At 46.0% G+C, this 56469-nt stretch overlaps 2 protein-coding genes across 8 annotated transcripts; both read right to left on the bottom strand.

Annotated features, from left to right (window-relative positions):
* Positions 1–301: 301 nt before the first annotated feature.
* On the bottom strand, positions 302–40745 carry dusp8a (dual specificity phosphatase 8a). 6 transcript variants are annotated; one of them, XM_068603406.1, is made up of 7 exons: positions 40429–40745; positions 33998–34404; positions 24502–24640; positions 2948–3114; positions 2669–2828; positions 2190–2313; positions 302–1989 (listed from the first exon to the last, which is right to left on the bottom strand). In XM_068603406.1, the coding sequence occupies exons 2-7, from the start codon at positions 34232–34234 to the stop codon at positions 747–749; spliced, it is 2070 nt and encodes a 689-aa protein (XP_068459507.1). In that variant the 5' UTR covers positions 34235–34404; positions 40429–40745; the 3' UTR covers positions 302–746. The 6 variants fall into 6 exon arrangements, with proteins under 6 accessions (XP_068459507.1, XP_068459506.1, XP_068459509.1 ...); XM_068603405.1 differs by lacking the exon at positions 40429–40745 and adding an exon at positions 40143–40267; XM_068603408.1 differs by lacking the exon at positions 40429–40745 and adding an exon at positions 40143–40267 and having other exon boundaries at positions 34004–34404.
* Positions 40746–42400: 1655 nt separating this feature from the next.
* LOC137804129 (tyrosine-protein phosphatase non-receptor type 5-like) lies at positions 42401–56247 on the bottom strand. Of its 2 annotated transcripts, none has more exons than XM_068603167.1 (14): positions 55878–56247; positions 52229–52335; positions 50631–50907; positions 50004–50126; positions 49792–49887; positions 49345–49595; positions 48981–49173; positions 48464–48548; positions 48103–48182; positions 47855–47992; positions 47633–47743; positions 46296–46456; positions 45932–46045; positions 42401–44920 (listed from the first exon to the last, which is right to left on the bottom strand). In XM_068603167.1, the coding sequence occupies exons 3-14, from the start codon at positions 50898–50900 to the stop codon at positions 44827–44829; spliced, it is 1716 nt and encodes a 571-aa protein (XP_068459268.1). In that variant the 5' UTR covers positions 50901–50907; positions 52229–52335; positions 55878–56247; the 3' UTR covers positions 42401–44826. The 2 variants fall into 2 exon arrangements, with proteins under 2 accessions (XP_068459268.1, XP_068459269.1); XM_068603168.1 differs by lacking the exon at positions 55878–56247 and adding an exon at positions 55696–55830.
* Between the last annotated feature and the right edge of the window lie 222 nt (positions 56248–56469).

Below are 56469 nucleotides of genomic sequence, written 5' to 3'. Positions count from 1 at the left end.
TTTGGATACAGTACCGCCGTTAGAGGAAGTCCTTGGGATCTCTTTGCCTTGTGCTGTGGTGATGCGAGGAGACGGTGCAGTTAAGGAGTCTGTTATTGTTGTCTGATGTTGCTATGCAGAGTCTGTAGCAGGCAGAGCCACTGGGAGGAGGAAGAGGAGGAGAAGGGAGAGGAGGAGGGGGATGAAGCCGTGCGAGGTTCTGAAGCTTTCTGAAACTGGGGTGAAGCTTTGGGAGGAAACATGGGGCTTGGTTCAAATCACAAGCTATACACCCATTAAAGAACAATACATTTGACCGCAGGCAAGCAGTTTGTGTCCGAACTCTGTTAAAATAAGGATATTCTATATAGCGAGGATGCAACGTGACACTTGTCCTGGGTCGTTTCTTTTTTATCTGCGACAGAGCTCAGACAATTAAGAGTTTCAGTACCTACAGTCGCCCCCTTTACCCCACCCTGCCCCAGACTGTTATTCAGATTTGCACGAGAGTTCAGGATGGCAAAGCACCACATCCCATCACAGGCTCCGTCTCTCCAGGCGCGAATGCTAGTTCGCTTGCTTACCGCTTCACATTAACTCTCTGCTTGTGTATCTATTTGTCCTTCTTTCAGTTGGAGTTGTTAACACTGTCTGTGAGGGGAGCAAAATCAAAACCTCTTCCACTTCGTCATATGTCCTCCTCTCGCCCCCCCTAACCAGGTCCATTTTTGCCCCCAAAGGACAACCCTGATCATGTCCATTATCTGTCAGGATACCTCGATGATCTCCATGCTCCCAGAGAAGCTTGACTGCTTCCCGATCTTCCCCAGTTCTTCTCGGGATCGCGTCTCGGAGATGCCCTCCTCGAACTCCATCTGACAGCTGCGCCGCTTGAACTGCTTTTCTGACGCAGGCCCGCTGCTGTTCGCACTGTTGGACAGGGCCACTGTGGCCGACATGGAGTCTCGGTGGTCTCTCTGAGTCAGTGGTGCTGAGGACTTCTCTCTCTGGGATTTGTCTCGTAACCGCACGGCTTCGCTGCACCCAAACGCCACATACGCCGAGCTGCTCCCAAACCTGACCGACGTCTCCTCTCCCCCTCCATCCCCTCGTCCTCCTAGCTCCATCCCTCCCTCACCGCCCTCCACTGCCCCAAAGTGCCAGGGGGCATCTGTGGGGGGAGTGACAGGAGTGACGGGAGTGGTGGCCTGGACAGTGTCTCTGTGTTTGGTCCACATGGCTCCAGACTCCATGCTGGGCAGGGAGGGTAGTGACAGGAGCAGAGAGCCCTTTAGGTTCTCGTCCAGGCCGGGGCTCTTGCGGTCCAGCGACAGGCTGAGGGACTGCGGAGGTTGATGTTGTTGGGAGTGGACAGGGGAGCTGGCGGAGCAATGCTTGTGTTTCCTTCTGGGTCTGGATGAGGAAGAACCAGTGCGATGGACTCCTTCGCTCCCTCGGAGCCCCAAACCTCCAATGCTGCCCCCGCAGCCCGGTGAGGGGAACGGTGAGTCGCCGGAGCTGGGGCTGTCAAGGACGGGAGACTGAGAGCAGACACCATTGGAGGTGCCGGTTCCGGGGCTGTCAAGCTTGCACAGCTTTGGGACGTCTTCAGAGTGTGTGGGTCCCTGGCTGGGGCAGGGGCTGGGACTGTTTGGGGAGTAGACCGACTTAATGTCAAGAGAGAAGGAGCGTTTAAGCCGGTTAGTGTCCATGATCCTTTCTGCGGAGAGGTTTAGGCCGTTGAAGCCTTGCTGGAGGGAGGTGGGTGATGGCAGCTTGGGTTCTGGTGGGATGTGTGCATCTGCCACAGATGAGTCATAGTTGCTGTGGTGACCGTTCATCTCGAAACCTCCGTTAACCTCTGAGCTTGGCTTCGTGCTGTTTTCGGATATCTCGTCATCAGAGGTCGAAGTCAAAGCTTGCAGTAATCGCAGGCCCTTCTCGAACTCCAGAAGCTGACCCAGGAAGTTGAAGTTGGGCGATATGGACGGTCTTCGGTCCTTTACAAACCTGTAAGGAGGAGAAGAGTTAGAAATGATTAGTTAACAAGACTGAATCTGTTGCCATGGTTGGTCCGTGTCAGATTTCATGAGAGGCGGGGTGTGAACAGTTTTACTGATGCACAATACAGAACGATGACAAGCATCTACAAAAGAGAGCTGTGCTTTCACTGAGGCTCAGCTGGTGCTGGGTGGGAGGAGCAAGCGTACCTGTAGGCATCATCTGATGACAAGCCCATTGTCTTCATGATGTATGCAATGGCGATGGTTGCCGAACGCGATATTCCAGCCAGGCAGTGCACAATGACTCTGCAGTTTGACACCTTAGCTTTGTCTGTTGGGAAAGGGGAAACAAACAGGTATGAATACGCATGTTTAGCTCAAAGTGTCTGGAGACAATTAACGGCTTAATGAAAGAAAACTGACTTGCTCTACTGGAAAAGTACATGGGGAACACCTGACTGGTCGTGTCATACCTGTCCCTACTGTTAGCTAAGCTGCACGTGGACTTGTATGAACTGTGACAATGTGCTGGTATGTTGTAGTGAATATCATAGCATTCTTCAACACATAACTTGAGAGGAATTCACTTCCTTATAAAGACACTTCCCTCAGTGGCTATTGGGCGTTGTACTGCTAATCTTCATTCCAAACCCATTCTTGTTTTATTACATTTCCCCATTTCATACCTATGAATTCATTAGTTTTTTCCAGCCAGGGAAGCAACTTCTCGCAGTAGTTGTCGTTGACTGGGATGCGCATGAACTGGCTCTCGCTGATGAAGTCTGGCTTGGGGCAGGTGTTGCTGGCATTCAGCACATAGGTAATACCATTTTGAGCCATCAAGTCCTGCAGAGACAGAGATAAATAAGTTCAAGGACACATTTTATTGCCAGGTGATAATAACAAGACAGTTACCTCTCAATGATGCTGATGAAACGAGTGAACGGATGCAAACTAAATTCTACCTTGTTGAGGACGTCCTTCTGTGAGCCCAGGTAGAGGTGTGGCAGGATGCGAGTGGGCCCGACATTAGACACAGTCAAGCAGGGCTGGGACAAGCTCATAGGGAGAGAAGTGGCAGGTTTCCCTTCACACAGGCCAGGAAAACAGGAGGAGAAAGCAGCAAAACCTCCTGCAGCAAAAGAAGAGAAGGAGAGAAGGGGTTAGATACACTAATGGTTTTCCACAGAGCAGTCACACATCACCCTGGGAACTCCGCAAAGCCTCTCGTGAACGAATCAAGAACATCATTAGCAGAGCAAACAGACGCTCTGAAGGCTTTCAGAGGTGAATCTGGGCTACAATGTCTGGGTCTTGCTTCGTGCAACAGGAGCACACAAAAAAAGAGGCTTTCTGTGCTTCTGTGTGCGAGTTAGGTTGGCTGCTGGGCGGCCAGGAATGTGTATGTCTGGCCCTTTAAGAGGCAGGCGGCTCCACTTTTGGCATATGTGTGTGTGGCTCTGTTTCCTGCATGAGCTCATGTCCTGTAGCAGTGCATTGCGTCAGGCTGGGGGAATGAGAGAGGCCACAGGTGCAGGGCCAGGACAGAGGCCCAGTAACATCCCCCTGACAACCACACAGCGCGTGCACGCACACGCACACACACACACACACACACACACACACACACACACACCCTGACACACACACACACACACGGTAACAAGACGATACTCTCCAAGAAGATACAATCTGAAGACATGATCACATAATCTTGCTGTTAACATGTACTCAATTTTCACTCTCCCTGTTTGAGTCGCTCTGTCCATTAGGAACAGCTTGCCCCCACTCCTGCACACAGACATAAATACCCACACTAATCATTACTCTGCAGTACCGCGGTTGTATAACTGCAGGGTGGGGGCCAGCGAGACGAGGTGGGTGTGTGTGTGTGTGTGTGTGTGTGAGTTGAGGAGTGGGTAATGACCTCGCGAAGGAGTGTGTAGAACGGAGCAGAGTGCTTCAAGGAAACCTTGAGCCCCAGAAAAGGAGATTAGAACCTAATCTTGGTTCAGCCCTGCCTGACCCAATCTGGGTCGAGGCACAAACGCGTGCATATGCACGGTGAGAGTGAGTGAGAGTGAGTGAGACATGACATCACTGTTCTCAAGTCGCACACGCAGCACATGACATTGCCTTCTGTTGTAACACACACCCAGCTGCACTACTCGTGTAGCAACGTCTGGTCGACTCGCAGACACGAACCCACACACACCCAGCGGCTCAAGAGACATGCGATCGAAAAAGCTGCAAAAGTTTTGCTGTGCAAACCGTCGCAGGATAGATACTTTGGTATTTTTACGCTATTACACAACAGCACAGCTTGCGAGGCCGGGTGCATCCTCATGACCCAGCGCTATTATGGGTGCGCTGTCTCTTTAAATGCAAAGTGAAGAACGGTTGTCTGTTTCCAGCTAGTAATTGCAACCGGCGGAGCAATGACATCAGCGCTCGACATGGGGGTGGAGTGGAGGGAACAGGAGATGCATGGATGTAGAAAGAGTGTTCAGATAACTACGATACAGGGAGGAAAGCTTGATGCAAAGAAGTAGAGGCTTTTAGATGCTATTGTAATGGTAAAATATATTTCTGCCATAAGTTCAAGGTTTGCAGAGGCCCAGTGGAAGCATCCCCGTCAATTATCTTGAAATATTGTTGTTATTCTCTTTAAAGCCTAGATACAGGATGTGGGTGGATAGATAAGTTTGCACCTGCTGATAAACTTAATTAATAGTTGGACCAAGGACATAAGACTCGGTTAGGTGATTAAAAATAAGCATGATTTGACCCTCGTTTAAGGGTGCGGTTAATTTTCATTGGTTCTCTTAACCTTTTCTTTTTGTTTCTTTGTATGACAGACAGATGGACAGGGAGAAACCTTCGAATACCAAGAAACGGACACAAGTCCGTGTGAGTCCTTTCCACTGTCACTGTGATGCGTGCCTGTGTAAACTCCTCTCCGCTCGCAAGCAAGTAAAGAATCACTCTTTACAACTTGTGTGCCAGAGACTTTATTGTCTGTTCATCAGAAAGCTCAAATTACAATTCTGCCTCTGCCACAGTGTGAGCATGATTTCTGCTTTTCTGGCCTCTCGAGAGTAGACTAAACAGCCATTTGTAGTTCACAGTTTGTCTTTAGACTTTTCTGGCAATGTACAATTTCCACCAGAGCCTTTTTTTTTAGTGATCCTATGGGCGGTGCTCCAGTGCCAGTAATTGATAAAACAGCAAGAGGAAGGGTACTTCTTTGAAGGGTTTCTTCCTGGTTCTTTGTTCCCAAGCTGCTGGAGTGGAGCACACACACACACACACACACATGCAAAGAAAATAAATGGTGCTACATATAGCTCCCACCACAGGCACAGTATATACTGTATCACTGTGTGGAAGCGGTATGTTCCTGGAGACAGTTAAATCAACAGGAAAAGGCTCACGTCACCCTGTAACCATTTCCCTTTCTGTGCGAGGACATTGTTAGAAAGTTGTTCGAAGGACAGAAGACAGGACGTTGCACAGTGGAGACAGTGTGTGTTTAACACTGAAGAGAAAGTGTGTTAGTGTGTGTGGAGGGACGTGAACATGTGAACGAAAATACTGTCTAAATACTGTCTGTTCTCGCCCCGTTGTGTGTGTTTCTGGATTAATAAATCACAGCCGCGATTGCTGTAGCTGACCTCATCTCGTGTTAAATAAGCATCCACATGACAGGAACTGGTGAGCCAGTGTGTGACTGGGAGAGTGAGTAAGGGGTTACTGGCATGAACGGAGACTGAAGCCAGAGATAAGAGAGCGGGACTGAGTGTGCCTGTCTGCACTTACATTACAGTGACATTACGTCAACGCAATTACAAACACCTTCCTTGTAGTCAAAGCTTGACGCGGCTGCCACGAATGGACGTTGGTCACACAGGAGATAGCGTGTTATTGTCACCTCGTCACCTGACCCCACTCAATGCCTCGTTGCCATGACGGCGAGGAAGGGCAGGGATGTTGATGACAGTTGGCTCATCGTGTCCCTCTGAGTGCTGTCAAGATGGCATAAAACACACACGAAGCCTTCAAAAGGGCACAAACACTCACGCACACACACACGCACCAGTGAGCACCAAATAACCCAAAGAGACATGGCCTCACATTCTCCAAAAGACAACGATGACACATCCGTCCTTTCCAATATAAGCACACAAAGCACATGCATAAACACACAGTACACTCACCCTGAGGTCATTGAAAATACCCTGTGACACACACCAGCCCAGCTGTCCATGAGGATGACATCAGAAAGTCAACTGGGACAGATGAGTTCACCTTCAGTGCAGCATGATAACTAGCAGAGACGGACACACATTCTGCTGAACAGAGATAAATAATGGCTGCTGTCGTGATCTTTCGCCACACAGAAAAAATAATCAAACTCCTATTCGTTGGGCCTCCAGATCATGTTTTGTATGCATCATGTACTTCTGGAAAATGTACTTGGACAGGATGTGACTAACCCAATTTTGACACACACTCGGAGAAAAAAAAGGAAAGAAGAGAAAATCTTTTGGGTAGAAAGAAAACACACAACCGGGAAAGAGGGCACTGTGTCGCCATTGGCAGTGCTAGCCAGCAGTGACTTCCTTTTTCCGTTTTCCTCTGCCCACTTCATCACTTATGCAACTGCTTATTTTCCTCTCTTGCCCTGTCAGAGCCGAGCACTCAGGCCTCCTTTGTTCGCTGGTTCCCTCCTCCTCATCAGTCATTTCCTCCAACTAAATATTCACATTTCAGTGTCAGAGTGCTGGTTATTATCCCGCTGACATGAAAAGTGTGCGCTTGGTGGAAGATATTTGGATTAAATTCAAGCTTTTTGAGGACCGCGCTCCCGCGAGAATCAATGCAGAAGGCTGAAAGATGAATGGAATTGGAAGCCCGGAGATATTGACCGGACAAACAGAGACATACAACACCTGCCTGGCTATTATGGTTAATGGGCGCTCTGCTGTTACATCACTGCAGTTGGAGCAATTGACTGCCTCGTCAATACAAGCTCACCCCCTCCCTCGCCCTGTGTGTTTCTGTCTCTGTGTAGCTTTCAGTTGCCCTCTTTAACTCATCTGTTAATGGACAGAGGACACACACACATGCACACAGACATGCACACACACACACACACACACACACAAACAGCTCGCGGCAGCCTGGGGGCATTGATCTGCCTGAATGAGTCCCCCGCACCCCTCCATCGCTCTCCTCTGTGGTTCATATCGGGGGAGACATGACGCCATCCTCTGTGCCCCTCCAGCTGTCCCCAACACTATGAGGGGACATTAGCATCTCAATGTGACCCCCCCCCCCAAACCCCCTTCCTCCCTCACCCTCCCAACATGACATCATTGCACACATGTCCCACTCAGCTTCACAAAGGCTGTGCTGCAGCCTGGTGAAGCGATTGGAGTGTGTGTGTGTTTTAGGGAGGGAGGAGGGGGGGGGGGGGGACTCTGTCAGAAATGTGTAGATTGACAGCCCATTGATGAGGTAGTGGGGTGATGTCATCGCTTTTCAGGCAGGGCGTCAGGTAGAAGATTAACATGCCGTACTGGCTGACGGGTGAACTGTTTATTGTTCCTCTATCTTCACAGACAGATAGCGGGAGTATGTCACTTTGATCAACTGCTGTTTCAGCAGTACCGTGTTATTGCAACGCAGGACTGTACACCCTCTTGTAATTTAGCCTATCTATTTCCACAGAGACGTGTTGCACTGCCTCAAAATAACCTGCGAAAGACACAATTCTATTTTCACCTGCTGATGGCAAATGTGTTATTTTTTTCCGTCTTTGCTTTCTCTGAGACAGTTTGACACCTCCAGATGAAAAACAGTGACGAGATTTACTGTACGCATGCACACGCACACCAACACACATAAAGAAACACACACCTCACAGAGTGGCAGGTGTGGAGGGCTGCTATGCTAACGGCTTTGAACTAGCCTCCTGATATGCACGTAGCGTCCACATTTGCATACAAACTTTACACCCAAACTCTAATACATTTATGACTCACAGGATCTAACGATGACGCCAGCGTTTCAATGACAGCATAGATAATTTGTGCAATATGCATGCAAGTGCGTTATGTAAAAAAAGATTAAATTCCACAGCAGCACGGCTCTGCATTGCCTCATCGCTCTGTGTGAAAGGTGTTATGTTAAACACCTGCAGTGCACACTGCACACATATTGATAACATAATCTCCACAAGACACCCTTCTGCAGAGAGCGAGCGAGCGAGCGAGACAGAGAGAGAAGAAGTGAGACAAAAGCCAAGAGCAGAGGAGAAGAAAGAGAAAACAGAAAGAGCCTTTGTGATAGTTTTACATCTCAATGACCACAGGCTGAGAGAGCATGAGCACTATGTCATACCGCAGGTCACGGCTCTCATTCTTCCCCCCGAGAGTTCTTTTTCTTTACGCTCCTTCCTCTTCATCGCTTCTCGTCTTCATAATGTCATCCCCTTAATCCCCGTTCTTCCTATTCTTTCTCTCTAAACACATTAACTGTGCAAACAAAAAAGGTGGGAAAACAATTAGCGGGTTTGCCGATGGATTCTTTTGGCCCGTTGTTGCAGTACATCCCACTATTGATCCACTAGACGTCCTTAAAACTCAAATCACATCTTTCATTTGCAGCACGCATGGACTGGAATACCTCATTACATGGGAGCCCACTGTGCCTTTCTTTCTCTGCAGTGCACTAACTGTTATCAGTGGTTTCCCCCCCATGCACACCTTCAAATGTAAACGAGAGCGGTGCATTTCACAGCCAAATCCCCAGAAACTTCCGTGTTTGTATTATATAAAATCAGACTCCATGCTTTTTGCATGTTTACTAGGTTTGATTCCTCTGTAACCTCTGTACACAAAGGCCTACACCCTCAACATGTTACTCGCCAGAAAGGGATGTTCTCTCTCACCCACACACACACACACATGCATGCACACAGACACACACAGACACACACTTCTCCTGCTGTGTCCAGGTGGATACACACCTCTTAGCTCTCTCCCCTCTTTCATCCGGCGGACCCTGATCTTCAGCCTCATGTCTGTGTCCCGTCGGTCCGGCCAAAAACAGTCCTCCGCTGGGGCAATCACCACATCCAGAGGCATCCCCCAGAACACACTCTGGTTTACACACACAGACACACACACACACTCAAGTGGAAATGTTCTGGTCCCCCTTCCTTCAGGGATGGAGTGAGCCCTTGCCACGCAGAAAAAAGTCAGAACGAACCAACAGAAGTGTTCTCCTTCGAGGGCTTATTGAGGTGAGCCCACAGTGATCGTTGGGATTGTTACACCGAGTGTAACAATCCCAAGTAGACACAACTCCTGCTGAAGTTCAAGTCCACAAAAGTCAGCGGTCACAGTGTCCAAACGGTGACCCTCCGAGAACAGACCCGGTCTGACAAAGAATAGTCCAAAATGTCCGTGGGCACGCTCCACAAGTCCACCAATGGCAAAAGTCCCACAAAATGACCACAAAAATTCCTAAAATGCTCCTGCGTCAAAACGCAGCAATTTCGTGGTTTCGTGAAGAATGGCGATGCAGAGAGCAGGAGGAAGAACAAAAGTGAGTAAGTCTGTACGCATAAGCCAGCTGTAATGTGTCTGCAGCTGGTTTACAGAGCGCCTGTGTGTCTCTCTGAGCGCTCTCTCTGTCTCTGTGCGTCCACAGCCAGAAGAGCAACCCACTATTGTTGTGCTGCTTCTCTCTGCCCGTCTCTCATTCGCTCAGTCGTTGGGCTTCACTCCTCCCTCTTCCCCCCCTCTCTCTCTTTCTCTCTCTCTCCCTCTCTCTCTCTCTCGCTCTCTCAGCAAAGAAGGATGACGGAGCTGCACTCTCTCCTCGAGCTCTGGGGGTGAATGAGCTCACTTGCCGTGAGCTCAGACTCTTCCCTCCCTCCCTCCCTCCTCCCACCCTCCCCTTCTGCTACCTCCCTTGCACCCTCCCTCTCTTGTGGAGCCAGCGCTCCGTCATAGCTAATGTCTAAGGCATGTAACCACATTCCTTACTCACCCAACAAATATGCGGCCACCTCGGGGGCCTCGCTGCAAAGCAGGATGGAGGCTAAGACACAGCTACAGGCTGTGTAGCAGACACACACACACACACACACACACACACACACACACACACACACACATATACACATACACACACCTACAACACTGCATAGTATCTGTGTTGTTGTCGATAACAGGGCAGAAAGGAAAGGGCTTATTTCAATGTGCTTTACAATTTGCTTCTTCAGATGATATTTGGGTTTGCTGGGGGGGGGGGGGGGGGGGGGGTTGTGAACTTGACGGTTTATAACAAGATATATAAATAGGATGCAAACTTTTGCTTTTCAAATATCCTATATCATTTTCACATCTAATTCCTATTAAATACCAAACACGATGCTGTAGCTGTAATCGAGTGTCACAGTATTACAGTAGGCAGAAGCTGAATAGCTACTTTAGGTTGCTCGCCCTAAAGTACTGTAGGAGCATATTACACCTCCTGCAGCGGAGGATTAAGGCTGTCAGTACGTTGAAAGCTGATTCATCTATGAAGGTGAGGGAATGTGTGCGACTTCAACATGTTTCCTGCGCTGGTTCATGTCTAATACGCCTGCCTTTCGGACACTGTGTCCTCGTGTTTGAGGATGAATGAGAGGAGAGCGACAGCTTAAAAGACATTTAAGCTGTAGAGAAGGGAGAAGTGGGGCGAAAAAGAAATGAAAGCAGACAAAAGTGGAAGCGCACACTAGAGGTGATGAGAAGACCAAACAAGCGTGTGGTTGGCAGCCATCATCCCATTTGACAGGCCACAGACTTCTGGTACTTTACTATGGAATGACAAACATGTAGGCCACAAGTCCAGCTATGGACCAAAGCTGCACAGGACTTAACACAACCGCTGGACACTGCTGTTAACTAAATGTCAAGTAAATACTATGCAAATACAGCATTTCTAAATACATTCTGAAACTCAAATGAGTGAACACTGGTTTGTGCAACGGATCAATTTAACATGGCGGTTCCTTTTTTGCTACCATTTTAGGTCATCGAACATCTTGCTCGTAATACATAGCACAGATTCTCCAACAGCACCTGCCGTGAGCGGGCCAGTGAAATGTCCGATTGTCTGCTCAGTCTCAGGTTGAGACATCGCAGCACACTGATTACATTCAAGCCCGGTCACGTGGGCTTCAAGTACATTCAGTCATCGCCGCAGAGACACGCTCCAAAAACAAAAAAGAGGCAAATAAGCCGATACAAGATGTCTAGTTAGGGGGCCAGCTGCATGCTAACTGACTGACCTCATCTCATCGCTGCAGACCCCTGAACGATCACACTCGGGTGAGAACAGCCTTACGTCACCCTCTGTTCAAGTACGGGTCACTGAGAGCGGGAGAGGAAATAGGTCACTTGGTGATGATGAGCTTTGTGAAAAATGCAGACTTTGGTTTTGGGTGGATGTCGAACCGAAGAACAAATAAGGGTGATTTGGAACAAAACACGTACACGCACACGCACTGGTTTCAGGTGTGGCACTCCACGGCGGTCAACTTTGAGTCACGACACTGCGAACACAGCGATCATCGCCCCGCTTTGAACTGTTTGAACACCTCCGCTTGGTTGTTCGGCCTGTGTGGCTCCAAGCCATGAAACCAGCTTTGGAACGCCGCACTTCCTAACACCTGCAAACCCACCGCAGTGGAAGCCAACAGCAACAAAACAAAAAGTAGCCGCTGGTGTTCAAACCCTTTTGAGTTCCTCGAGCAAACACCGTGCCCTCGTTCTCTTTACACCCCTCTCCTCCTCCTCTGGTCCTCAGCAGGGAAACAGGGCTCAGAATAGTAGGCGTGTTAATTAGAGGATTACAGCCAAGACGCTATAAATGACAGCCAGGCCTTTTTTATTGACTGCACATGTGTGCCCTGCTGCGACCAAAATAGTCAGGACGGTCACTCCGGGCGTCCCCTCCCCCGCCCTCCATGACATCTCTTAGATTTAGAGCGTGCTTTTATGGAAGAGTTACTGGGACAACGCACAGTTTACACAGAGACCAGCCAAAACAGACAGGGAGAGAAGTGGAGATGAGTATGAGATTGCGGCGTAAGACAGAAAGAGAGAAGGTGTGTAAAGGCCAAAGGGGCCTCGGAGACTAGAGGAACAAATGGCGCCGCCTCGCTGCACTGGAGGCACCGAGACTATTAGATGTTAGATCAACATGTGAGAGAATGTCTTTGCACCTGACAACTGAAGAGAAAACAAGGACATCCATGTTTGGATTTCATTTGATCACATTTGTTCAGTCTTATGTCAGTATAGTCGTATCACGTGTCGTGGATGCAAATATATCATGTATGTATGTATGTATCAAGGAATGGCACCGATAACTGACAGGTGGGACCTGGAAGTTGTTTGCCATCTTCTCTCTGATCCATCGTCTTCACTCTTTTACACTTTCCCTGCAATTCTTGAACTTGCTATATTGAATGGTTTTGTAAAATAGTAAATAAAAACAGTAACATATTATAATTTATTTCTCCACACTGCATATATTTGTCCTATCCTGGAAGAGGAATTGCAGTTGCCCCCATTATTTCCTGTAAATTATATATTTTTATTCTCACTTTTTATTTTTTAGGGCTTGAAACCTGTTTCTATTTTGTATGCGCTTTGCAAACTTAAACAAGTCTAGAAAGATGTACATTCTATGCAAAAACCTAAAAAAAGGTACTGATATCATAATATAAATGAAATATTTTTCATTTAATATCTTCCGTCGGCATCCGCACACCCTTCCCTTCCCACCGAGACAGGCAGCGACAGGAGCGTCATCCGACACCACAGATCATCTGTCAGGATATCATGGGAAAGAGAGACGTCATTCTCCGGATAGGGCAGGTTAGGGTGAAGAGTGTGTGTGTGTGTGTGTGTGTGTGTGTGTGTGTGTGTGTGTGTGAGAGTTCATTTGTGTGTGTGTGTGTGTGTGCACCCATGTGTTGAGACCATGCGGGAAGAGGAAGAACAGTGCAAGGTGAAAGGAAGATGAGAGGACATTGCTGAAGGGGGGGTTAGACAGGACAGGGTGGACAGTTATTTGGTCCAACATGCATAAACACAAGCATATGTCCACTGTGTGTGTGTGTGTGTGTGTGTGTGTGTGTGTGTGTGTGTGTGTGTGTGTGTGTGTGTGTGTGTGTTGATAGTGGTGGTTGTCAGGGGATCAGTAACGAGGCTGCTCTTGCAGTGATGTAATGCCTACAGGAGAACACAGCTGCCATGCCTGGGGGGTGAGGTAGTCAACAGGGGAGGCAGAGGGGAGGATGGATGGAGGGATGGTGCAATTGAGGGTGGGGGAGGTGAGGGAGGGGAGGAGGGGGGAGGTTAGGGAGCTGGGGGTGCTGGATGTAATTGGGGGGGTGTTTGAATCCATAGGGAGAAGGTAACTGAAATGACGTAGTCCTATTGTGAGGGGGCATTACTGGTGCACTGAGTAATCTTGTGTGGATGAAAAAGTGCAATCTGGACTGATTGTACGCCTATTTAATTTTTTTAATTGGATTTGTCTGGAGCTAAATCAGGAAGCTTTTCAAAATAAATACTTTTTACAATTTTATTTAGAAAAATGTCTTAATTGCACATTGGTGCATTGCACAAAGAAAGACAATACATTCATATTCCTCAAACTAAGAAACCAAACAAAATGGTATTGGTTTGATTTTGCGTAGCGCGGTCAACAATATAAAAAGATTTAAAGCCTCCATGTGCTCTCCTCTTCCAAGTGCCTTCCTCCCCCCTGCATTTATTAGAACCGCTTTCCTTGCCTTGTCAGACAGACAACGCGAGCCGATGACGTCAAGGGGGAGGTAGAGACGAGAAGATGATGGAGGGAAGTGCTTCTTTGATGTAAAGAGCAGGCGGGAGGAGGGGTGTATGCGATTAAGCCAGCACTGATGCACCACTCGGTCATGCATGTGTGCTCATGCATGCGCTAGTTTTATTTCTATCTGTGCAGCCTGGAGGGAGGCCTGCACTCATCAGTCATGCAGAAGACCCCCTGCCCTCCAAACAACTTAACCCCCTGGAGGAGCTCAGCACCCGGGGCTTCTGCAGCAGTAAATCTATCTCACTGGCAAGAAATTTGCTTCCACACACAGATAGATATACTCAAGCAAGTGCGTATAACACATACACACACACACACGAAGAAAGAGAAGAGGGTAAGCTATCAAACACACCGAGGGGGGCTTTCAGTACCAGACGGGCCCTCATAAACCAGATGAACTACTTAAAAATCCCAGTTGGAGATGTTCAGCGGTGTGTGTGCGTGGAGGAAAGCGGGGGGCTGTTAAGGCTCAAAATGAAATGTTGCTGGCCACCACAGGCATGTGCTTACAGTATGTTTGCATGCATATGAAGCCTGGCATTCACTTTGTGTAAAAAGTGTGAATGTATAAAAGGGGGATGTTAATTTTAGCCGAGAGTGAGGCGGCTCGCAGCTGTTTTCTGAAGGTGTATATATCGAGGATTAATATACGTGTGTTTGTGCATGAGAGGGATAATACATTGAAAATCATCAGTCTGCAGGACTGTGTGCGTGTGTGTGTGTGTGGGTAAACTCTGATTTTGTCTAATTTCCCCAGAGGTGAGTTTGTCTACACAGGTTCACTTGAGCATAACAGATGGTTATTTCATTCTAAATGCTAATGGACTGACCTGGATGCACAGGGTTCCCCTGCAGTACTTGGAGGCAATAAAACCCCGAGCACACACCTCAGCTCTCCCTCGCATTGGCTGGCAAACACACGGACCATGGTGGTTCTGACAGAGAGGAGCTGACATGGATCATTTAGTTTTTTTTAGGAGTTCGTACCGCTGCTAAATGCAGACTGACATGCAGGTCTAAGATCGGTTCAATGTAAGTCAGCTCCCATCAACCCAGCAGGGCGGCTGAGAGACACACTGTCCTGACACCAGTGCTGGAAGCCGAGCCATCTGGTCCTCTGCTGGTTACACACACACACACACACACACACACACACACACACACACACACACACGCGCGCGCGCACACACACACACACGCGCACACACGCACACACACGTTTGGTCTACCTGTCTCACAATTAGCTCAAACTGGACGAGGGTGTTTCTCTGGAGTCGGTCTGTGCCGCTCACAGACTGGTAAGATCCGTTCGCCCCCAATATTATTTTACACAACGACTCCTACTATCTCATCAGCACACACAGCATGACTCATGGCCTCAAATGCCTAACAGTGCTTTTTTTTTCTAAATAAATCTTCACCCGACAGCAATGTTAATCAAATATTTCCGCTGATGTTCCAGTGAGACGAAATTGAAATAAATTCCCGAAAATATTGATACCAAATCAAAGTCCATGGAACAGAAGGGAACGTTTTAGTCCTCCAGCGGTGCCTTCTTACACACAGACAGACACGCAGCAGAAATAAGGCGTTAGACCCCGGAGACTGCATTTGGGCGTACAGGACATGGTGACAGTGGCTATCGCAACACCCGCGGTCAGGGTTGGCTTTCCTGCCATTACAGGCCCTGGAGACTGTGTCTGTGTGTGTGTGTGTGTGTGTGTGTCACATCCACAATGCTGCAGTGACATCACTCCACCAGCTCCAGAAGAACAATAGAGAAGGAATGACGCGATGCCGTGAGAGGAACTGGGCAAGCTGTTTCTGTGTGTTCCCCGCCAACGCCTTTATGGCGCTTTTAAAATGACCTTTTAAAATCGAATGGTGGGAGTTCTGGACTTTATTTTTGGTTTTACTCCTAAATCAAAGGGCACAGTTAAAAGTGCAAATACACAAAACACTCACAACGTAGATTTGGATCCATACATGCCGAGTTGCCTCGGCGTCTCCCTATTTCACCCCCGGGGAGCCCTGATGTCACGTTATCAGGAACAGGAAATAGTTACACAACAGAAAGGGGGGGAAGTGACCTCTTTGTAGGCTGCGCTTCAACCATGCGCGCGCATGTATGTGTGTCTGTATGTGTGTATGTGTGTGTGCACAAAGGGAGAAGATATCAGGAGGAGCAGGAATGATCACAAAGTGCTGCATTCCTCAATCTGGGGCCGTGGGCTTTCCTGGAACTCCAAAATTAGCCTGTTGCTGTGGCGATGGAAAATCTCCCACTGCTATCAGGAAGCAGCGGCAGCCCCAGAGGTTCAGCTCCAAAGTTTGTGTGTGGTCAGCATGAAATCACAGTAATAAGACCTCCGTTACAAGTCTGTGTACATACCAGGGAGCGTGCTAAACCGCAGAGGATTTAAACTCTGCTCCGCTGAAGGCAGCGGCTCGACTCAATGCCAATGATCCATCTTTTTTTGGAACATTCTTAGCACAATGAAATGGATTTTCTCATACTGTAACACACTTCAGAAGGCTGCCAATAAATGTAACCTGATTCACATGTTGGAGGTGCAGTCTAGATCTGATCGGAAACGGCCGAAGAAGAAGAAAAAAAAACGTGACAACTGATTAGGTAAATGAGGATGCGGCATAGATAACGTATGCCGTAGATAACGTGTCTCAGCTTCAGGCGTAAAGATAGCACAGCGATAAACAGGAATCCACCATTGTTCCAGGGAATGACGCTACACCAGGAGCGGCAGTGGGCAGTCTGAGCATGAATGGAATCTGGTGGATAGAGGCCAGCTCTGGGTAGCATAAACTAGCATCATTTTTAGCTGCCCTTGAAAATGTCCACTCCACACATGTGTCAGCGTCCCCGGGATGAACGCCGCAGCGGTATACTGACGGCGCGGCAATCAAACTACGGAACGCTTGGCCCAAATCCATGGTGAAGTTGGAGTTATGAGGTGCCGATGGGGGCGTAGCGCGGAGAAACCGGCCCGGGTGAGCACGCTGCTCAACTTCAGCTCCTGTTGACCCGATGTGTTGACACTGCCTAGGTAACAGTTTAAACAAACTATTTTTATTCCGTGCTGGACGACTTTGTGACAGGGGCGAGTTGCGACGCTCCAAAGGCTTCGAGATAGATTTCAAATGCAGCAGGAGCCAGTAAGGTATGCACTGAGAATGAACTGTATACACAAAGCAGCTTAAACAAGTATGGTAGAAGTATTTAAAGTACTAAGCCTCGGGGTTGCTCCACAAGCTTTACTTCGTGTTGAACATGCAAACTGCAGCAAAGGTTATTCTACATCCCATATGATATTATTTTAGAAAAACCTACTTGTAGATGTTTGTAAATTCAGGCACGCCCTTGCAGTTTTTTTGTTTGTTTCCTGAAACAAGTCCAAGTCTTCCAGTGAGTTCATCAGCTTAAACGAGAGAGATTGTACCATACAAAAAGGGCATTGTTAGGGAATAATACAACACGCCTCGGGCTTTCTTTTATGTGCCTGGGAACGGTGAATTTAGATTCATTGAGTTGGGGTCAAATTTTGCTTCACACTGAAATTGTGAGTTTGATGAAATCATAGTATGAGCTGTTCATCCTGCGTGCATGCAACACAGTAAGAGACAAAGAGAAATGTTAGTCCCCTTGCATATAAGCTTACAATTACATGTGTGTGTGTGTGTGTTTGTCCGCACACTGACGTCTTGGTATGTATGCACATCTCCAGTGCGTGCATCTGAGAGAAACGTGTTTTTCGCTTTCTTTGCATGCTGGGGTTATACGTATGACTGTGATTCACTTGTGTGCATTGTGTGTGTGTGTGTGTTTGTGTGGTTTGTGTGTGTGTGGCCTCGTCGAGCCGGCAAGGGACTCTGAGTGATGGAGGAGAAGGGGAAGAGGAGCAAGAGGCAAGCAAAGCAGTAGGATCACGTCATGGTGGAAACATTTGGCAACGATACACATAAATACACAGACGCATAAACACGCACACATCAAACTGTGCATGCAGACACACACACACACACACACACACGCAAACACTCACATGCTGGCCTGTGTTTTGTTCTTTGGTTTTGAGGGAAAGAAGGGGAAAATGACATCAAGCTCATCATGTGAGGCCAATGAGACAGACGAGGGAGGGGGTGAGAACACTGGCAGAAACAAAACATTGTTACATAAAACTCAACTCAACACAGGCCTCCTCTGGGCCCTGTTACCATATAGTGTGTGTGCGCGTGCGAGTCAAGCATTTGCACAATAACTCTTCAAGGTGTGAGCCTAAAAAAGGAGATCATTAAATATCTGCAGAGCGTTGTGCCACCGTGCAGCTCCAAATCCTCTCAAAGTCTCGAACACTTTTTAGAGCAGGGGAGGTGATGTCATAGATCATTTTGCAGGCCATTTACTTTGACCTTTGTGCTCCCTTGGTGCTGGTTGGGGTGCGGCTGGTGTGTGTGTGTGTGTGTCCTTGTGTGTTTGTGTATCTACAGGCCAGGGTGAGAGCACCGAGGCCACTGGCGCCAGATGTGACGACCGCAGGAGTCTGGAACTAAAAATAGAGCTCTGTTCTCAGCACCGTGAAACAGAAGAGAGGAGAGAGGGAGGAGGAGGAGTGGAAAGAGAGGAAGAAACCAGGGGGAAGGTGAAGGGGCTGAAGGAGGGATGGGGAGGAAGGCGAGGTCATTGAGAATAATGTGTCAGGTCTCCCCAGGGAAGGTGAGCTCACCTCCTAATGGCACCACTGGCAACTTCTCAATGAAATCATTGATCTGCTGAAGCTCCCCACGGCGTAATGGAGAGGGGTCAGAGGGGGGAGAAAGGGGCACGGAGGTGCGGAGAGGGCAGGTTGGAAGGTCAAGAAGGGGGATGACGGAGAAGGTGGAGAGAGGAAAAATGAAGGGGGGACGACAGGGAGAACGTGGACCTCCGGCACAAAACCACAATTGGTGTGAAACCTCATTGACCGGCACTGTAGCCAATCACAACACAGCCGGAGGCACCGAGTGGTAAATAGCTGTCAATGATTGATCAGGTCAACCTGATCTCTATTACACATTTATGTCCCCCGTCCAGCCCTGAAAGGACTTGAGAAGGCCCCGTTTGCAGCGAATGGAGAGAGAATGAGCTTCCTGTGAAAGCACTTTCTAAATCACACAACAATTATGATCCGTGTCTGTTGGAAGCACACGCCCGCACCGACTTGCAGCGTCGAACTCTGCAGGTGTGCGTGCATGTGTGTGTTTGATGATGTGGATGATGTGTGCTGGGCTCCAGAAGGAGACGGAGAGGGAACCTTAAGGCGAGACTTTCAGCTCTGAGGAGGCTGACGAACACGGGTCAGCATGACGGGCTCTCCGACCACACACACACACTCTGACTCACACATGTGAATGCACATAAATGTAACCACTTGAACACTTGTGCGCACAGAGACACACACACACACACACACACACACACACACACACACACACACACACACACACACACACACACAGGATGAAATGAGGCGTATTACCTCATCTCCTCAATGGCTCTCCTCCATGTGTTTTGTCTTTTTCTCACACTTGCACTCTGAAAGATTGCCTCATGCGCGTGCACGCACTACTTCATATGCACATATTCATGCAGACATGCGCACAGACACACAAAAACAGACATACACACATACACACTGACACAAACAGACCTCCTTATGTAGCTCATTGGAATGTCTCTGTGAACGGTTGCATTGTGATATTTAGCCTCCCACGATTACCTCACTTCTTCAGCTTCTCTCTGATGCGTGAGCACACACACAAGCAAAAACACACACACACACACACACACACACACGTACGCACACACACACACACACACACACACACACACACACACACACACACACACACACACACAGGGGCCGCCGCCCCATTGTAGAACAACACAGAAGAATGACACATAACTGAATTGACCTTTGTACCTCAGTCGGTGCAGTCACACCCTAACCTGATCTCATCAAAGCCGCGGGGCACACAGCAGCTCCTGTGTGTTTTTAGTGTGCGAGCAAAAGAGAACGCAAGCAAAGGAAAATGAGAGAGAGGCACCTTTCATCTCCTAATACCTCCCATCAGTATGTCATCGCCATGTCTTGTCTTGTGTGCTTTTGCACTGAACTGGCAGGCTGACAGCGTGGGAGTCAGCAACAAAAAAATATATGCTTCCCAGCTCCAAACATATATTGCAGTACTAGTTTAGTATGTCAATCAAACCTTGGACACTACTCCCTGTCCAAACAAAACCTTGACGAGAAAAGCGAAAGGTTTAAAACTTTCGTTTGAGTTTTTCTGTCTCGCCACCAATTTAATATTATACTTTAGTTATAAACATCTTGGGGGAAATTAACTAGCATACAGGACTCAGCCATTACATAAATTACCTTATTGTGTCACTTTTTAGTGTGAAAGCACTGCACATTAAAAACCCAGTTTGACTGAGTTTGTACGTAGTGTGACACGGCTCCAAAGTCACCAAGCCGGTTCAGCTGTCGGGTCCACATACCTGTCTGTCTGGGCTGCATCACCTGGACTGGTGACTAACAATCGTTTCCATTACCAATTATTCTGTAGATCATTTTGTGATCATGTATTTGTCATCTAGTCAATACGTATAATGAAATAGAGGAGAGCAGGACATTTTCACAGTTTGGATCCAGAATTTTAAAAAAAAGAAGGAAATCTTCCTAATAAATAACCTTCAACAGTTATTCTCTCATCAAACTGTTTCTGTTGAATAATTTATAGTTTTAGTATGCATACTCAAGGATAATGGGAGACTGTAAGGTAAGTGCACGCTGCCCTAAATGTTTCCCCGGTGCGGAGAATCTTGACACGTCCGGCACGTGTCGCCATCCCTCATTTCTATCTCATTTCCCTTTTCTCTCCTTTGCTCCCTCTCTTTGACCCAGTCGTGTGACGCTTTAGTAATCTGGCGAAAAACACTGGCAGATGGCGCTAGCGAAGATTAGGGACAGTGTTGCACATCTGCAAACTCACACTCTCTCACACACACACACACACACACACACACACACACACACACACACACACACACACACACACACACGTTAGATCAATGAATTACGCCGCTGCATCCCTGTCCCTACACCTTCATTTCATCTTTCACGACTTACAGTAACTGTTTCCTGGCAGAGCCTTCAACTATCTTTTTTGAAATTCTAATTTCCAGTTGTCAGTTTTTCCAGTAGTTCAACAAAATTAGTGAGCTCTAAATAAAAAGCATTGTCGTTTTTTAAGCACCACCTCCCATCCTCTTGAAACGGTTATCCAGCTCTCTTCTCATCTGCAGAATATGAGTGCATTTTATACACTTTTCCCAACCTCTCTCGCACTCTTGATTATTATTCTCTTTTTTATTCTTTCTAAAACTGGGACACAAGGTTTTTGTATGCCAACATCAAAACATTTCATCCGGCCAGGTCTACATCGGAGCCGATGTGACGCATGACGCAGTTGCCGTTAGCTAACACACCACCTAGCTCCACACTAGCAGGCAGTGTTGTCTTTGGTTTGGCTGTGTGCTGCAGATTGGTGGGAAACATGCAAACTTTAGACCCGCTGGGGAGGCAGCTGGCTCCAACCAAGCGATGTTCTCCTCCTCTACAAAAATACACACAAAGTCAGAACTCTGAAAAAGGCAAGACGCATCAGCCCGAGCTCCAACTGGGTGAGATCATTACTGTGGTAAAAATACTGTTGTCCTCAAGAGACGTGTTTCTCACAAACACTTTCACACAGCCGATGACGTAAAAATGTACAAACGACGCACATATTAAGATGCGGTCGCACGCATAATCATTTTCACAACTGCCACCGAAACATCCCGCCTGAATATATATTTTATAACTAAACACAGGGTGAGAGCAAAGATGACGTGTCTCATTCACAAAAACAATTGCCCTGTTGAGCCATGGCTCGCTCCATGACATCATCCACATGAAGGAAGTGCTGTGCTTTCCGAGCCCAAGCTATTGATTAGATAGTGAATGGGAAGAAACCTAGGAGGAGTCACCAATTGTTTTTCGATCAATGTGTTCCCAGTACACACACACAGAATATGTGCCAATCCTCAAACTTTCCTCATTTCTCTTTCCCCATTTCCTCATTAAAATGTAGCTTCAAAATGTGAAAAACTGAAACCTAAGTAGAGATGTGTGTTTCTGCAAGACGGTGTCCTAATCTCCCTTTGGAAAGCTTGGGCTTAAGTAACAGCTAAGGCAGGAAATCATCTTCCCTCCAGATAGGGAGCTCAGTGATTCATCTTTTATGCACCCTGTCCATCCCATTTATGGATTCTTTTCTTTTCATCTCGCCATCTGACCCTCATTCCTATCGCGTCCTCCCGCATTACCCCTCACTTGATTTGCAGCAGTGCTGTGGTGTGTCCTGTACGTGTGCCTGTGTGGTCTGCGTACGAGAGGCTGAAAATAAGTCTGTCAGATATGAAGTCATCGCAGGAATTATCAGCATCATAAATCTGAGGTTCAGAAGACGGGCAGGGGGAGAGGTGGAACAGAGGGAGTGCAGGGAATGAGGGGAAGAGAGAGGATGATGACTGTTTTTACCTTTTATCTTTACGAACATTATAATGACAGGGGGAGTGAAGATGCTCAAAGCCAAGAATGAGGGGAAAGAGAGGGAAAAGGGCCTCAATTAATAACATTTATTATATACATCATCAGTTTCTAGTCTGTAAAAATAGTGAAACCTCCCTGTAAAAATGTTACAGAGTCCGTGGGGACGTCTTCAGATTACTTGTTTTGTCTGAACAGTTGCAAAGTCTCCAGTTTTGAGCAGTTCCAAGCAGGGATCGTTTGATATGTATGCTTGATAAATAGCAAGTAATTAATTGTAGCAAACACAGTTATTTAAATTGATTAGCTGTTTTAGCAGTTTACTCGATATAAATTACAATGCTGAGGTGGCTGGTGTTTGAAGAGTATGTTCACACTCAGACTTTGAACCACTGCAGACTCTTAAGTTGCGTTCACAAATTATTTGTACCACAAGTCGTAATTACTTCATACACACTTTTTTTCTTTTGGTGATTGTTAAACAAAGAGCTGATGACATAAATAGTTCCCCGTATGTTTGCTATTAAGTGTCATGTGTTTTTGATTAAAATGATTTCATGAGCACACGGCTTCTCTCTCATGATAACTCTGCAGCCTCCTTTGACACATAAACAGATCCTGCAGCACTCTTCCGCATGTTCTCATGCACAAATGCATACACGCAAGCGCGCATTCGTGTACACGCGTCGCCCCTCTGCCCGCCCACGTACACGTATAAAGACATAAACAACAAGTATGCACGGACGCAGGCTGCTAGCTCCAATGACCCCAATAATACAACTACCCAAACAACAGCCAACGCCATTGGCTGAGTCCTTCTGGGGAATATTCTGCCACTGTTGTCGTGGAAACAGCAGAAAAGCGGGGACAGAAATGGAAGAAGTGTGATTCCTTTTTTTTTTCTTTCCCTAATGAAACGCAGCGACAGTAAGCTGAGGAGACCGATAAAGAGGGGGTCTTTCATTAAGAAGGGTATGATAATCATCAATCAAAAAAAGCTGAGGAGGAAAGTCCTGGCTTTTGGGGACAATCGGCAAGTGTGTGTGCGTGAGATATTGAACATGGCTGCGGGTGTGCCCGTCCTAAGCATGTGCTCTGTACATCTCTGTGACTAATTGTGGAGCCCGGGTGCTTCGAGGCAATCCTCGACATCTATGAATGACTCATGAAAAAGCACTAATCTGCCAGCGGAGGGAGAGAACGGCGAAGAGGGGAAGAAAGGGGTATGTGGGGATGCAGGGAAGAGAGCAGAGATTTGCCCAAGCAGGATGCTTCTGCCGTCTCACTTTCAATCCTGACTGAGGCAGATTACGCTACCCATTCTGTGCTGACACATTTGAGACGGACTCGTAAGCCTCTGCTGGTCGGTGTGTGTGTAATGTCCCTTAGAAAGCTGCAGCCACCGCACTGGAGATGTTATTAACTCAACTAGGCTATTAACAGTCTTGCTGGGGCTCAATTATAAGTCTTAGTGTGCTTAGTGGACACTATGACAGGATAATAACTGTGGTAAATAAGACCAGAGGATTGAAATTAAGCTTCAGCTTTATTTCAGTGATGCTGGGGAAGAGTACGACTCCGGGGAAGCTTAAACATCAAAGAGTCATCAGAGAGGCTTTGTAGCCGGGCCTTTATACTTCCTCCTCTCATTCCTGTCTTCACACATACCTGTAAAGCTGTGATTACTGCCAGTTAAGAAATGAGGAATCAGGAGTGTATTGTGAGGAGACAAATGCTTGTTGGGCTCATCAGTGACATCTGCTGACCAAACTGTGGAACTACACGCAAATCAGTCAAGAGGTGAGGTGAGGCACACTTGGCTCGCTGTGCAGTAAGAAATGGGGGAAATTAAAAGAGACATGGCCATTCTGGATGGAGGAACTAATCTTTAGTTGACATACAAAAAAAGAAAAACAAACACTGTCTTCATCACACTCACGTACCAGTGAGCAGGGAGACTTTGTGGAAGGTGCTCTCCAACTTCCCCATGAGGATGTGCACAAAGCCGTCTTTGGACAGATGCCCCGCCTCTTTGGAACTCTGGTCATAAACCACCACTTCCTGCTTCCTGCCCAGCTCCACCTGCACGAAAGATACATGACAAGGATGAGAGGAGAGAGTTTAGTGCCATGATGAAAAGTACATTGAGCATTTAACGAGCCAACAAGGAAGAAAGAGTTGGTCAGTGCCACTTTATCATTGATCTCAAAGGGGTGTCACACACACACACACACACACACACACACACACACACACACACACACACACACACACACACACACACAAAATAAAACTAATATTATCAGACCAGATGATCCTTGAAAAGGAAAATGAAATGTATTCTCTGAGCAAAATCTTTGCTACCAAACTTTGTGACAAAAGAAAATGCAAATGAGCTGCTGCAGGGTTGACGCTGCCAGCTATCTGACCCTGAGATGGTTTCCCCTAAAAGCTTGACAACGCTGCTCACCCGATACCCACCAGGAAGCAGTAACAAGGAAAACAAACAGAACTCACAAACACACCACTGGGAGTTATGACAATAAACACAGGCTTCATGAATGCCAGTGACTGCAACAGTGAGCAGGAGGAACTACAGGTGACGCCTGAGTAAGTTATGAAGACAAAGGACAGGTTTATGAAAAATGCATTAGGGCCGAGTGTGCACTGCGACGGTGATATTTACTGCAGATACTGCTGAGAGGCTTGTCTCTCATAGTGGGAGGTAATACCAATAAAATCTAAAAAGCTGACTACGTTATGAAGGGCGTGGATCCATCTGCGTATCAGTGTGATGCTGTTTGTATGAAATTGTGAGGAAGATGAGAGGAATGTGATCATGCGCCAGCGTGATAGAGTATGCCTCTGTGTGTGTGTGTGTGTGTGTGTGTGTGTGTGTGTGTTTCTATGAGATAGTGTGAGCATGTGCCTGGCTGCGCACAAACCAGCCAGGCTGTGTTGTTCTCCATGTTGTCAGGCAGGCTTTGGTCACATGACCACCAGGCAGCGCTTACTGCAGCTATGAATCACTGCATCATTGAGCCGCTACTGGACAGGAGAGGAGAGAGGGAGGAGGAAGGAAGGCGAGCGAGCGATGAGAAGAGAGGGATGAAGAGGGTGGGGTTAGTGGAGTAGTGAGGTAGAGAGAGATGGAGATGAGATAGGGAAATATGCCGGAGGAAAATGAAGAGGAAGAGAGGGAAGAAGAGTAAAAAAAAAAAGAAGCAGAAAGGGGCAGGCAGCCAGTGGAGAGGGGACAAAGATGAGACAGGACATCTCACATTGCTTAACTTAACAGAGAGCACCATCCTGCTGAATAGCCACTGGCTTTCTTTCTCTCAACGTGGCCACCATCCCTTCATCACTCGGTGTGTCTGCTGCTGAAGAGAGCTCATGTATACACAGCCTTACAGTGTGCATAGGGTGGCTGATTATGTTTCTGCTTGCAGAGCAGTTGCGGCCCAGCACCTGGGCAGACGGCCACGCAGGTTGATTTAGACAGGACAAGGTCAGCCTTCTGAAGTCGGCCTACAAGTAGCTCCGGTCCAGTAAAACCTGGCTTTGCTCTGCCTGCCTGCCTGCAACACAGCACCAACACCGACATGAAGGCATGACAAGCGGAGGCAGAAAGCCTGATCTGCAGCGTCGATCAGGAGTGACTTCAAAACAACCAAAAATAATTTAACGACACATCTACGAAGCCGAAAGAAGTCACCACTGACGACTTCAAAGTTGTATCTGTTCTCTCTGTAGACTGCAGCTTGTCGAGGTGCCGAGTGGTTTAAGGCTCAAAGCAATAAATGAAAGGGTGCTGGTTCGAGTCTGTTTGGGGGACTTGATTGCACGTCACAACGTCGATCCCCTCACTTCCTGTCATTTTTCTACTGTTAACTATATAATAAAGTTATATAATTACAGCATAACACAGATGACATGTGTTAGCATCTGGCCCTTTATGTATACTTTCATGTAAAACTGTACGGCCTTTCCTTTGTCAGTTTAGTGTTTACCAGCCCATAGCACTCATTTATTTGTTGTTGTTTTTCTTTTTACATCTTCATCCCTCTCTTTCTTTGTTTATAATCCCAGACAGCCATCATCCCTGGGTAATCTTGGCTAATGATCCTAATGGGATCAAATCTAATTTGGGAGCCTGATCTCGACGCCTGGTGATTACGGGCCTTTTACTATCCATACATGCACAGCGCAAACACACAAGCTGTACAGCATAATCAGCAGACGTGTCGGTCAGCTCCACGGAGCAAAAGGTTTCACCTCTTGGGTAAAAAATACAAACATGTATTACATGTATGTCTTCTGCCTGGGCTGTCAGTTCAACTATTCTGTACTTGCTATTAAGTTGCACTTGGTTGAGGTTCTTGGGGTTTATAATGATGTGTTGACGTTTAGTTACCAATAAAAAAGGAGGAATATTCACATTCCACTGGAAAGGACAGAGTTAACAGACTGATTCAGACTGCATTGCAAAAAAAAAATAAAAAATCCATACTAAATGTGGAGAATTCATTCACTGAGAGGATGCAATTACACCTCCACTCATCCCATGTGAACCCTGCGAGTTAGGAAAAAAACAGCTACCTCAATAGTTAAGAGAAGTGAATGAACAATAGTAAAGAAAAAAAAAAGTGAGATATTGGTTAGCTTCTGTTTAAGCTACACCTCTAGCTCAGTAGGTAACAGAGTTTGCTGCAGTGTTAGAGGTCAACGACCCGAGGGAGCGTGGGGCTGGCTGTCGAACTGCAGCGGCAGTACTGAACTCTCATCCCTCTGCAGTGCTACAGCAGCCCTACTACTACTGAGCTGGCCCAGGCGCTCTGACGCATGCACACTGCAGGTAAACAAGGAATACCAGTGGCAGAGGGAAGGAAAAAGGAGGGTCTGTGGAGACAGAGTGGGGGAACGAAAGGGGGGGAAGAAAGGTGATCAGAGGGGAAGTTGAGGCAGGAGGATAATCAAATATTAAGTAAGGAAAAAGAGGGAGGAGGGCGGTACAACAACTGGCACCCGAGCTTTCTCTTAAGGATCGGAAAGCTGGCATCACAAGAGCGTAGAAACAAAGGTTGGTCATAGAGGGAGAGGATATTTCTATTCTATCCCGTCATTTGCAGAAGGAAAAAGCAAAGAAAAAAAAAAGAGATTGAAGGGAAAGCAAGAGACAAAGCTGAAGAAAGTCAGTAGGACAAGTGTGTATACTTGTGCTGGAGAAAAATAAAATGTGGGTGTAAAAGAGAAAGAATGAAGGTGTTGGGCAAGAAACAGAAGCCTCTGCATGTTTTTTTTTTTTTACCAACCCTGTGTTATAAAATATAAAAAGGAGTGTGAGCAAAAACAAGGTCTGACAGAAGGCTGCGAGTCAAGGCTTGGCCTTACTGACAACATGAAACAAAGATGACAAGAGGGCAACAAAACATATCAGTTGAGTTGCGGAAGCACAGCCCCTGCGCACGGTAAGTGCTTGTGTAAGAAAGTGAAACATGGTTTCGCCTGACCTCAGCAGTGCTCCTGACCAGTGACAAGGTCAGCGCTGAGCGAGACAGTATGTGTGTCTGTGTGTGAACTGGCCTGTGACACAACATCAGCACAAACAGTCTAAAAATGGCCCCACATTCCTGAAGCGCGGTCCGGGTCCTCTCAATGCGTCCTCTCTGGGATGTCCCGTACAACAAGTCGACTGTAGTGTGAACCTCCTTCAGCCGACATATGAAGCTGTTTGGAGGCTCGGAGCACACCCAGGGGAATAAACTACACTGCGCCAATTGAGGGCACAAGATGGCACTGTGTGCAAAAGTCAGCCCTTAAAGTCATTCACCGACTGCAGACATCACTGTACAAATCACTCTTTCATTCACTAATAAATAATTGATTTGTATGCATATTCTGAATGGGGTGTTTATATCAATGTGGCTACAAAACCGTTAAATGGTTGGGAACTCCCAAAGTTTATTACATGCTGATAAAGGACCTGCTGCAACAGGCAGCGTCCTCTCCGAGCAGTTGATCAGTCAGTTAAAGCCTCCTGCACACACATATACCACTGTGCCGCTGTAAAGATACACCCCCGGGGACCAGATGATGTCACTGACTGGCACCGGCAGCTGCCAATTTCATGTATGCTTGTATAGGTGTGATGTGTGTGTGTGTGTGTGTGTGTGTGTGTCACAGCTTTCCTGCACTTCTATCTTTGTGAGGACAAAACACAAAGTAGCCATAAGTTTAGGTAACAAGTTTGTGTTTAGAGTTAGCGTAATCATCCTCATTATGTGTTTCAGACGGGGACGTGAACATGTGGCAGTGTTGAAAGCCCCCGATGCTCATGTGCATGGGCAGAGTGAGATCATCATCACTGATCATTTCAGAGATCTGGTCACCTGATCTGGCCACACACTCACAGCGCTAAATGTCAGACATTTAGACACACACTATACTTACACATTCACATGCAAGTAATGCCTGTAGAAGTGTACAATTTCCGAGTTTAACTAGATTGCCGTCTTCAAAGCGCACATGCATGCTGTAGATCTGGTTTTATGATGCCCTCCTGGCTTTGCATACAATAAAACATCAATGAATCCTTTTCTTCTCTATCTTTCACTTACACCCGTGACCAATCTACAACAATCTATTTTAACATACATGTTGCTCCTTCTTTGTGGTGCAGTGGGTTTGTCTGAAACTGTCTGTATCTGTGTCAAACAGTCGGCTCTTGAAAGCAAACAATGATTCATGCCATGACCTCATCCAAGTAAACACATGACATATCCTGCTCTGTAGGAAAACCACTACCGGGTTCTTTGTTTGAACTTAGCAAAAGAAAAAAATGTGAATGAAACGCTAAAAAAAGCAGCTTTGCCCTCTGGGTACGCGGGGAAACAATCCACGCGGTGAGTCATCGACGAAGTTCTCAATTCTTCTGCTGCCGTTAGGATGGAAGATACAGGAAACATTTATGATCTTTACTTCATTTAGAAATGTTGTTTTGTCGTTACTGGAAAGGCCCAGAACAATACTATGAAGAAAACTGTACGGTGTTTCCCGAGACATTACCAGTGTCTCTGCCCTGTGTCTGACACAGGAATACTTGCACCTATCCATCTTCAAAAATCATCATCGAATCACGGATCGTTACAGCCTTCCGATGAAAACAAACACAACGTATGGTGTGTCATAAGCGAACTGATGGGGATCTTCTTTGTTGCATAAACACATTAGTTGATCCTGTGCAGTCTCCCCCTGTGCAGGCAGCAGGGGACTCAAGATCACAGGCCCGGCGGCTCGATCTCTCTATTGCGACGAGGCCTTCAGAGTAAACAAAAATAACTGCTACTGCTCAGTATCATGTCCAATATGTTTGTATCACAACACTTGCAGACACACTTGAGTGTAATTACAAGTGTGAGACTTTCTGGGAACAAATAATCGCAAATAATGAACTCCATAAGTGTCAGGATACAACTGGCTGCAACTAGAAATTACCTGTATGATCGTTTAAAGCACAACACATCATAACTTCTCTCAGCTAGATCATCACATCTAAAGATTGTTCGAAACAAAAGGTTTTTTTCTTAATATATTTTCTAGATTATCATAATTTTTCAAATTGTTGTCGATTCATTTTCTGTCGATCCGCTTGTTGATTCACCCCCCTAGTGCTGATTCAAGTATCGGACCTCTACAGTACTCTTACACCCACGTTTAAAATATGTATATCTCACAGGCTGGAAATCATTAGATTTTGTTTGTGGAAATGCAAAAAATACCACAATGATACCACGATCCACCATCAGTATGCAGATCTAGCAGATCTTTCAAAAAAGGTTGAATCACAGAAGACATTTATGCCTCCATGGGTGTCCTCTCACACAAAAACTACAAAACTTAAAACACGCCCATGAATAAAAATGTCAGTTCCTCTACATTCTAGCATGTGGCAGCTTGTACGAGTAACTTCTGTCACTGCGGGTAGGCTGCCGTCTCCTTTGTAGGTCTGGCCTCTATGCCCGCATACGCGATGAAGGGTGCTTCCCCGGGCTGGCTGCCGGAAGTGAAAACCTCTGGTCCATCTGTCAGGCCCGACTGGCCGGCTGTCCTGGTCACAGCAGAAGGGATTAGCCAGGTTTAAGCTAAGAAACCAGCCTGCCCTCCAGCCTGTCATGAAAGGCACGAGGAAGCCTCGTTCCCGGCTAAGCCTGTGCCATCTCTCTCCCAGCAGAGGTCCACCACCACCTAACCTACTGAATCCAGCTCTCCGTGACCCACATTAATAGAGAGCATTATTAAAGAGGTTATGAGGGGCAGTCAAAGGGAGAAGAAAGAGGACACCATTTTTGATTGCCAATGCGCTGATCGTGGATGTTCATTCAGCTCAGTTAACTGAAGCGTTGGGAGCTTCTATGAAAGAGGGTGAGTGCAGCGCCTTGGGGGATGCAGACTATTAGTGCTCAATGGGATGTGAGGCGGGAGGCAGCCAGGGAGGAGGCGGAGGCAGCAGTACAACCACGAATACCCTCAGTGCTGCTCTCCCGCTTCCTGCATTCACTTCCCCAACAAAGGACCACAATGGTGTCCTTTGCTGTCTTGGCTGGTTGAGGCGGCTCCTGGCGATGCTCAGAGCCATGTGGGGGGTAGAGAGGACTGTGTGTGTGTGTTTGTGTGTGTGAGTGTGTATGTGTGTGAGGGGTTAGCTGGGAGCCGGCTTTAACACCGCACAGCCCGTCTGCACGTGCCCAGCCCGCGGCCTGCCAGTGGCCGCACAAAAGGGATGATGTCATGCTTAGCCAATAACAAAAGAGTCTGGGTCTGTCGGGCCCTCCTCTCTCACACGGCTAGTTCCAGCTTTATCCAGCCCAGCGTTAATCGCAAGCCTTATCCTCTTTACTGGGGGTGGGGAATGGATAATAACAAACCAGCCATGGGGCAACACAAGATAGGGAGAGGAAGAAGGAATAAATGATGACGGCATGCGTCGGTGGTGGGAAGCTGCTGGCTATAGTTGAACTACGGACAGACAGTCATGAGATTGAAAGTGAGAGAAATCAGGAGGAAGCATGGCTCTATGGGGTGCCACAGTGCGAGACCTGCCAACCACAGGGCCCCACACAGAGATGGACCCCATAGCACTGAAACACACTCAAGAACAACCAAAATCTCTCACACTTCACAACTGTCCAGCTCTTGCTTTTGTTCCCGTTTCTGTCGAAATCCTGAGACTACCAGATCGGGTCATGCATCATCACCACCCAAAATACAAGCATTGATCTGAGCAAAACCGAATCTGTTGGTCGGGATGATCACACATTCAGAGATGCAGGATCTCCCATGGGGCCTTCTGGCTCTGCAGCATCTCTGGTATCCTGGTATGTTTAACTCAGGCTGGCAGAACGCACTGATACAAGAGGTGTTACACAAGATCGTTGTCCAGTTAATAGTGGTACATTTTGGTGAGAAGAAAGGCATGTGGGTTTGACTGCCAGAAGCCCTTGCAATAAAGCTGAATTAAAACTAATTGGTAGAACAGAGAGCCGGTGAGAAACAGCAGGCGCATGGGGACTCTCAGCCAATGTACCAATTATGCAAACGCCATTAGCTGAACCGCAGTTCATTTGACTTGAGAAAGTAACAATAACCCACAGTTCTCCTTCATTTTACCATCTGACCAGAAGGAAAGTGTCAGTCACCTACAAGTGTGAATCGTAATCCAACAAGGAGCGCAAAGCAATAATCTGAAGCAATAATGTATAATTATTTACCATTTTGCGAGCAAGGCGTGTTTTTGGTGATTAAAGTTCTCTTGCTGTGCACTAAAATGGAAATACAAAGTCAGTTTGTTCGCTACAACTCCGGGACCGATCTATCTAAAAGGGCATGAAATGGCCCTTTAGGTCATGAAATGGCCCTTTAGGTCATAAATCACATTCATAAGTAGATTTGAAAGACTAAGATGTGTTACAGGTCAGATTTCTTGCAACCAGGAAGTAAAACAACAAAGCAAGAGCAATCAGTTAATGCTGGCTTTCAAACCCGATGTGTCACACCCAAGAAAAACATTTCAATCACCTGTTATGTGTCATCGGCTACTGTGAATCAGCGTTTTACAGCTTTGGGTGTACTGCGCTTGAATTAAATACACAGTTGTGTTCGATCAATTTGTCCAATCGTGTGAAACTTTTGGGTTAAGTATGCACACCTACGAGAGCACAAAACACATCCCACACATAACCCCCACCCTACTAAGGTTTCCCAACTCAGAGTTCCTTCAGTTTCACACAGCGACTAAAAATACAGGAGTTAGCGTGCCACGGGTGGACAGGCCATGGAAAAAAGGCTGTCATATTCGGAGGAGAAGTCATGGAAAACGGGAGGATCCGATTTCAGGGCCACTGATAACCAACAAACCTACAGTACGCCCGCCTGCCCGCCAAATATAACCCCACTGATGTGGAGCAGGCTTGAGCTCGCACAGCGGAGGCTAATCCAGAACCACAGGCAGCACTCGGCAAAGGCTGTTGGAAATGTTTTGAGGTGTTGGGGATGCAGAGTCTTGCTCAACTGTTGACATGGCAACTTGAATCTGAGACGCCCAACTTGTTTCATCTCCTGGACTGCCTTTCTATCCTTTGCACACAACATTGCTGTACAACTTGAACAAGGAGCTGTAGGGCAACATATTGCCTGGGTCTCTATGTTTGAACATAAAATTCTACATGAGGATATTTTGTCACAAACGTCTCTGCTGTATTCCTGTTTTGCATTCCCGTGGTGATTTTGTTACTTCTGCCGAAACAAGCAATATTACGCTGACTTGCTGTCCAAGACACTGTACTTTAAATGCACCATTTCAACTAACAACCCTCATTTGCAAGAATAGCCACTCTATTTTTCTTTGCATGTCACAGGATATTTTTTTAAACACCAAAAGGTCTAATAGTAACCATGCATTTTTAAAGTTGAGTAAGGTTTTGCTGCTTTGTAGATGTGGAAACATACAACAAAAAAACACTGCATCAAAAAAAAAATTACAAATATCTAAATCTTTAACAGTCCAACATTTTGGGAAAAATGTTTGCATCTGGATGGAAAGTTACAGAATACGGACACTCTACTCTCATCTCCCTCTAAATGGTCATAATAGGGCTACAACCAGCAGCCAATAGGCATGGGGAAACTCCGAAGCCCACTGATGAACACTTTACATCTCGGTTGTTTAGTTTGTCCAAAAAAATTAAAAGTACGACGACAATTTGTGGGTATAATGTGGCACATTATTAAAATGGGGGGAATTCAATTTCTTGTCTTCATCAGCAAGGTGGACGCTTGCCACGACGACACTTTGAATCCAGCCTGGCACCTCAAGGAACGGCTCTCTGATCCCTGCAACCCCACCCTCCCACACAAAAAGCATCAACTGTCAGTTCTGCTCACCTTCACCTTGCTGTTGGGTTGCAGCAGCTCAGTGACGGACACCTTGTCCTGCTGCAGTCGCCTCTTCACCAGCTTGGAGCAGCAGACGTTGACCGCACCTTGCACGTGCGACGCATTGTACTCAGAAAATGTCCTGCTGTCAATCACTAGCAAACGGCCCGTTCCTCTCTGGATGAGGCTCGCCAGGCGCTTGATGTCCATAGCGCTTCGCTTTGTCGGCCCTTTCTCGCCTGCCATGATGTAGGAAGGGCGGAGTGGTTTTCCAGAAATAGGGATAACAGGGGGTGGGGACGACGAAAGGTGGATGAGAGAAGGAGAGGTGGAGGAAGAGATGGGGAGGATGAGGAGGAGGTGAGGTCAGTGGAGGAAGGTTACCACCGAAGCAGGTGCTGAAAGATCCATGGTGCCTGAAAAAGAGGAGACAAAACAGAGAGGAATAAAAGACAAGTCTGAGTTTTGAGGTGCTGATGATCAGACATCAGGGGCTTGAACCACCTCTCGTCCTCGGCTTCAGCCCACTCACGCCAGTGCATGAACAAAATCATTTAAACCCCGCTGCTACAAAGCAACGACTGCGGAATTTATTGCGTATTAATTTCCAAACCACAGTCAAGTGCACGTTGTATTTTTATACGTCGTATTATCTTTTACTGACAGACTTTGAGCTCCAAAAATAGCTACAATGCTAAACATGAATATAAAAGCTATTTAAAGGCTTCAAAGCCAACTGGATCATCCCCTGAGATTTATCAGTCCTGAGATGTGTGGGAATAACACACATCCGAACACAAAGCCAAAGATTTAAGATAGACATTTATAACAATAAAACGTGTGTGTGCGTGTCGGCATAAGTGTGTGTGAGGGCTGGTTGTTGTTGATCGAGGGTCTCTTGGTAGCTCATGAAACAGGAAACTGAGGGCGTGAGATAAATTAAGCCAGGGGAATTCAGAGAGCAGGTCTGGACACAGGCAAACGGCCTGTGTGACATCCTGTGTATGTGTGCGTGTGAACGTGCGTGTGAACGTGCGTGTGCGGTGTTAAAGACAGCCTTCCATAAACTTGATGAACTGCCTCCTCCTGTCTATCACTAATCACTCTGCTCACGGTCACCACAGCGCTCCTACGTTTAATGTGACACACACACACACACACACACACACACACACACACACACACACACACACACACACACACACACACACACACACACACACACACACACACACACGCAATTGTTCATCAAGGCAGAGAGATCTTTGGCTGCATGTGCGTTGGAAATAAATGTGCTCGGCTACACATGATCCTTGCAAAAAAAACACAAAAAAACCAAAGTGCCTTTCATTTGAACATAAAAACAGAAACCCTCTGGATTGAAGACCATTTCCTTGGTTCACCAGGTGTCATGCGACAAGTGAGAAGGTCAGAATGTGAATGCAGTCGTGTTGTTTTATTCATCTCGAGGCACATGGTGTCATGAAAAATGAATGGGCCTCCTCTCATTTACCCCAAAGTCTAAATAGAGGTTTAAACCTCGGTTGAAAAGGGAGAGTACGACAGACGGCGAAGGGAGATACAGTAGAAAGACAAAGCCATTGGCATGATTTAAAACAAAAATATCAGCAATATTTATGCTCACTTCATAAATCAAAGAGGGGAAAAGATGGCGGGGAAATTGTAGTTTTGGGCAAGCAAAAAATAATGTCATGTTATGCTAATAGAAACGAAAGAGAACTGTGTATGTGAAGCAGGACAAGACCAGAACAATGGTGAGAAGGTGGGCGAGAAAACAGAGACTGAGAGAGAAGAAATGTAGAGAAACTGAGTCCTCTGATCGGTAGTGTCTTGGGAAGACGTCCAGGCAGCTCTGCTCTGCAACTTTTCACCTCTGTTCTGACACCACTGCCGCGGAGAGAGAGAGAGAGAGGGGGGGATGTAGCAAAGGATGTTATTCAGTGAGGATCTCTCCAGCCTAGCAACTCAGCCAGCTCAAGGATAGGGAGGGGACAATGGTGAAAAAAAAAAAATGAAGAACAAAAAAGCTGCTTAAAAGAGGGAGACACATAAAAGGAGAAGCTGAGTGACACATTGAGAAGGGAAAGAGAATTTGCTCACACTCTTAATCTAACTTGCAGCCGACTGCACCAAACTTAAAGACATGGATGTGGAGTAGATCATGTTGCGGTGCCATTCATAACAGCATAAGGACATGCATCATTCCTCCACCGATCCCCGGGATAATCATTTTCCGTCACCCACACCGAAGCCAATATTACGCATAGGCTGCTGGCCAAGCCCGAACATAGATGTCCACATGCTGCTGCTACTGCTTGGCAACCTGCCTGATGCAAAAGCAGCAGCACAGGAACATGGAAGAACATCGAGATAGACAGCAGCAACTGCCTGCACTGTAAACACAGCCAAGCTGCTGCTGTAATAGAAAGTACAGTAAAAGGCATGGCTGTGCAGACAAAAACAAGGCATAACAGACACATCTTGGATAAGAAAAGACAGTAAAGTCGGACAACGAAGACTGCAGAAACGTAATGTGTATCTTCTTTTAAGAAAGCAAAACAGATGCATCTAATCCAGTTAATCTGATCTGCCCCGTCTGCGTCTATGATGGCTGGATGTGGATTTCTGCATTAGCACCTTAAGCAAGGCACAATTGTCTGACCTACAGCGACACAGCACATACAGCACATATTGACATGCCCTCACTTTCCCCACAACGTGCGCCCCAGCAGCTAGTCTGCAGAGACATTAAGCCTTGCAGCTCCCCACTACAAACAGCCTCTGCATGCTACATTACGACCTGCCCCATCACCTGTTATATCATACCTTTTACAGCGCGAAGCCCTTTAGCCGAGCCGCTAACACCACAGCTTCCAGGGGGCGGGGGGTGAATCTTTCTCCCTCTTTTCCGTCTCCCTGCTGCTGAGCACAACATCTGACACTGCATATGTCTAATGACGACTGCTCGCCCACCACCCGCCCAGCCTCACTTTTCTCTCTCTGAATCCCTCCTTCCTCCTCTATCACTCTCTTTCTTGCTCTTGTGCAGTGAACGGGGACGGGGAGGGGCGGAGTGTGCAGGTTTACATGTGTGGCGGTAGTGAGAGGGAGAGACTGGTGCTCTGCATCTCCTACGCCACTGGACAGCGATCCCACGGTGACCACGCTCTCCGCGGACCCTGTTGGTGTGGACAAGACGGGGAATACAGAGTGGGGATGAGAGGAGACGGTAGAGGAAACAGAAAGATGGTGACAGGAATCTGAATATGGAAAGGGAGGGAAATAGAAATGTCACAAAGAGGGAGCACGAACCTCAGTATGCTTACTCAGCATAACAACCACAACCCCAACCCCTTATGCAAAACCCTCTTTCTTTCCCCACCAGCAGAGGAGGTAGGACGAGAAAGAACAAACAAGCTCTTCGCACTAAAATAGGCAGCAGCCAGGAGCTCGCTGTGAGGCTCTGGCTGACAGGAAAACAAGCCGAGAGGAGAGAAAGCAGAGAGACAGAGACGGCGTGTACAGGCCCGGAGCAGATTCTGTTGTTGCCATAGAAACAGCCCAGTCGTTGAGCAGGGGGCACGGGGAGGGTGATGATGATGATGATGATGATGATGATGGGATGCTTACTGGTGCTGATGCTGGATCAGGGTAAAGGAGGGGAGAGAGCTTAAAACTGACAGTGCTACACACACTTATGTAAATAGGTTCTCACAACGTGAGCGGTGTGAAAACACTGAAGTCATCAAGAGATTTGTTCTCTGCTGATTTGGCCTCACCTGTTCTACCTCTCGTCATGGTCGAAAAACAACATCCAACTGCGTTTCCCCCCAAAAAATTAAGTCCATAGACTTCGGCTGACATGGTTGTGTGCATCTTAAAAAGGTGAAGCAATGCAGTTGCACCTCGGCTCGGCTGAAGAACCGGATCAACAGGTTCATTTTGAAGGATTTCTTGCTTTTACGTTGTCGGGGAATTTGAATAGCCAAACTTGCCTCCAGTGACGCAAAAGCACTGGAACTTCCAGTTGGGCATCATTGAAAGCATGGGAACCCGCAATGCTACAACTACATGGATTGCAAAGCTGTATGTACACATGTATCAACCTTTACTACAAAACAAAGTATGAGGCAAGTTCAACATTGCCCTTCTCATGTCTAACCTGCTGGACAAAACAGGTGGGATACTTATTTACTTTGTTTCAACGGTCACAGACTTCACGGTCGCTCTCTTCACAGCTGATAACAAAAGACTGATAATGAAGAAAAGCCTCTTTGTAATTGGTCAATAAAACAAAATTGGGGAAGTAACTTTATCTCCATAAAATGGAGACACGCGGGCATATTCATAGGCCCTTCATACAAAACAATGAGCTAAGCATGACCACGACTCAATAATGCCATATTGTAGATAGATTGCCGTATCAGACATCAGTGAGAGAAGCAAACACAAAGAGAGCAACTGGAGGGCGACCAACGCTGATGTAATACCATCCAGGTTATTCATTAACTCCCTCTGCATAACGTCACCTGTGGCCAGAGCCTCGAGTAGACGGATATAAAGCTGGCTCTTCGTTTTATACAATGAGAGACACGACATGTTTGTTTGGACCACAAAGAATTACATCATCAGAGCATCATTCGGCCTTCACTCTGTGACACGGACTCGCTCGGGAACTGAAAGCTTGCATCTGTTTACATACTTTCTCTTTCATGTGACCACAACAAGGGACGCCGCAGGTATTCAAGCCAACGCCGTCATATTATTATATCATAGGAGTCACCAGTTGAAAGTGGACAATTTAGTTACAGGAAGGACAGATCATGTTCAGGTATGCTGATATTCCTCCAAAACACTGCTGGATTAGTTATTACTTATTGATAAGAGTATTTCCAACCAATATCCTGACAGCTTTTGTTTCATAAGCTGATTTCTAAGACTAATTAGTTATGTCTTTAAAATTAAAGATGATATTAAGTTAATAAATTAATTCACATAAAATCTGCTCTGATCTGTTGAAAAATCTAATTTTCTTAAAATTAGAGTTGCTGTGTTAATGTTGCCTGTAACACTTAAGTCCATTATAGTTTACTATCACACAAGAAAAATAAAACCAAGCAAATCCTCAACTGAGAAGCTCGAACAAGGCAATGTGTGGTTTCTAGAAAGAAAAGCATAATCAATTATTATCTAAATAGCTGCCAAACATTTTTTGTCAATAGATAATTGCAATTTTGCCAGCTCTACTTGAGTGAACCGACTTGAATTTTACTGCAAACCCTTATTTATGAATGCCCGGTTGAAAGCAATATATTTGAGCAGCTGGATGTGAATAATAAATGTGTTGGTAACAAATAGGGTTAGTAGAGTGACAGGCCTGGAGTGGGTAACACGGAAATGGCCTCTATGGGAAAAAGAAAATAGTGCAACATGAGAAGTGCTGTTACAAGGATCATGTAATTTGGATAAATCAATTCCTGGTCAAAGCCCAGATGGAGCAATAGCGTCATCATACTGTAAACAACATAACCAGGTGTTGGTGCCCTCTAATCAATACTCTCCCAGTAAACTGCTGCAAATTGCAGGATCATATAACAAGCTGTGACTAAAGGAATAGAAATCTAACGTAACAATAATCACGATATAGATACCGATGAAAATAGTACATTACATGCACAGCCTATAGCGTATAAATAAAAATGTGGAAAATCCCCACTGTAAAAACGGCAGATCCTCATATATTGACTGATATTGTGACCAATAAATAAGACGGGGCGCACAAAGAAATAGATGGGACATTGTGGCCTGTTTCATTCCGTTAATAACAATGGATGGAGGGGAAGTGGTCGTAGCGCGCTATAATAAACCGGCCTGGATTAGAAATAAGAATAGAACACAACGCGAACGGCAGACATTGCATTTACAAACGTTGCATGATTATCACACAGCAATATTAAAATACACGTTTATGTGCAAAGGTTCACGGCACGTTGTCTAAGTGGGAAACCTGCCCTGTGTTGTTATGACGCGTGGATATGTCTGCATGCGAAAAATGATCCGAGAGGCTGCGGGGATTATGAACAACAGCGCTGAAATTAAAACAGAAAACATATAAAACACGCATTTTACCTACCTTGAAATGGTCGGACGGTATTTAACCCGATGCTTGTCAAAATAGAAGAATCGATAACTTCAGCCTGTACGGGTTTAATTCCCATAATAACACGGGAGCGCACATAAAGGGGGGGTTTGCGGGGGGGCGTGCACGCTGACAGGCTCGCCGCAGCAGCAGCCGGGGGCACGAGCGCAGATAGCGAGCAACCCCTGCTAACGGGAGCTAGCTCTGTGGGCAGCGACACTCTCGGTAACAACACGTCTCATTCCTCCAAATGAATACACACGCGCGCGCGCGCACTCACCTCGGGCTCCACGCGGCTCCTGCGTGTCATTCAACTGGCCTCCCTCCGTGTGTCAGGGGGGAGAGCCGCGGCGTCTTCATGGGGCTGGCCGGTGTTCACCTGGCTGCGTGGCGGGGGACCGTGCCGCTGACAGAGGGTGACACCGCCAGGAACAAACGAGACATGAAAGCGAAGTTCACTGACGTGGTCAGCTCGTGGAGGGATATATGTTTTGCGGGGCTAAGTAATAGCTCAAACGTGTGTGTGTATGTGTGTGTGTACGCATGTGTGTGTGTGTGTGTTGGGGAGAAGGAGGAGGGGGGTAGTTATAGAAGGTGCACTTTAGCACTTTCTTGAACTAAAGCGATGAGGTCATGGTTCAGTAGGGAGAGGAGAGGGAAAAAAAGGAAAACGGCTGCGAGGTTGACGTCACCGCGAACCAATCAGCGCGGGCAGCTCAGGGGAGAAGGCTCAGGGACTCAGTGACGTCAACGTTGTGATCCGCGGATTAAAGGGACAGTCCGGCTTTTTAAAGGAGACGCGCTATAACTCGTGCAGTCCACAGTGTGTGGTGCAGTCACTGCTGCCATACAATAGGTCAGTCACAGGGACGAAAACAAACGCAAGAAATACTACTAACATAAAGTCAAGGTCAGCTTTATTTGTATATGTGCAAACATACAGAAGATTTGAAACAACGCTGCTCTCCTGTCCAAAATAAAGTGAATACAGACAATAATACTAAACTACAAAATAGATTGTTTTACTTAACATATATATTAAGAAATGTATAAGATTGTTTTTCAACAGATCAGCACCATAATGTTCTGATTATTATATGCTTCCATAATGATGCCTAACAGAAAATGTTGCTTTGAGTTGTTCACTAGTTTCACTCAGATTGCTACAAACACACCCAATGGCTGAATTTGCGTTTTTATGTGGACACAATTAACCCTGGCTTTCTAACAGATATTGCAACTTTAAACATGTTTTATAATGATGTAAAACTGCAGAGGTGTTTTCAATTACCCTGGCTGATTATACCTCTAATTAGGTGGTAATTGGGTGAGGCTATGCTGGGATTTACATTATGTCATCACGTACTAAAAAGAAGGATAGAGGTGTAATTTGTAACAACACAACTTCAGAAGAGTGAAAGGGAGCCAACAGGGCTCAGTCTGTAGCTCACGCAGCCCAGAGAAAAGCTCTAAGCAGGGAACATAAGTGAAAACACCTGTGTGGGTGTGTTATTGGTATAGGGACTGTAAGAGACATCAAGAATACATTAAAAAAACACCTTCTGATGTTATATTTGGTCACTTAAATTCACATTTACTCATTCACAGTCTCACATTCGCTATTAAAACAGTTGAAATAAGTAGGTGTTTGAAATCAGTATCATGCATGGACCTTTTCAATGCAGACCTTCTGACAGGTTTTAGTAGGGAAAGCACAGGTGATAATGACAACATGAATGAAAGCTCAGTTCCATTGACTAATTTATTCTAGAGAGCCAACACGCCTCAGTGGAATGCAGCTCTCATCATTGTTGTTAAGTGTTATCATTATAGTATTTAATACACCTGTGCTTTTCCTAGTGTGACATGTCAAAATGTCTGCTGGGAAAAAAAGGCCTAATCTCTTTTGTTTGATTGAAAGCCTTTGTTCTGTTGCTCTGCCAACTACATGTGCGAGTGAGCTTGCAGATGGATGCAGGATGAACAAGCTATTGGCAGCGTGTGTAATTACGTTGCATATACTGACCCCAAGTGGTAAAAATATTTACCTGCACTCTGTGGTACGGCGCAGTACTGGTTATCACATCTCCAGCCCAACTCAAAGCCAATACAGCTTTGTGAGAAACAACATTTCAATTACAAATTTCATATTTTGTATTAATTACCACAGTAATTAGTTCACTGGCGTTCTGGTTTAAAATGAGTTGTGTGTGCATTTGAGTGATTGAGAGTCACAGAGAGAGCGACACAGATTCATGAAAATCTACCTTTATTTGGATGCAAAAACTCACAACTTAAAGCAATACTGTAGCAGGGAAGAGGAATACTGATTGCTGGTTGGTTGTATGTCAGATTGTTTGGCTATTTCGTCATCCCCATTTTGATCACCGGAGGAGGACCAGGTAAGCATAGAAAATAAGCACTAAAAATAATAGCTTTTCACTGGACATTATCAGAGGATTATGTCAAAAGTTTAACAAAAGATTGTAACTTTTCTTATTAGTCCACTATGAGACTAATAAAGGATTATTTTATTTAATCGTGTTTTCGTGTAAAAGTTCATTTTTGGCAGTTTACTTTGCTCGTTTTATTTGATGTCTGTAATTGGTCCGAGCCAACACAGTTTTAACTCTGTCCTCTGATAATGTTCATGACTGTTGATTTGATGCATTGAATCAAGTTAGAAGTGGTTTTCATGTGATATTTGTTACATAAAAAACTGTCTTCTCTGTTTTAGCTGCCTTACACATAGCAATTAGTTCTCGTGTTGTCAACCAAGAGAGGCCTAGAGTCACAGATGGAATCGAGTGGGGACTGCGTAAAAACTCAGTCTGAGGTAAAATTCTCCAAGAAAAAGGATAAAAACATACACAGAAAGCAAAGCATATTAAAGCAAAGCCTAGAGGCATAAAGTAATAATACTGAAGACTAAACATAATCTATTTATTTTCTTTACCGTAAGGTAACTTAGGTAGTTGTCACATTTTGTTCTGTCAAATCTTGCAATATAAACCGATGGTTTGATCCACAGTATGAGCTACATTCCATCATGGTGTAAACAGAAATATACACAAGGCATCTACTCGAAAGGATTGTATCAAAATGTTCTAAAAATATCTCTGGTTGGTGTCACAAAAGCAAACTGTATCAAAAGCATTGGCCGAGAGCAAGCAATATAATAGGCTTAAACCCTTTTACACAACAAAAAGCAGGACAACCAATCACGTCGCTTTGATTGTGGACCTATGGAGTCCCATACGGCACATGCAATCCATTAAACTCAACACAATCAAAACACAATACGGGGGAAAAAAAACTTTTACAGCTGAACATCAGAGACAACCTCAGTTGGTCTATTGTGCTTCATACAGATTAGGTTTGGCCTGTCTATACAACAATCATGGGCTTCTTACTTCACGGATGTGTTCAAGCTACTGTTGGAAGCAGAGGCATCACGGAGCACGTAACTCTGGGGCCGATGATGATGATGGGAATGGGACATTTACAAGAAGATTACCTGTGTGTGTGACCATACGTCATTTTCATCACGAATGCTTTCCTGTGCATTGCACTTCCCTGTGTGTGTATATGCCAGATTCTCCAGAGTTTTTTCTGGGCTTTGCATTGATTTTTATGACGGTCTGATTCTATTTCTGGCCTCTTTCCCCTCAGTGTCGCCGGCTCTGTGACGCCTCTGACTGTACGTCTATGTGGCCTTAATGCAGGAGTTGTTTACTGTAAACATCATGGGCCATGAAGACTGCACAGGCAGCATGGTACAACTGTAATACTGTAGATTGCACAGAAATCCTAATTATTTAATTCATAACCTAATTGTTATACATTCCTATGTTCCATAACATTGCACATGCCTTTAATGAACACTTAGCACCATGCAACCTGAAGATGAGGTGGCTCCTGAATCCATCAAAAGTTGAAACAGGCCTTCTATTATGTAGGGTTTTTTTTTCTCTTTTTCTTTTTTACAGTAAAAGTGAGAGTCAATGAGAGTGAATGAGAAAAGATGAAAGGTAACTTAAATTTCATGTTTTACATCTATATAGTGTTTAATAATAGGCTGGCATTTGATCCTTTCTCAGTAGATTTGAATTATGCTGTCGCTTATACTTCACGGGCCCTTATCATTGACACTAACTTTAGGAGACAGAAGTTGAATTTCCTCCTGACAGCAAACTGACACCGCTGCAGGTGAACTGATTATACTTCAGCTCCAGTTTAACCTTTTGATAACTGTACACACAGTGTGTGAGCGGGATGAGTACGAAATGAGACCTTGACGATTGAGACTCATTAACAGTAATGTAATTTATTTTAATTTTTTTTTTTTAATAAAATGAAGTCAGGAGTGCAGGCTTTGATTATTTTGGGGATTAGCTGTTACGACTCTCCAGGGCTGTGTCTGATAAGGATTTTTGGGGTGCTATCTCCACTCTCACCTCCCTGTGTTTACTCTGCTCCTGGACACACACTATGCACATATGTTGTGTCAACCATTCAGTCCTGTCTGAATGAGCCTGTCTTGTGTGAAGAGATCTACATGGTTGGAACGTGTTAAAGGGTGAGATTGGGATGATGCTAGGTACAATGGTGCATACCACCGGAGGCGGTACAGTGTACAGTGGTGTGTCTCGGTCTGGGTGTGGCTGGAGCGCTCACTCTACTCTTCAGCAGCCTGAGGCAGCTGCTTCTCATACAGGCTGAGGACGTGATGCACAAACTGGTACTGCTCGCCCGTCTGGATCATCCCACCCCTGAGAAACGTGCACAGAAAGACACACACACAGTGGTTGGTCACTCGGTCCACCACATTAATATAGACTGAGATGTCATTCTGAGACGGATTGCCGTGAGATCCCGCCCAAAAATTCATGGTCTGTTCAAGGTCAAAGTTTTCACTTAACCAGTGAAATATCTCATCATCTACAAGATAGAGTGCAACCTCATGACCGTAATGACGGACTTTTCCTCTTCATCACCATATGGTTGACATTTGTGGTTTTGAGCCAAATGTCTCAACTGTTAGATGAATTGCCATGACATGAATTATTTTAACTTTAATAGCATTTGAATTACTCCTTGATTCTGCTTTATAGCTAAGTTGCTCACATGCTAAACAAAAGCCTGCCTAACATCATTGTGAGCATGTTAGCGTGACGCTCAATAGCAGAAGCCAGACTCACAAAGCAGGTAGCATAGCTGCAGACTCTCTTTTCATTTCTTCAGTTATTGAAAACTGTGTCAGCATTCGACACAACGGACCATGACTTTGTGACTTGTCAAACACAGGTGTAACTTATAACACTGTATTGCTTGCGTTCTACTTGGGTGTGCCCGGTTCAGAGCAAAGCCATTGTGTCTGTAAAAAAGCTAGAATATCTTACTGGGACACTTAAATGGAACAAAGCCATAATTTATTTGTTATTAGTTTGACATGTTTCCGCTACAATCACAAGTTCAAATTTAGAAATAGTTCAAAGACATTTGTCTCATTAATACTCTGGTTAACTTATCCTTCTAGGATATATGACCACTCTACTGGGCTGTAAAAATTACACTGTATATCACAAGAAGGCTGTAAACACACTGGTTGATAATCCAACTGTAAAAACTTTACATTGTTGAGCTTGTTTTTGTTGAAAATTGATCTCACACCAACTTACTGTTTAAACCAGATCAACAGAAACTACGTATTGACTCTTTTCCCACAACAAACATAACTAAGACATGGACATGAGCATGGAGAAGGGCTAATAATATCCCACCTGTCCAGACGGAGCTGGCAGGTGGTCCTCAGGATGTCAACCACACCCTCAGTCCTCAGCTGCTTGCACAGGATGGAGGTGGCGATGAAGCAGCCAGTTCGACCAATTCCAGCACTGCGGACAAAACGTTAGAGGGGTAAAGGGACGCAGGAGAAAATGGATGGATCTGTGTATTGATTAGCACACCATTAATTTGATTAATGTCAAATCCTCCGAGGGGGAAATCAGACAGTCGAAAAATGGAAGAAGGCAAACGGTCGGGTCGGCTCTGCCAAGTTGTTTCTATCGTAAAAAGTGTTCCTCTAATATTAAGCTGGGCAATTTTCCCTATGTTCTCTATATATCGAACAAGCTACTTTTGTACCTGCAGTGGACAATTATAGGGCCACTGGATGGCGGGGCTTCCTCTCGGGCCCTTTCCACTTCCTGCACCAGCTCCAGAAGAGGCGGAGCCTTGTCTGGAGTCTTCTGATCAGGCCACGAGGTGTACCAGTACTGCTGCAGACTGCGCTCCTCTCCCCCACACTGGCGCCCACACACACATGCACACACACGCACACACACACACACACACACACACACACACACACACACACACACACACACACACACACACACACGCACACAAATAAAGTACTGATGTGATCACACGTGCACATAAGACACACTGAGAATCTGCCTGTTGCTCTAAATGCATACCCAAATTGTTACCTTGGTGTTAGTTGCTACGACAACAATGAAAGCAGAGCAAGACGGCAAGACAAAAAAAGAGTAAGGGATTCGAAAAAGAGGTTTCATAGTCTCGTCCTCCATTTCCCGTACTGTAACATAATCAAATCCATCACCCGCCTCTGTTTCCCGAGTGTCTGACAATAATCATTCATCAAACAACATAAAAAACAAGCTTTTAACTCAGCACAGTTATATAATAACCCCTTGGCGCGTAGTAATCACATGCAGGCTGCATTTACTGAATTATCATGTTTGGCTTGATGCCACCATGACCCCAAATTCAATATAAATTGCTGTTGCATTTTTAGTCAGATTGGTAGTGTGGCTCTAAGAATGGCCTGTAGATGCAGCACTTCGGTCTGCACTGAAATCTCTCTCTGTCTAATTATTTGATGAATTGCCATGGAATTTGGTTGACATTCATGATCGATAGAAGGACTTTGGTGATTCTCTGACTTTGGTTTTAGTGTCACCAGGTTTAAATTGTAGTTTCAAGTGAAATGTTTTGAACTACTTTTGGATGGATTGCCATGATGCATACACACACACTCATGCTCCCCTCAGGATGAATCCCTAAACTTTTTGTTTGGTATTGTCATATGGCCAAAACTTTTCCTTTAATTTGTCCAAAAGATGGTTAACTAGGCGAAAACCTTCGGCTCTGTAAAGTGAAGCCAATGCAAAAGTGTCCTAAACTTGCAGGCTTTATAATGGACTACAGGCTGCACAAAAAGTCAGTTTGTATAATGTAAAAAATGTTCTACTTCTCACTTGATTTATTACACCACTAAACATTATAAACATGACATTATGGTCTCGTTTTCCAGTTTAAAGTCTTTCTCAATCCAGCATAATGCCAAAATAGTATATTTACAAGAGGTTGGAACTCACCCCTCAACTTGTTTTCAGCAATGTGCACTGTATTTGTTCTTTTTGTGAGTTATTTTCAACACTCTGTCTGTGTGTTACCTTTAAAGTAAACACCCTCAGACTGTAGTCATCCTCCTGCGTTACTGTCACAACAGTGATCTCGATGCCCTCATGGGTCACAGTGTCCTCAGGCCAGTACTCTGCACATTTCTGCAAGACACAATGAACACTCAAGTGGATATTTTTACTCCTTCGACTGTCAACTTTTCTGTCCCTTTATCAATGAATGCATCCATCGTCATCATCATTGCCCTGCCCGACCTCGTTTTTCTCCTCCAGGTTGGTGATCATCACTATGATTGGGCTTCTCTCCTGCCACACCATCCTCCAGAAGTCCCCCACTGTGTTCACGGTGGGACCCTGTGTGGCAATGTAGGCGCACTCCTCATCTCCATAACCCTGCAGAGCGCGCACACACACACATCCACACACAATACAAGGTTTTATCCATGGAGCATGATCAAAGTGGCAACATCACAAAGCTTACAAACACACATATTTTCACTTACTTTGAGATAATTAGCATTGATGTAAGTATTGAGAAAATCGTCTTCATCCTGTGACTTCAAGATCACTCTGCTGTGTGTGTCTGGAGGATGACAGTGTGAGGTTACCATGAAGATAGAGGAATACATGGCTTGTAATTCAAAAAGATGACAGCAGAAGAAGATGCAGTGGTGCTGTGTTTCAGTGTGAATATCAATATTCTGGTGCACAGAGAGAGACCTTTTACAAACACATCTGAGCTAAATAGTTGATGAGCATGTGAAATTATTCAAGAGAAGCAGCACAAAAAAGCAGTTTTCACAATATTTACAACCGCATGATCTCTTTTAGTGACTGTTCCACTCGTGTTGCAGCTGTACTCACTGGGTAAGATGGTTTTGTAGCGGTTCTTTCTCACCAGCCCTGGGTAGTTGTACTCCTTAGGGTCCACAAAGTTCATGGGAGTTTCCTGCCGATGGACACAGAACAATGGGTGCAATAGCAGTCAGTCCTTGCAGACATGGAGGGGAAGTCCTAACCATGCCTTCTACTGCAGGAGAATTATATCCAACAAGTCATCAACTACCCTTCAGCCTAAACTGCTGCTGTCTAATTGTATGTGATAATTTACAAACGACTCGTGTGCGGTCTTGAACGTGCATCTTCCTGCCGAGCAGACACTCAGATCCTCTGTGGGTTTTCGTATGCAAATATGGCTGTTTCTATCCTGCCTTCGCCCACTAACACACAGTGTAAAAGCTTACGTGTGTGCGTGTGTGTGTGTGTGCATGCGTTGCTGTGTCTATGCGTGTGTGTCAGTGTATGTCTTTTCTGGTGAGTCTCTGTTCATCCCTGTTAATCTAAAGCGTGTAGGTGGGTGAGCTGCTGTTGCTGCGCTCACATAAAACTCAGCCTGCAGGCTTTGGTCATCTATGGCCCGTGTGTGCAGCATGGCAGGGGTCAGGCTGTTGGATCCCTGTCGGAGGTACTCCTTGGCCGACTGGTCTCTGGGAGAGAGCTGGCCTCCGTAGCCGTAGGGCTCAGTGCACCCTGGTGTACACATGTCCAGGGTCAGGGAAACATTGGAGCCCCTCCTGTGTGATACACATTGAATCATACGAATGTGTTTATCACTGCTGTACAAGTTTAGCCGTCTGTTCCGTGCAATATGGATTTTAAATCCACGTACACAACAAAGATATAGAACTAGTCACAATAAAACTTATATCCAAAAATACTCCCAGCCCTGCGCCGCCCACCCTGACCTCTCCTGAAGCCCCACTGATGTGACGGTGAGGGTGGCAGCATCTCCCTCCGTCCTGGCGTCGAGGCCTATGTCAAAGACCGGCGTCTGGGGCATCGGGTCCATGTCCATCAGATCCTCCTGAGCGTCTGTCCACTCTGACAGGGTGAAGGAGGGCTGGCGGCTCACCGACTGACGGCGATCACCAATGTCCCGCGACACAGTTTCTGACGACCACGAGCCGTAACGCCACTTACACGCCATGTGGACAACCTGAAGACGGGTTAAAGGAAGAAAGCCCGAATCACATCAAGCAAGCAACAAACCGGCCAATCTGAATAATCAAGTCAATAGTTTCCTCCTCCAAAATTGTCATGCTTCTTTCTGGTGAGTTCAAATGATTGAACATGCATTATATTTCTCACATTCACACAGAAATAACTGGGCAGGCAGGAATTGAATGTTTTACCATGATGACACAGATGGCCACACCAATGCCTGCAGTTCCATGGACAATCCAGTTGTGCTCTTTGGTGTTCACAACTTCCCTCATCAACAGCATGGACTGAGCAGTGCAGAGAGAAAAAGACAGGGGGAGTCAGCATGTCTTCAGAGTTTCTTTCTTGCACTCTCCATCCAAAACAAACGTCTGTATTGGCGAGTTGCAGGACGGACACTTACGTCCATTCCAAATATTGGGTGGCAGGGTAAGATGAAGCCAAGGTAGAAGTCAATGACCTGCAGGGCTTTGTAGATGGAAGACAGAGGTCCATTTCCTTCCACCACAAAAAACACCCAGTACCCCTGGGAGGAGAGAGGGAAGGCAGACTGTCACTGTGAACTCACCCGTCATTCATGCTCTGGTAATCAGGCTGTGGCTTCTCTCGGGTGAAAAGGAACCCAGAAGAAAAGAAGATGGGCCATCACGCGTGCATAAAGATGATGTAAGACGACCACATCCATAACTAGTGTCATAATCATGGCTGCGTTTACGAAGGCCTTATTTTGTTCATTTATTTTTTACATATGGTAATGAACTGTACAATTCCAGCCCAAACATTTTAATTTGGGCTATGATAAGAAAATCTCTGGGAAAAAAATAAGGGTCAATACAGAACACCTTGTGCTCAGCCACCATTTGCATCGCTAATGTCGCAGTTAAACAACTGTGGATTTGACTGGTCTATGCCGAGCTGGAAGGTCATCTTAATCTAATTTAAAGCGGACATTTGAGTAGCAATCAAACAAGTAAATACCAGCTATAAGTAAATAACTTTTAATAAATGAAACTGACGCCCTTTAACGTACCGTGACTTGGGAGACGGCAAACAGTGCAGCCCAGCAGTGGATCTGAATCACGAGCGCGTACACCTTGTGCATGAACACTTCCTCTCCCTGCGGGCTTTGGCCCCCTGCAGGTCCATCTTTGCACTTTGGGAGCCTGTCTTTTTTAAAGGCTCCGTCGCCTATTTTATCAGTCTTTGTGGGCTCATCTAGCCAGACGGGGTCCTCGTCGGGCCTCAGGAAGATGGAGTCCTCAGTGTGGGAACGGGTGGAGCTGCTCAGCCGGCGGGTCATGATACCCCTAAATGAAGACATATTTCTATGTTACATTATTGTATAATGCGCTGCCGTATATATCAACAAACTAATTTAAATAAAATACTGCAAGATTACGAGCGTGTGATCTCAAATATAGTAAAAAAAAAAAAAAAGAGAATAGAATACATTGTGTGCTTTAGTTGTTGCTTTAAAGGTGCTAAATTAAATATTCAGTTATTGCGAAGTAGCTTCAGCCCTCCGGTTCCCTTCCCTTTGTGAGCTCTGTCTGCACTGTTGCCTTTGTTTGCACCATTTGTGCTGTTGGCACCGTTAGCCGCCAGCACAGCCATGTTGAGAGCTGTGTCGGGGCAATCCATCAATCATCTATCTGCTCTGAATTTTTAAACGAGCACCTTCAACCCCACAACAAAAAAGTCCAGCGCGGGTAAAGACACATGCCACTTTCAATTGTCTTGCATAAGCAATCACACGTTAATACTTGTTTTGTCTGAGCTGCTTTACTAATACATAAAAAAAATTCAACCAAACTACGAGTGGATTTCCAGTTCAATTACGTGTTGCCTGTGTTTGTCAGGCTGTGTTTTTAAATGAGCGTGTGTATGACAGAGAGAGAGTTGCGTTTATTCCACTGGCCTATTCAGATGTATAGCTAAGCGGCTTGGAGTGGCTCTCATCTCCGGATCCTCTTGTCTCCCTCACATTGGACTCTATTGGGTGACTGTGTGTGTGTGTGTGTGTGTGTGTGTGTTTGAGAGAGAGAGAGAGAGAGAGAGAGAGAGAGAGAGAGAGAGAGAGAGAGAGAGAGAGGCCCTATTGTGGAGAGATGAGTCAGGGGTAGCGTGTTTACAGCCCTGTCCGTCGCCTTGGCAACAGAGTGGCTCTCATCCCTCTCATTCGTCCTGAGCATTATTATCTACTGACAACACACACACACACACACACACACACACACACGCATGCACACACGCACACGCGCGCGCACGCACACACACACGCACAGCCTCTCTGTATCAGTCAGCGGTGCGTTCATGGCCCTTTTCCGCGCTGCACTTTTGTCCTTTAACCATTAATGAAGGTGTTTCGTACATTTGGCTGATTACCGCCGCGTGGTGTGTGTGTGATGTGTGAATGTGGGGGCCTGTGAGAGGGGCGGTGTTAGCGCACAAATCCCTTTTATCTGAATGTGTTGCTGATGGCTAAATCTGTCAGCGGTGAGTTTGGAAGTTTTTTTTCTTTTTTTCTTTTATCAATGACTAACAACCAACAATGCAGACAAAAATGACTTTCCAGTTGGCTTCCTGGGGTATCAAAAAAAAAACTGAACAGCCTGTCACATGACTCACCTATGATAGATGGCAGGGAGCTGGTGGGAGTCAGATCACATGATCAAGATAAATCCTGTATCCCGTGGCAACCAGCCGTTGTCAGCCATTGTGTGGCGGAGTCAAATCTGAAGGGCAGAAGACGACACATCTCATCTTCAAAACTTGACAATAAAGAAAAGAAAGGTGTTTTCACGGGTCTCCTGAACACATCTGGGCGAGACGGCGCGTGACTCAACTGGTCAAGACGAGGTTGGGAACCTCCTTTCATCAAAAGACGGCTCTGAGGAGCACCGTCAGCTCCCAGCTGTGGGTCCACGAGCGGAGGACGGTGATGTAAGGTGACACAGTGAACTGTCAATATTTCTCCCCCTCTCTTTCTTCCTCTGCCTCTCTCTCTCTTTCCCTACGAGGCGGGGATGATTGGAGCCAGACTAAGCAGACACCCTCAGAAATACATTTAGATTGCTCCGGTGGAATCAGTATGCATGAAGTCAAGCCTCCTCTGCTGCCTCTCAGCTCCCCTCCTCTCCTTCTGTGCCGCTGGACCCTGTTGAACGAATGAGGTGAGCTCAGCGGAATATGAGACCACACCAGTGGCAGGAGATAAGTCTCAGTGTGTGTGTGTGTGTGTGTGTGTGTGTGTGTGTGTGTGTGTTAGAGAGAGTCAGTGCAGATGTTGACCAGAGGGAAGCTGCTTTGAGTCCTTTTCTATTTTTCTTTGCTTGCTGCAAAGGTGGTTTTGAAGTGATGACGCCAGTTAGCCTGTAGTCATAGCAACGTGCATACATACAATGTACACACACACACACACACACACACACACACACACACACACACACACAGAGTGTGTTGTATAAGAGGAGCTGGGAAAGTTTAGCTTGCTTCCGTTCTCAAACAATGGCTGGACGAGTAGATGAGTTGATGGAGGGATGAATGGGAGGAAAAGCAGCTCTTTTTTTGTGTGTGAAGGTTGTCTGAGGCAATGACGCAGTGAGGTTGGCGTTTTGGTAACTGTGGCAACCAACATATACTGTAGCGCACGCACGCACACATTACACACACACACTCGTCGGCGGACACACTGCATGAAAAATGAAAAGTACAAACATGCATCTGCACTGGGAGAGCAGTGGCAATATTCACGTTTGTCTAAAAAAAATAAATCTCTTTGCTTTGATTCTTTGAGGTAAATCTCTTTGTTTTTTCTGCTGCTCGCTTCGGCTGCTGGGCGATTGCTCGGTGAATTGTTTGGTACACTTAACCGTCGCTGGAGCTGGGATTTCACAAATACTAAGGTCATGATTTCTTTTGACAAGACACCAGAAATAAAGTCTGACATTTCTTCCCCCCCCCTGCGGTCAACCGTTGTATTCTATATCCCAACACGTTGTGGCAAAGGTCTTCTCACTGCCAGGAAGTCCAGGTGGGTAAATAATAACTACATTCTTATCGACAGAGGTTGCAGAACATATGTGTTGAAAATACTGAAATCAGTATATGAAATATGAAATCTCCCAAGCTCATGACATAATGCTGAGGACATGACCTCAGTGTCCTCATGGTAAACACGTTCCTGCATTCAAGCCTTCAACAAACTCTTTTTCTCTTTTGTTTTCTCTTTCAGTTTTTAGTGTCACACTGTGAGTGTCAGTTTCCTGTATTCTGCATCAGAATGTTTCAGCTTTTCCTTGAAGCTACACGATGTTAACACTGCAACAACAACAAAAAAAAGTCAAATTTATTTTCCCCATCCATCAGATGGGACTATTCCAGATGTCTTGGTCATCGTTTTGTACACATTTCTCCAGAATTGAAGCTCATTTGACTATCATTTGGTATTTTTGGAGACCTTAGAATTAGAAATTGAAGATACACTCGTGTGGGTTGAAGTAATGACAATGATTGTTATAAATACCAATAAATGATCACAAACTGCCAGTTTTAATCTCAGATGCAATGTCCCTGTCGATTGTTGGGTAGCTCACAATAAAGTTGGTGTTCAAAATGACACAAAACCAGAGCGTGACAGACCACACCAAGCTGCAGAAACAAGCTGAATATTCGTCAAAGAGGGAGGCAGTTTATTCAAACACATTTGACAGTCCAATGATACACAAACTCCAATTAGCCAAAGTATTCTATGAAAAATGTATTGTGAAAAGTGGATCCATGGCAAATATGACATGAATCCTGACAGCTGATTCAGCCTCATTCTTCACAGAAGGTCTACTGTCTTTGGGTCCTTACAAACACCACCCCCTCAGTCTTCAAATAGAGTATGTGTGGAGTGTTTCCATTGATCTGCGTCCATTCAAAGCACCCCGCTGAGTCCGAACGGGGCCGTACAGCAGAACCGCAGGACCAGGAAGCGCTGTCTGCCGACAGCTGTTAAATGCTCTGTCCCTGCAATCAGGAACAAGACGAATTAATCTGGTTTAATAATTTGTTTCTTTCGGCGACAGCTGGCTCGTGTTTGAGTGGACATCCCTGAGGCTCCCAGCGTGTCCGTCTGGAAATACGATGTGTTCAAATCTGCTCTATTTTCAGAAATGTGCAGGACTTGTTTTGCTTTGTCCCCACCATGACAGTAAAACTCCCGGGTGGAGCGGCGTTGTTCTGTTTCCCGGGGGAATCAAAAGCGCGTCGAGGTTGAAGTATCGATCATGTTGTGGAAGTGCTGAACGTGGCAGGGGGACGAGGTAAGAGGAAGCGCTTACTGAAAGTGATGACGGGATGGTAACTTGAGATAAAGTCACGAGGGCCGAGACCTGCCTCGTCAACCTTTTTTCTGTCATACACACTCACACAGATAACATCCCGGTATCAATACACACATGAGCTGACGATGACCTTAGCATTAAACACCCGGGCAAGCCTGCAGCTTCCGAATGTACACCACAGGGACAGATAATCAATCGGCTCCATTGTTTACATACACTCCTACAATCTCTCGCCGCCGCTCCAGGGGCATTTCAAAGAGAAATGTCATTAACACACGTATAAACTTACAATTCAGTCGAAGCTATACTGCATGAATAATTGAAATGTGCTGCACGGGGAATTGATTCACAGACTGCCGAAGATAAATTTGGATTGCCGGTGACAAAGGATCGCGTTACATGATTGCACTGCATCAAAACACCAGTGCAGGAACGGCATTCTCTGGCAGTCATTCATGCTAAGACAAAACACCATTCATATCACGTACATGGCTACGGAGAGCGAGAGCGACCACACAGTGCAGAGCTGGGTGGATTAGTAATGAATCACCCGGGGAGGTGGACTGTTGCATCTCGCTCTGGTAACTCCCACATTGTCACAGAGACATGATACAACACAGTGGAAATCAAGCTTCGAATGATAATCGCTGGGAGAGGAGACTCTCAGTGAGAGCGGCACCAAAGAACCAACCTGTTGGCAAATAATCAGTTCTGATCATCTGAAAATGAACACGCACATACAGAGGCTCCATCACACGTCCCTACCTTTTCACAGCCGGGGAAAGCGCAGCAGCCAGATGAACAGTGGGGGCTTTGCTGAGGAATTGGTATTCACCTCATGTCGCACAGCCACGGAGGGGGAAAGAGGGAGAGAGCGAGGGAGGAGAGGAGAGCTGGAACAGTCACTCACCCAGAGCCTTAAGTCTGGTTAGGATAAGTCCTCTTACCTGGCTGAGCCCGTCTTCACATCGCCATCTGCTGCTCTGCTCCCGTCGAGCCAAAGACCAGGAGCCAAACACCAAGAACCACGGCAATCCCTTTACTGCTCCTCTCTGTCTGGGAGGAGAGGGAGCGGGCTTTCATGTAAGAAGGAGGCAGACTGACAGCGAGAGGCAGAGGACGTGTGTGAGGGTAGGGACGGCAGAATCTGAGAATGTGTGTTTGTGTGAGAAATAGAGGAATACAAAGTCTGAAGGGTGTTCTTTTGTTTGTATCCTGGAGGAGAGAGAGAGAGAGAGAGAGAGAGAGAGAGAGAGAGAGAGATAGAGAGAGAGAGATCCACAGGCGGCAGCTTCGTCTAGGTATATGCAGCAAGAGGCTGTACGGTAGCCTTGGCAACAGAGCCAGAATGAGGGAGAGCGAGCGAGGGAGCTAGAGAGAGAGAGAGAGAGAGAGAGAGAGAGAGAGAGAGAGAGAGAGAGAGAGAGAGCGAGCGAAAGAGAGAGAGTATGTGTGTATTAATCACATTGTAGGCACATAAATCTGTTCACACAGTCACATTACTGGGTCTCGCCTCCAAAGCATCACTCCCACATGTTA

Source organism: Clinocottus analis, unplaced genomic scaffold (assembly GCF_023055335.1).
Source record: "Clinocottus analis isolate CAN_PGR_092001 unplaced genomic scaffold, fCliAna1.0.p SCAF_6, whole genome shotgun sequence".
In the NCBI taxonomy this organism is placed as follows: domain Eukaryota; kingdom Metazoa; phylum Chordata; class Actinopteri; order Perciformes; family Cottidae; genus Clinocottus; species Clinocottus analis.
This window is presented reverse-complemented; position numbering and strand designations above follow the sequence as displayed.

Coding starts and splice junctions, on each gene's coding strand:
- dusp8a (XM_068603406.1), bottom strand. CDS start 34,234: ATGGCAGGCGAGAAAGGGCCGACAAAGCGAAGCGCTATGGACATCAAG. Junction 2,314..2,668: donor AAAAACTAATGAATTCATAG/GTATGAAATGGG, acceptor CTTTCCCAACAG/ACAAAGCTAAGGTGTCAAAC. Junction 1,990..2,189: donor TCATCAGATGATGCCTACAG/GTACGCTTGCTC, acceptor TCCTCCTTACAG/GTTTGTAAAGGACCGAAGAC.
- LOC137804129 (XM_068603167.1), bottom strand. CDS start 50,900: ATGACCCGCCGGCTGAGCAGCTCCACCCGTTCCCACACTGAGGACTCC. Junction 49,174..49,344: donor TCAGTGGGGCTTCAGGAGAG/GTCAGGGTGGGC, acceptor TGTATCACACAG/GAGGGGCTCCAATGTTTCCC. Junction 46,457..47,632: donor TGAGGGTGTTTACTTTAAAG/GTAACACACAGA, acceptor TGTGGGCGCCAG/TGTGGGGGAGAGGAGCGCAG.